General features: G+C 40.3%; 1 protein-coding gene and 2 pseudogenes across 3 annotated transcripts; 2 read left to right on the top strand and 1 right to left on the bottom strand.

The window, feature by feature from the left end:
- Positions 1-13,435: 13,435 nt before the first annotated feature.
- On the top strand, positions 13,436-15,117 carry LOC309973399 (zyxin-like; annotated as a pseudogene). Its single transcript has one exon. The product of its transcript is annotated as a zyxin-like (transcript).
- A 10,870-nt stretch (positions 15,118-25,987) lies between these two features.
- On the bottom strand, positions 25,988-43,578 carry LOC309973516 (small ribosomal subunit protein uS10-like; the record flags this gene model as incomplete). The annotated part of the gene is given in 4 exon segments (XM_082857804.1): positions 25,988-26,339; positions 26,343-26,366; positions 26,369-26,564; positions 43,553-43,578. Coding segments are annotated over 4 exon segments (342 nt in total). The 3' UTR covers positions 25,988-26,243.
- Positions 43,579-58,168: 14,590 nt separating this feature from the next.
- On the top strand, positions 58,169-58,672 carry LOC309973515 (large ribosomal subunit protein eL29-like; annotated as a pseudogene). Its single transcript has one exon. The product of its transcript is annotated as a large ribosomal subunit protein eL29-like (transcript).
- The last annotated feature ends 13,417 nt before the right edge of the window (positions 58,673-72,089 follow it).

Here is a 72,089-nt window from a genome sequence, read left to right as displayed (position 1 = left end):
AACCAATCACAAGCACTGAAATTGAAACTGTGATTAAAAATCTTCCAAGAAACAAAAGCCCAGTACCAGATGGTTTCACAGGCGAATTATATCAAACATTTAAAGAAGAGCTAACACCTATCATTCTCAAACTCTTCCAAAATATAGCAGAGGGAGGAACACTCCCAAACTCATTCTATGAGGCCACCAACAGCCTGATACCAAAAGCAGACAAAGTTGTCACAGAGAAAGAATACTACAGGCCAATATCACTGATGAACATAGATGCAAAAATCCTCAACAAAACACTAGCAAACAGAATCCAACAGCACAATAAAAGGATCATACACCATGATAAAGTGGGGTTTATCCCAGGAATGCAAGGAGTCTTCAATATAAGGAAATCAATCAGTGTGATATACCATATTAACAAATTGAAGGAGAAAAACCATATGATCATCTCAATAGATGCAGATAAGCTTTTTGACAAAAATCAACACTGATTTATGATTAAAACACTCCAGAAAGTAGGCATAGAGGCAAATTTCCTGAACATATTAAAGGCCATATATGACAAACCCACAGCCAACATCATCCTTAATGGTGAAAAACTGAAACCATTTTCACTAAGATCAGGAACAATACAAGGCTGTCCACTCTCAGCACTATTATTCAACATAATTATGGAAGTTTTAGCCACAGCAATCAGAGAAGAAAAAGAAATAAAGGGAATCCAAATCGGAAAAGAAGAAGTAAAGCTGTCACTCTTTGCAGATGACCTGACACTCTACATAGAGAATTCTAAATATGCTACCAGAAAACTACTAGAACTAATCAATGAAGTTGGTAAATTAGCAGGATAAAAAATTAGTGCACAGAAATCTCTAGCATTCTTATACACTAATGATGTGAAAGTGATCTGAAAGTGAAATTAGAAAAACACTCCCATTTACCATTGCAACAAAAAGAATAAAATATCTAGGAACAAACCTACCTAAGGAGACAAAAGGCCTGTATGCAGAAAATTATGACACTGATGAAAGAAATTAAAGATGATACAAATAGATGGAGAGATATACCATATTCTTGGATTGGAAGAATCAACATTGTGAAAATGACTCTACTACCCAAAGCAAACTACAGATTCAGTGCAATCCCTATCAAACTACCAATAGCATTTTTCACAGAACTAGAACAAAAAATGTCACAATTTCTATGGAAACAGAAAAGACCCCAAATAGTCAAATCAATCTTGAGAACGAAAAATGGAGCTGGAGGAATCAGGCTCCCTGATTTCAGACTATACTACAAAGCTACAGTAATCAAGAGAGTATGATACTGGCACAAAAATAGAAATGTAGATCAATGGAACAGGATAGAAAGCGCAGAGATAAACCCACACACATATGGTCACCTTATCTCTGATAAAAGAGGCAAGAATATACAGTAGAGAAAAGACAGCCTCTTCAATAAGTGGTATTGGAAAAACTGGACAGTTACATGTAAAAGTATGATATTAGAACACTCCTTAACACCATACACAAAACTAAACTCAAAATGGACTAAAGACCTAAATGTAAGGCCAGAAACTATCAAACTCTTAGGGGAAAACATAGGCAGAACACTCTATGAAATAAATCACAGCAAGATCCTTTTTGACCCACCTGCTAAAGGAAATAAAAACAAAAATAAGCAAATGGGACCTAATGAAACTTAAAAGCTTTTGCACAGCAAAGGAAACCATAAACAAGACCAAAAGACAACCCTCAGAATGGGAGAAAATATTTGCAAATGAAGCAACTGACAAAGGATTCATCTCCAAAATTTACAAGCAGCTCATGCAGCTCAATATCAAAAAACCAAAAACCCAATCCAAAAATGGGCAGAAGACCTAAATAGACATTTCTCCAAAGAAGATATACAGACTGCCAACAAACACATGAAAGAATGGTCAATATCACTAATCATTAGAGAATTGCAAATGAAAACTACAATGAGATATCATCTCACACCAGTCAGAATGACCATCATCAAAAACTCTAGAAATAATAAGTGCTGAAGAGGGTGTGGAGAAAAGGGAACCCTCTTGCACGTTTGGTGGGAATGTAAGTTCATACAACCACTATGGAGAACAGTAAGAAGGCTCCTTAAAAACTAAAAATAGAACTACCATATGACCCAGGAATCCTACTACTAGGCATATACCTTGAGAAAACCATAATTCAAAAAGAGTCATGTACCAAAATGTTCATTGCAGCTCTATTTACAATAGCCAGCACATGGAAGCAACCTAAGTGTCCATCATCAGATGAATGGATAAAGAAGATGTGGTACATATATACAATGGACTATTACTCAGCTATAAAAATAAAGGAAATTCAGTTATTTGTAGTGAGGTGGATGGACATAGAGCCTGTCATACAGAGCGAAGTAAGTCAGAAAGAGAAAAACCAATAACGTATGCTAACAGTTATATACGGAATCTAAAGAAAAGAAAAAAAAGAAATGTCATGAAGAACATACAGGCAAGTCGGGAATAAAGACACAGACCTACTAGAGAATGGACTTAAGGACACGGGGAGAGGGAAGGGTAAGCTGGGATGAAGTGAGAGAGTGGCATGGACTTATACATACTACCAAATGTGAAATAGCTAGTGGGAAGGAGCCACATAGCACAGGGCGATCAGCTCAGTACTTTTGACCATCTATAGAGGTGGGATAGGGAGGGTGGGGGGAGATGCAAGAGGGAGGAGATATGGGGATATATGTATATGTATAGCTGATTCACTTTGTTATAAAGCAGAAACTAACCATTGTAAAACAATTATACTCCAATAAAGATGTTAAAACAGAAAAAGCAATTTGATTTTAAAAATAAAGAATAAGTGGGAAAGATAGTTGGAAAGGTAGGTTAGGGTCTCCTATGAAGAGGGAATGGGAGAGAGTAGGCGAGTTAGAATGTTTGGCTGGAGAGTCTGGATTTTATATTTAGGCAATTGCACTACTTGGGAGGTATTTGAGCAAGAGAAATCCTGGTGCTTGTTTGGGATGATGTGTCTGGGTCGGGCAGAGAGAAGGGAGGGCTGAGGCATCAGTGACCAGAGTGCCATACCTACCCAAATCAATATTAGAATTTGATTGACAAGGGCCTAAAATTCCCATGTTGAGATTTAAACCACTCAATTGCTCCAGAGACTAATCCGTGTTGACTTATATTTCACCCCATCCCCAAAAAAGCAATAGGGAGAATAATATGCAAAGCCCCCAAATCTTATACTTGTACAAATTGGAAGCAGTGGGGGATAGAAAAAGGAGAGGGTTTGGGAGGGGAATATTGCAGGATATAGCCAGGCCCAAGAAAGTGGAAGTTGCAGCTATTGGGATTTTTTCAGATGAAAGTTCCCACAAACAATGCTAGAAGACTCTGAGTATCTGTAAATAGTAACTTTTATTTGAGAACCTCTCCTTCTGGAGGGTACTTGCTGACAGTTTAATCTCAGAAGATGACCTCATCTGAGCCAGTTGCCAGATCTTATCATGATCCTTCAAATAATCACACAATGGCAATGAGAGCCAACCAGGGATGACTCGTAACCAGCCCAGTTCATTGGAAATACCTGGGGCTTGTAGCTGGCCTCTGGGGTGATTAATATTGGGGGCTTCTAAGAAATTTTGTATTGCTGCTTATTCACAACTGAGGACCAAAAGCCATACTTCTGTTTGTGATTGGCAAAGTGGTCTCAACATATCTGTCAGACAACTTCAGAAGATGCTCCCTCCCCATACTTCTAACTTCTCTCCAACTCAGACAGTTATGAGGGGTGGTCAGACTAGATGGAGCTGGGGCTGGGGACGTTGTTCAAGATGCAGTTTATTAGATTAATTTTTGGCAGGAAGAACATAAGGTTGATCTTCACACCATGAAACTCTGTCTGGAGAACAAGGCTCTCAGGGGCCATTGCTGCTCTCCCTGATAGGAGGGCTTGAGAATCTATTACATGGGATGAACGATATGAACAGAGCCAGAATTTTATTCCTGCTTCAAGACCCCTAGAGTCACTGTATTTCCAAAGAAAGGGCTCGTTTCATAAGACTCAAAGGAAGTAAGCCCTGGATTTCTAATAAGGGGAGGAAATATCATGTTCTTTTAAAATTATATTTGGTATTGTGTTGTAAGAACTGTTTATATATTAACCTCTTATAGTATATATAATTTGCAAATATTTCCTCCCATTCAGTAGGTTTTTTTCCATTTTGTTGATGGTTTACTATACAAAACCTTTTAAGTTTAATTAGGTCCTACTTGTTTACTTTTGTTTTAGCTTCTTTGCCTGAGGATACTGATCCAAAACAATATTGCTATAGCTTATGTCAAAGAGTGTTCTACCTATGTTTTCTTCTAGGAGTTTTATGGTTTCTGGTCTTACATTTAGGTCTTTAATCCATATTGAGTTTATTTTGGCATACGGTGTGAGAAAATGTTCTAATTTCATTCTTTTACTGGTAGCTTCCCAGTTTTCCCAGCACCTCTTATTGAAGAGACTGTCTTTTCCCCATTGTATATTCTTGCCTCCTTTGCTGTAGGTTAACTGACCATAAGTGCATGAGTTTATTTCTGGGCTCTCTATTCTGTACCACTGATCTATGTGTCTATATTGTGACAGTACCATATTGTTTTGTTTCCTGTAGCTTTGTAATACAGTCTGAAGTCAGGGAGTTTGATAACTCCAATTTTGTTCTTTTTCTCAAGATTGCTTTAGCTATTGAGGGTCTTTTATGGTTCCATATAAATTTTAGAATTATTTGTTCTAACTCTATGAAAAATGTTATGGGTATTTTGATACGGATTGCATTAAATCTGTAGATTGCTTTGGGTAGTATGGGCATTTTTATTAATATTAATTTTTTCAACCCATGAACATGGGCTATCTTTCCATTTCTTTGTGTCATCTTCAATTTCCTTCATTAATATTTTGTAATTTTCCTATTTTGTAGATGGAGTATATCACCTTCTTAGTTAAATTTACTCCTAGGTATTTTATTCTTTTTGATGAAATTTTAAATGGGATTGTTTTCTTGCTTTCTCATTCTGATATATAAACAGCTCATACAACTCAATATGAAAAAAAACAACCCCATTAAAAATTGGCAAAAGACCTGAATAGACATTTTTCTACAGAAGACATACAGATGACAAATAGGCACATGAAAACATACTCAACATCACTAATCATCAAGGAAATGCAAATCAAAACCACAGAGATATCACCTTATAATTGTCAGAATGGCTGTCATCAAAAAGACCACAAATAACAAATGTTGATGAAGATGTAGAGAAAAGGTAACCCTAGTACACTTTTAGTGGGAATGTAAACTGGTACAACTATTATGGAAAATAGTATGGAGGTTCCTCATAAAACCAAAAATAGACCTACCATATGATCTAGCAATTCCACTCCTGTGTATATCTCCAAAGAAAATAAAAACACAAATTCAAAAAGATGCATGCACCCCAAAGTTCATAGCAGCAACAACATGATGGACCTGGAGGGTATTATGCTTAGTAAAATAAGTCAAACAGAGAAAGACAAATACTATGTGTTATCACTTATATGTGGAATCTAAAAAATAAAACAAATGAATAAATATGACAAAACAGAAACAGACTCATAGATATGGAGAAAAAACTAGTGGTTACTGTGGGAAGAGGGATGCAGAAGGGGCAAGATAGGGGTAGGTAATTAAAAGGTATTGATACAAACTACTATGAATGAAGTAAATAAGCTACAAGGATATATTGTACAATGCAGGGACTAGAACCAATATTTTATAATAATGTTAAATCGAGTATAATCTATAAAAATATTTAATCACTATGTTGCAACCTGAAGCTAATATAATATACTATACTGATCAATTACACTTTAATAGATACTTAATTCCCCCAAATAAATAAATAAAATTAATTGTGTTTGGATCTTTGTAGTCTACATAAGGGAAATGATTCCCTTTGCATCTTTCTGCCACAGGACTACATGGTAACAGATGTGTGTTCAGTGAAATGTATCCATCAGGGAGCCTGGAACACAGTTGGTGCTCATTAAATTCCTTCTTCCATCTGCCCCAGGTGGCCCTGAAAATTTCCATATCAGATCCAAGTTGTGTATACGTGTTTATAGTAGGGGCTGTGGTCTTAAATGTCTCCATCTAAATTGGAACCAAAAAAAAAAAAAAAAGTCCAGACTCTGTAGCATCTTTAAAGATATTTGTGACATATTCAACTGAATCTTTTAATTTGGAAAATAATACAATTGTGAGAGGTACCCACATGTCAGCAGAGAGTGGACATGTCCAAGCATATGGGTTTCTAAAGTGAAGATTCAAAGTGAAAGTACTTGCAGAAAAAGTATAAAGGATCATATAAAGATATATTCTCCTGTTTTTGATGATTGTTAAGAGATATCTTTCCTGATTTATTTCTTCATTTGAAGGGATTTTCCAAAACAGTGATGCCAAAAATTGGTTCATGTGAATTATCTTTAACTAATGAACAGTTGCCTTATGCCACCAATGCACAATAAGGTATTGGTAGTGTCACGTGGTAAGAAATTCCATACAACCATTTGATAAGGGGGAACCTCATGACTTTGTGAGTTGTACAAGAATCCAAGGCGATTACAATTGTCCAGAAGACAGAAGGTGGTGTCTGTTTCTAGTTCATCATAGTTAGGGGGAGATGCCTGGTGCTATGTGGTTCATTCAAAAGCAGACGGTGGAGACTGGGTATCCAGGTCCCTCCAGTGTAGCCTCCCTGGAGTGCCAGAAGCCAGCAATGACACCTCCCAGATCTTGCTTTCAATTCTCTGTCTCTTTGTAAGAACATGTACTTAAACAGTGGGTCCTGACTGTGATGCACAGTGTCCCCATATTTTTGTCTCTCTAAATCCCCAGTTTTTAAGCATACAAGGTCATTAATTCCCAACTGTATTAATTTCCTAAGGCTGCTGTAACAGAGTATCACAAACTAGGTGGCCTAAAACAACAGAAGTTTGTTTTCTCACAGTTCTAAAGGCCAGAAGTTCACAATCAAGGTGTCAGTACTGTTAGTCTTTCTGAGGACTCTATGAGAGGATCTGTTTTATGTTCTAGTCATAGCCAGCAATCTTGGTGCTCCCTGTCTTGTAGATGCATCATTCAAATCTCTGCCTCCATATTTCTACAAACAGTCTCTTCATATGGTTGTCTTCCTTCTGTGTCTATGTCTGAATTTCCCTCTTTTTATAAGGACACCAGTCATTTTAGATTAGAAGGCTACCCTACTCTAGTATGACCTCCTCATAAATTAATTACTTAACTACCTTCAATGACCCTTTTCCCAAATAAGATCACATTTTGAGGTACTGGGATTAGGACTTCATCATATCTTTTGGTGGGGGTGGGAGAAGGGACAGGGGAGAACACAATAATTCTACCCATAAAACCAACTTACTATTTCCCTCCATTGGGCTCTATGTTTTGAAATATTTTGTTGACCAAACAAAATGTACTTAATGGTTATTCATTTTCCTGGGTGTTTTTAAAACATCAAAGTCATCCAAATAGGTTTCTTATCCCAGAAGAAGATGGCATAAAATCAATTTTCCCTGGTTTACCTCTCTGAATACAACTAAATACCTTGGAAATTACTCAGTAGACAATGATAAAAGAATTCTGAAAGCTGGAAGGAAGAAGGCAGACTGGCTGGGAGCCCCCAAGACTTGAGGAACCACAATGCAGTGAGTCTGCTTGGTTTTCTTTTTATCTCCCATGTATGTCCAGATTGGGTGCCAGAGAGGTACGGGACTCAGAACCACCAATAGACATAGACAACAAAACCCAAGAAAAGCCTGCTCTCTCTGGACAAGGGGTGAGGTGGGAAGCCCACAGAGAACTAGTGGACAACTAGGTCCAACTAGAACAAGTCCACAGCTGCAGCCCCTGCAGGCAGTCTAATCCATCAGAGCTCTGGTTTTCCTTGCTCTCCACTAAGGTGGCACAACACCAGATGTTCCACAGAAGTACTTTCTATCCCCAAAGATGGCACCAGCTAAGATTAAGCAGGAGCCCCAGCAACACCAGAACAAAGCAGATAAAAATAGAATTCAAAGGGATCAGAAAACTAAACTGTCATTGATACAAATGCTCACAAAAGTAGACCAGAACTTATACACCAAACATAAACAGGGTGACTGCTCACTAAAAGAGAAGATTTAGGATCAAGAGTCTCCTAACTTAAGAATCAAAATGTCCAGGATAAAATCAAAAACGTTTACTCAGGAAAATCACAATTTGAATGAGAAAAGACAGCAAATGTTAATACTAAGATGAATCAGATACGTAATTATCTGACAAGGATTTTAAAGTAGTCACCATAAAAATGCTCTGACAATGAATTACAAATTTTCTAGAAGTAAATAAAAAAAGAAAATGTCAACAAAGAATAAAAGGTATAAAGAGAAACAAATAGGAATTATAGAACTCAGAAATACAATAACCAAAATTTTAAAACTCATGGATGGGTTCAGTAGTAGAGTGGAGATGACAAGGATAGAATCAGTGAATTAAGGACAAATCAATCTAAATAATGAAGAGAAAATAGACTGGAAAAAAAGTTAGCAGAACCTCAGGCTTTGTGGGAGGATAACAAGATCCATCATTCATATCATTGAAGTCCCAGGACAGAAGAAAGAACATGGGACTGAAAAAGTAGTTGAAGAAATAAAAATTTCCCAAATTTGGCAAAACACATAAAATTGTAGATCCGAGAAGCTGAACAGACTCCAAATAGGATAAACCAAATAAAATTCACACCAAGGCACATCATACTCAAATTTCTGAAAACTAAAGACAAAGAAAGAAAAATCTTAGAAAGCAGGAGAGAAACAATATATTGCCTATAAGGGAACACCAATTTGAACAAGAACAGGTTTCTCATCAGAACAATGGAATCCAGAAGAAAGTGGCACATTTTTCAAGAGCTGAAAGACCTGTCAACCAAAATTCTATATATGGTGAAACTATTTTTCAGAACTAAAGTGGAAAAGAAGACATCTCAGGCAAAGAAATGAGAATCTGTTTCTAGGAGATCTACTCTTAAAGAATGGCTGATGGAAGTTCTTAAAACAGAAAAAGAAAAAGATAATAGAGAGCTAAGACTTTCAGAAAGGAAAGAAGAACTGAGGAATGGGTAAAAGTAGAAGTAAACATAAGAGACTATCCTTCATCTAATGGATTTCTTTAGTCATATTTTATGCTTGAAGCAAAAGTTATAACACTGATTTTTACAAAGATGTTAGATTATACACATCAGTGTTATAAAAGTTATAATATCTGATGTGTATACAGAGGAAATGTTTAAGACAATTACATTTTTTCAGTGTGGAAGGTAAAAGGATTTAATGGAAGTAAGAGTTCTACACTCCACACATTGTGGTAAAATGTTGACACAAGTCAGCTGTGATGACTTCCATATGTATACAATAATAACTAGAACAATCACTGAGAAAACTATACAAAGTGATATACTAAAACTATACAAAATGATATATATATATATATATACTAAAGTGTATATATATATACAAAATGATATATATATATACTAAAACTATACAAAGTGATATATATATATATATATATATATATATATATATATATATATCACAAGTCAGCTGTGATCACAAGTCAGGTGTGATGACTTCCATATGTATACAATAATAACTAGAACAATCACTGAGAAAACTATACAAAGTGATATACTAAAACTATACAAAGTGATTATATATATACTAAAGTGTATATATATATACAAAGTGATATATATATATACTAAAACTATACAAAGTGATATATATATATCACAAGTCAGCTGTGATCACAAGTCAGCTGTGATGACTTCCATATGTATACAATAATAACTAGAAAAATCACTGAGAAAACTATACAAAGTGATATACTAAAACTATACAAAGTGATATATATATACTAAAGTGTATATATATATATACAAAGTGATATATATATACTAAAACTATACAAAGTGAGATATATATATATATATATATATATATATATCAAAGTGGAACTCTAAAAAGTGTTCAAATAACCCACAGGAAGGCAGGAGAAGGGTAACAAGAAACAGAAGACACAAGCAGTAAATAAATTAAACATTAATATATCAATAATTAGTTTAAATGTAAGAGGCCTAAATACATCAATTAAAAGACAGATTGGTAGACTGAATAAAAAGACATGGCCCAACTATATGCTATAAAAACTCACTTTAATCATAATGACGTAGGTAAGTTGAAAGTAAAAGGATAGAAAAACATACATCATGTAAGTGTTAATTTTTTAAAGGGAAGAGTGGCTATATTAATATCAAAGTAGACTTCAGAACAAAGAAAATTACCAGGGACAGAGAGGGACATTACATAATGATTTAAAAAAATCAATCTACCGACAAGAGACTGCAGTCCTATGTGTGTAAGCACACACACCCAGATGCACAAACAGATCTTCAAAATACCTGAAGCAAAAAATGATAGAGCTGAAAAGAAAAACTGACAAATCCACTATTATTGTTGGAGACTCTCTTCTCAGTAATTGATATAACTACTAGAGAGAAAATCCACAAAGCTACAGAAGAACTGAACAACACCCTCCACCAACAGAAACTAATTGACATTTATAGAACACTCTACCCAATAATACCAGAATACACATGCTTTACAAGGGACTATAGAACACTCACTAAAATAGACTACATCCTGGTTTTATAAACTAACCTTAAGTGTAAAAGAAATAAAATCAGACAGAGTACATTCTCTGATAATAAGAAAAAAGCTAGAAATCAATAGTAGAAAGTCAAAACGAAAATCTCCAAAAACCTGGATGTAAACAACATACTAAATAAGACATGGATCAAAAAGGAAATTTTAAAAAAATTTCTTTAAAAATTGAAATCTTCCTAAAGAACACTTCTTAAAGAAATATTCAAGAAAAAATGAAATTGTGTTTAATGAAATCATAATGTACCAAATTTGTGGGATGCAGGTAACAGTGCCCAGAGGGAAATTTATAGGTCTAAATACTTACATAAGAAAAGAGGAAAGATCTGAAATTAATAATCTAAGTACTTGAGAGAACTGGGCTCTCAGACAAGATGGTGAAGTAGAAGGACTTGATCTCACCTCCTCTCAAGTAAACACCAAAATCACAAATAACTGCTGAACAACCATGAAAAAAAGACTGGAACCTACCAAAAAAGATATTCTATATCCAAACACAAAGAAGAAGCCACAGCAAGACAATAGGAGGGGCGCTTTCATGATATAATCAAATCAAATCCCATACCTGCCAGTTGGGTGACCCACAAACTGGAAAATAATTATATTGCAGAGTTTCTCCCAGAGGAGTGAGAGTTCTGAACCCCACATCAGGCTTCCCAGCCTGGGAGTTTGGCATCAGGATGAGGAACCCCAGACTATTTGCCTTTGAAAACCAGCAGGGCTTGATAACAGGACTGGGGGAAACAGAAACACCACTCTTGGAGGGTGCACACAAGGTCTTGTATGCACCAGGAGCCAGGGGTCAAAGCAGTGACTTCACAGGAACCTGGGCCAGACCTACCTGCTGGTTCTGGAGTGTCTCCTGGGGAGGTAGGGGGCAGCTGTGGCCCACTGCAGGGACAAAGACACTAGTGGTGGAGGCACTGGGAAATACTCATTGGCATGAGCTGTCCTGCAGGCCACCATTTTGATGCCAAGACCTGGTCCCACCCAACAGCCTGTGGGTTCCAGTGCTGGGATACCACAGGCCTAATAACAGGGCAGGAACACAGTCCCACCCATCAGCAGATAGCTGCTTAAAGTCTTCCTGCACCCACAGCCACCTCTAAATAAACCACTTCACATGGCCTGCCCACCAGAAGGAAAAGACACAGCTCCACCTTACAAGTGGGCAGGCACTAGTCCCTCCCACCAGGAAACCTGCACAAGCCTTTTAGACCAGCATAACCCACCAGAGGGCAGACACCAGAAGCAATAGGAACTACAATCCTACAGCCTGTGGGACCACAAACACAGAAAGTTAGACAAAATGAGATGGCAGAGGAGTATATTCCAGGCAAAGGAACAAGATAGAACCCCATTTCCATGCAAATGGAAATCAAAGGAAAGCTGAAGTAGCAATACTCATATCAAACAAAATAGACTTTAAAATAAAGACTGTTACAAGAGACAAAGAAGGACAGTAAATAATGATCAAGGGATAAATCCAAGAAAATATAACAATTGTAAATATAAATGCACCCAACATAGGAACACCTCAATAGATAAGACAAATGCTAACAGCCATAAAAGGAGAAATCAATTGTAACACGATAATAGTGTGGGACTTTAACACGGCACTTACATCAATGGACAGATCATCCAGACAGAAAATCAATAAGGAAACACACGCCTTAAATGATACATTAGACTAGATGGACTTAATTTATAGAGGATTCCATCCAAAAGCAGCAGAATACACATTCTTTTCAAGAACATGGAACATTATCCAGGATAGATCACTTGCTGGGCCACAAAGCAAACCTCGTAAATTTAAGAAAATTGAAATCATATCAAGCATTTTTTCCAACAATGATGGTATGAAATCAGAAATCAACTACAAGAAGAACACTGTAAAAAATACAAAAACATGGAGGCTAAACAATATGTTACTAAACAACCAATGGATCATTGAGGAAATCAAAAAATACCTAGAGAAATATGAAAACAAAAACACAACGATCCTCAGGAAAGAAGAAAAATCTCAAATAAATAACCTAACATTACATGTAAGGCAACTAGAGAAAGAAGAACAAACACAACACAAGGTTAGCAGAAGGAAAGAAATCATAAAAATCAGAGCAGAAATAAATGAAATAGAGATGAAGAAAACAATAGAAAAGATCAATAAAGCTAAAAGCTAGTTGCTTGAAAGGTAAACAAAACTGATGAACCTTTAGCCAGACTCAAGAGAAAAAAAAAGGGAAAGGGCTCAAATCAATAAAATTAGAAGTGAAAAAGGAGAAGTTAAGTGACACCACAGAACTACAAATGATCATAAGAGAATACTAAAAGCAACTATATGCCAATAAAATGGACAACCTAGAAGAAATGGACAAATTTTGTAAGGTACAATTCTTCCAAGACTGAACCAGGAAGAAACAGAAAATATGAACAGACCAATCACAAGTACTGAAATTGAAAGTGTGATTTAAAAACTTCCAACACTTCAAGATGTCGGAGGAGTAAGACATGGAGATCACCTTCCTCCCCACAAATACATCAAAACTACATCTGCAGATGCAGAGTCTGTGGACCCGGCTGCGAGGTGGCCACCTGAGATGCTCCGGCCCGCACTGGGCCTGGCCATGGCAGCCCTCTACCCACCTCACATGATCTCCATCTCGGCTCCAGTTTTTTATACCGTGCAGAAGAAGTTTGGCCAGTGGTGGCCCCAAAGCCCAAAGTGAATCCTTTCCAGCCTGGTGACAGTGAGCCTTCCTCAGCTGCTGGGGCCCAATGTGCACAGATGGGCCGGGTGGACAAGATTCCCCCGCCACCCCCAGAAGACTTTTCTTTACCGCCTCCTCCCATGCTTGGGGAGGCCAATGATGCCGAGGGCGCTCTGGGAGGTGGCTTCCCACCTGCCCCTCCCCCAATCGAGAAACCATTTCCCACTGCGCCTTTAGAGAGATCTTCCCTTCCCCACTGCCTCTGCTAGTGGAGGAGGGAGGGCCTGAAGCCCCCATACAGCTCTCACCACAGCCCAGGGAGAACAGTACTAATCTGGAGATCGACTCTCTGTCTTCATTGCTGGATGACATGACCAACAATGACCCCATCAAAGCCTGGGTGTCATCTGGATATGTATCACCACCAGTCACCACTCCATTCATTTCCAAATCCAGTTCTAAGCCTGCAACTGGGGGCACAGCACCTCTGCCTCCCTGGAAGTCCCCTACTAGCTCCCAGGTTCAGCCTCAGAGCCAGACACATTTCCATGTGCAGCCCCAGTCCCAGGCCAGGCCTCAGGTCCAACTCCATGTTCAGCCCCAGCTCCAGGCCCAGCCCCAGCCTGTGCCTTTGGTTAACACCCAGCCTCAAGGTCCCCATGCCCCATCTCCAGCCACCAAGTTTTCTCCAGTGACTCCCAAGTTTACTTCTGTGGCTTCCAAGTTCAGACCTGGAGCTCCAGGTCACAGCCCAATCAGAAGTTGGGGCCCCCTGAAGCTCCCTCTTCCACTGGCACAGACTCCCCTCAGCCCCCCAGCTTCACCTATGCTCAGCAGAAGGAGAAGGCCCAAGTGCAGGAGGAGCAGCACCCAGTGCCCCCACCAGCTAAAAACCAAAACCAGGTGTGCCCCTCTGGGGCCCCAGGACTTTTGACTCTGAAAGAGGTGGATGAGCTTGAGCAGCTGACCCAGCAGCTGATGTAGGACATGGAACATTATCAGAGGCAGAACGTGGCCATCAAAGAGTTCTGTGGCCGGTGTCACCAGCCCCTGGCACATGCTCAACCTGCAGTGCACGCTCTGGGGCAGCTGTTCCACATTACCTGCTTTACCTGCCATCAGTGTGAACAGCAGCTGCAGGGACAGCAGTTCTACAGCCTGGAGGGTGCGCTGTATTGTGAGGGCTGCTATACTGGCACCCTGGAGAAGTGCAACACCTGTGGGCAGCCCATCACTGACCACATGCTAAGGGCCACAAGCAAGGCCTACCACCCACAGTGCTTCACCTGTGTGGTCTGTGCCTGCCCCCTTGAGGGCACCTCCTACATAGCGGACCAGGCCAACTGGTCCCACTGTGTCCCCAACTACCACAAGAAGTTTGCTCCCAGGTGCTCCATCTGCGCAGAGCCGATCATGCCCAAGCCTGGCTGAGAGGAGACCGTGTCTGTGGTTGCTCTGGACAAGAACTTCCATATGAAGTGCTACAACTGTGAGAATTGTGGGAAACCACTGTCCATTGAGGCAGATGACAACGGCTGCTCCCCTTGGCTGGCCACATGCTCTGCTGGAAATGCCACACTGCCAGAGCCCGGACCTGAGTGAGGACTGGCCCCCTTTTGACTGCAAATCCATTCCCCATTAGCAGACCATCCACAATGAGACCACCCCCTCTTCACCCTCCCCACAGTTATTTTTTGATGTCTAACCCCTCCCTCCATACCAACCCCCACCTCAGTATCCCTTGTGCCCTGATTCAGGGACCCAACATGGCCTAGGGCTGCAGAGTCCCTGGCCTGAGCTTCAGTCCTCCCCAACACTGCAGGGACCACCCAACATAGTCTAGGTACCCCACCTGAGCAGGCACCAGAGTGAGTGCTGCTACTTTCACTGATGCACTGATTCTCTCAACTGGCACTCGAGCAGCCTCTTACTCTGCTCGCTGAGGGCCAGGAAACATTCTGACCTGCTGGGAGGCTGGGCTGGGCTCACTAGCCTAGACGTTCCCAACCCCTGTGCTGTCAGGTTTTCGGTACAGCTACAAATAAAAGATGTTTTCCAGAAAAAAAAATACATCTACATGTGGAACAACTCCTACAGAACACTTACTGAATGCTGGAAGAAGAACTCAGACTTCCAAAAAGGCAAGAAACTCCCCACGTACCTGGGTAAGGCAAAAGGGAAAAGGAAGAACAGAGACAAAATAATAGGGACAGGACCTGCACCTCTGGGAGGGAGCTGTGAAGGAGGAAAAGTTTCCACACAATAGGAAGCCCCTTCACTGGTGGAGATGGGAGGTGGGCCGGGGGAAAGCTTCAGAGCCACGGAGGAGAGTGCAGCAACAGGGGTGCAGAGGGCAAAGCAAAGAGATTCCTGCACAGGAGATCAGTGCCAACCAGCACTCACCAGCCTGAGAGGCTTGTCTGCTCACCCGCCGGGGCGGGCGGGGCTGGGTGCTGAAGCTCCGGCATCAGAGGTCAGATACCAGGGAGAGGACTGGGGTTGGCTCTTGAAAACAGCCTGAAGGGGCTAGTGCACCACAGCTAGCTGGGAGGGAGTCCAGGAAAAAGTCTGGACCTGCCGAAGAGGCAAGAGACTTTTTCTTCCCTCTTTGTTTCCTGGTGCGGGAGGAGAGGGTATTAAGAGTGCTGCTTAAAGGAGCTCCAGAGACGGGCGCGAGCCGCGGCTAAAAGCGCACACCCCAGAGACGGGCATAAGACACTAAGGCTGCTGCTGCTGCCACCAAGAAGCCTAGGGGCGAGCACAGGTCACTATTCACACCTCCCTTCCTGGGAGCCTGTGCAGCCCGCCACTGCCAGGGTCCCGGGATCCAGGGACCTGGGACTTCCCCGGGAGAAGGCACGGCGCGCCTCAGGCTGGTGCAATGTCACGCCGGCCTCTGCCACTGCAGGCTCACCCCGCATCCGCACCCTTCCCTCTCCCCTGCCTGAGTGAGCCAGAGCCCCCAGATCAGCGGCTCCTTTAACCCCATCCTGTCTGAGCGAAGAACAGACGCCCTTCGGCGACCTACACGCAGAGGCGGGGCCAAATCCAAAGCTGAGCCCCTGGGAGCTGTGAGAACAAAGAAGAGAAAGGGAAATCTCTCTCAGCAGCCTCAGAAGCAGCGGATTAAAGCTCCACAATCAACTTGATGTACCCTGCATCTGTGGAATACATGAATAGACAACGAATCATCCCAAATTGAGGAGGTGGACTTTGTTTTTTTTTTTTTTTTTTTTTTGCGGTACGCGGGCCTCTCACTGCTGTGGCCTCTCCCGTTGCGGAGCACAGGCTCAGGACGCACAGGCTCAGTGGCCATGGCTCACGGGCCCAGCCGCTCCGCGGCATGTGGGATCTTCCCGGACCGGGGCACGAACCTGTGTCCCCTGCATCGGCAGGCAGATTCTCAACCACTGCGCCACCAGGGAAGTCCGAGGAGGTGGACTTTGAGAGCAAGATTTATTATTTTTTTCTCCTTTTCCTCTTTTTGTGACTGTGTATGTGTATGCTCCTGTGTGAGATTTTGTCTGTATAGCTTTGCTTCCACCATTTGTCCTAGGGTTCTATCCGTCCGTTTTTTTTTTTGTTGTTGTTGTTTTTCTTTTCTTAATAATTATTTTTTATTTTAATAACTTTATTTTATCTTACTTTGTTTTATTTTATCATCTTTTTTTCTTTCTTTACTTCCTTCCTTCATTCCTTCCTTCCTCCGTCCCTCCCACCTTTCTTTCTTCCTTCCTTCCTTTCTTTCTTTCTTTGTTTCTTTTTCTTCCTTTCTTTCTTTCTTCTTTCTTTCTTTCTTTCTTCTTTCTTCCTTTTTCTTTCTTTATTTCTTTCATCTTTCTTTCCTTCTTTCTTTCCTTCTTTCTTTCTTTCTTTCTTTCTTCTTTCTTTCTTTCTTTCTTTCTTTCTTTCTTTCTTTCTTTCTTTCTTTCTTTCTTTCTTTCTTTCTTTCTTTCTTTCTTTCTTTCTTTACTTTTTCTACCTTTTATTCTGAGCCGTGTGGATGAAAGGCTCTTGGTGCTGCAGCCAGGAGTCAGTGCTGTGCCTCTGACAGTGTGCCTCAGGACACTTGTCCACAAGAGACCTCCCAGCTCCATGTAAAATCAAATGGCAAAAATCTCCCAGAGATCTCCATCTCAACACCAAAACCCAGCTTCACTCAACGACCAGCAAGCTACAGAGCAGGACACCCTTTGCCAAACAACTAGCAAGACAGGAACACAACCCCAACCATTAGCAGAGAGGCTGCCTAAAATCATAATAAGTCCACAGACGCCCCAAAACACATGACCAGACATGGACCTGCCCACCAGAAAGACAGGATCCAGCCTCATCCACCAGAACACAGGCACTAGTTCCCTCCACCAGGAAGCCTACACAACCCATTGAACCAATTTTAGCCACTGGGGGCAGACACCAAAAACAACGGGAACTACAAACCTGCAGTCTGCAAAAAGGAGACTCCAAACACAGTAAGATAAGCAAATGAGAAGACAGAAAAACACACAGCTGATGAAGGAGCAAGATAAAAATCCAACAGACCTAACAAATGAAGAGGAAATAGGCAGTCTACCAGAAAAAGAATTCAGAATAATGATAGGAAAAATGATCCAAAATCTTGGAAATAGAATAGAGAAAATGCAAGAAACATTTAACAAGGACCTAGAAGAACTAAAGATGAAACAAGCAATGATGAACCACACAATGAATGAAATGAAAAATACTCTAGATGGGATCAATAGCAGAATAACTGAGGCAGAAGAACGGATAAGTGACCTGGAAGATAAAATAGTGGAAATAACTTCCGCAGAACAGAATAAAAAAAAAGAATGAAAAGAACTGAGGACAGTCTCAGAGACCTCTGGGACAACATTAAACACATTAACATTCGAATTATAAGGGTTCCAGAAGAAGAAGAGAAAAAGAAAGGGACTGAGAAAATACTTGAAGAGATTATAGTTGAAAACTTCCCTAATATGGGAAAGGAAATAGTTATCAAGTCCAGGAAGCACAGATAGTCCCATACAGAATAAATCCAAGGAGAAATATGCCAAGACACATATTAATCAAACTGTCAAAAATTAAATAAAAAGAAAACATATTAAAAGCAGCAAGAGAAAAACAACAAATAACACACAAGGGAATCCTCGTAAGGTTAACAGCTGATCTTTCAGCAGAAACTCTGTAAGCCAGAAGGGACTGGCAGGACATATTTAAAGTGAAGAAGGAGAAAAATCTGAAACCAAGATTACTGTATCCAGCAAGGATCTCATTCAGATTTGATGGAGAAATTAAAACCTTTATAGACAAGCAAAAGCTAAGAGACTTCAGCACCATAAAACCAGCTTTGCAACAAATGCTAAAGGAACTTCTCTAGGCAAGAAGCACAAGAGAAGGAAAAGACCTATAATAACAAACCCAAAACAATTAAGAAAATGGGAATAAGAACATACATGTTGATAATTACCTTAAATGTAAATGGATTAAATTTTCCGACCAAAAGACATAGACTGGCTGAATGGATACAAAAACAAGACCCATATATATGCTGTCTACAAGAGACCCACTTCAAACCTAGGGACACATACAGACTGAAAGTGAAGGGATGGAAAAAATATTCCATGTAAATGGAAACCAAAAGAAAACTGGAGTAGCAATTCTCATATCAGACAAAATAGACTTTAAAATAAAGGCTATTACAAGAGACAAAGAAGGACACTATGTAATGATTAAGGGATCGATCCAAGAAGAAAGCATAAAAATTGTAAATATTTATGCACCTAACATAGGAGCACCTCAATACATAAGGCAAATATTAACAGCCATAAAAGGGGAAATTGACAGTAACACAATCATAGTAAGGGACTTTAACACCCCACTTTCACCAATGGCCAGATCATTCAGAATGAAAATAAATAAGGAAACACAAGCTTTAAATGATACATTAAATAAAATGGACTTAATTAATATTTATAGGACATTCCATCCAAAAACAACAGAATACACATTCTTCTCAAGTGCCCATGGAACGTTTTCCAGGATAGATCATATCTCTGATCACAAACCAAGCCTTTGTAAATTTAAGAAAATTGAAATTGTATCAAGTATCTTTGCCAAACACAATGCTATGAGACAAGATATCAATTACAGGAAAAGATGTGTAAGAAATACAAACACATGGAGGTTAAACAATACACTACTTAATAACGAAGTGATCATTGAAGAAATCAAAGAGGAAATCAAAATATACCTAGATACAAATGACAATGGAGACATTATGACCCAAAACCTATGGGATGCAGCAAAAGCAGTTCTAAGAGGGAAGTTTATAGCAATACAATCCTACCTTAAGAAACAGGAAACATCTCAAATAAACAACTTAACCTTGCACCTAAAGCAATTAGAGAAAGAAGAACAAAAAAACACCAAAGTTAGGTCTTCTCTGGTGGCACAGTGGTTGAGAGTCAGCCTGCTGATGCAGGGACCACGGGTTTGTGCCCCAGCCCGGGAAGATCCCACAGGCTGTGGAGTGGCTGGGCCCACGAGCCATGGCCACTGAGCCTGCCCATCCAGAGCCTGTGCTCCACAATGGGAGAGGCCACAACAGTGAGAGGCCCGCGTACTGCAAAAAAGAAACAAACACAAAAACCCCCCAAAGTTAGCAGAAGGAAAGAAATCATAAAGATCAGATGAGAAATAAATGAAAAAGAAATGAAGGAAATGATAACAAAGCTCAATAAAACTAAAAGTTGGTTCTTTGAGAAGATAAACAAAATTGATAAACCATTAGCCAGATTCATCAAGAAAAAAAGGGAAAAGACTCAAATCAACAGAATTAGACATGAAAAAGGAGAAGTAACAGCTGACACTGCAGAAATACAAAAGATCATGAGAGATTACTACAAGCAACTCTATGCCAGTAAAATGGACAACCTGGAAGAAATGGACAAATTCTTAGAAATGCACAATCTGCCAAGACTGAATCAGGAAGAAATAGAAAATATGAACAGACCAATCACAAGCACTGAAATTGAAACTGTGATTAAAAATCTTCCAACGAACCAAAGCCCAGGACCAGATGGCTTCACAGGCAAATTCTATCAAACATTTAGAGAAGAGCTAACACCTATCCTTCTCAAACTCTTCCAAAATATAGCAGAGGGAGGAACACTCCCAAACTCATTCTACGAGGCCACCATCACCTTGATATCAAAAACAGACAAGGTTGTCACAAAGAATGAAAAGTACAGGTCAATATCACTGATGAACATTGATGCAAAAATCCTCAACAAAATACTAGCAAACAGAATCCAACAGCACATTAAAAGGATCATGCCACATGATCAAGTGGGGTTTATTCCAGGAATGCAAGGATTCTTCAATATATGCAAATCAATCAACGTGATACACCATATTAACAAATTGAAGGAGAAAAACTGTATGATAATCTCAATAGATGCCAAGAAAGCTTTCAACAATATTCAACACCCATTTATGATAAAAACCCTGCAGAAAGTAGGCATAGAGGGAACTTTCCTCTACTTAATAAAGGTCATATATGACAAACCCACAGCCAACATCGTCTTCAATGGTGAAAAACTGAAAGCATTTCCTCTAAGATCAGGAGCAAGACATGGTTGCCCACTCCCACCACTCTTATTCAACATAGTTTTCTTAGTTTTAGCCACAGCAATCACAGAAGAAAAGGAAATAAAAGGAATCCAAATCGGAAAAGAAGAAGTAAAGCTGTCACTCTTTGCAGATGACATGATACTATACATAGAGAATCCTAAAGATGCCACCAGAAAACTACTAGAGCTAATCAGTGAATTTGGTAAAGTAGCAGGATACAAAAATAATGCACAGAAATCTCTGGCATTCTTATACACTAATGATGAAAAGTCTGAAAGTGAAATCAAGAAAACACTGCCATTTACCATTGCAACAAAAAGAATAAAATATCTAGGAATAAACCTACCTAAGGAGACAAAAGCCCTGTATGCAGAAAATTATAAGACACTGATGAAAGAAATTAAAGTTGATACAAATAGATGGAGAGATATACCATATTCTTGGATTGGAAGAATCAACATTGTGAAAATGACTCTACTACCCAAAGCAATCTACAGATTCAGTGCAATCCCTATCAAACTACCACTGGCATTTTTCACAAAACTAGAGCAAAACATTTCACAATTTGTATGGAAACACAAAAGATCCCGAATAGCCAAAGCAATCTTGAGAACGAAAAACGGATCTGGAGGAATCAGGCTCCCTGACTTCAGACTATACTACAAAGCTACAGTAATCAAGACAGTATGGTACTGGCACAAAAACAGAAATATAAGTCAATGGAACAGTATAGAAATCCCAGAAATAAACCCACACACCTATGGTCACCTTATCTTTGATAAAGATACTTTGATACTTTGATAAAGATGCCCAGATAATGTAAAACTCTTAAGAGGACAACATAGGCAGAACACTTATTCATATAAATCTCAGCAACGTCTTTTTGATCCACCTCCTTGAGAAATGAAAATAAAAACAAAAATAATCAACTGGGACCTAATTAAACTTAAATGCTTTTATATAGCTTAGGAAACAATAAAGAAAATGAGAAGACAACCCACAGAATGGGAGAAAATATTTGCAAATGAAGCAACCAACAAGGGGTTAATCTCCAAACTATACAAACAGCTCATGCAGGTCAATATCAAAACAAAAAAACAAAAACAAACAGACAAAAAATACCCAATCAAAAAATGGGCAGAAGGGCTTCCCTTGTGGCACAATGGTTGAGAGTCCACCTGCCAATGCAGGGGACACGAGTTCGTGCCCCGGTCCAGGAAGATCCCACATGCCATGGAGTGGCTAGGCCCGTGAGCCATGGCCACTGACCCTGCACGTCCGGAGTCTGTGCTCCACAACAGTAGAGGCCACAACAGTGAGAGGCCCGCGTACTGCAAAAAAAAAAAAAAAAAAGGACAGAAGATCTAAATAGACATTTCTTCAAAGAAGACATACAGATGGCCAAAAATTATATGAAAAGATGCTCAGCATCTCTAATTATTGGAGAAATGCAAATCAAAAGTACAATGAGGCGTCACCTCACATTGATCAGAATTGCCATCATTAAAAAGTCTACAAACAATAAATGCTGGAGAAGGTGTGGAGAAAAGGAACTCTCTTAGACTATTGGTGGGAATGTAAATTGGTACAACCATTATGGAGAACAGTATGGAGGTTCTTAGAAACTAAAAATAGAGCTACCATATGATCCAGCAATTTCAGTCCTAGGCACATATCCAGAGAAAACCATACTTCAAAAAGATTCATGCACCCCACTGTTTATTGTAGCACTATTTACAACAGCCAAGACATGGAAGAAACCTAAATATCCATCAAGAGAAATGGATAAAGAAGATGTGGTACATGTATACAATGGAATATTACTCATCCATTAAAAACAAAACGCATGAAATAAGGACTTCCCTGGTGGTCCAGTGGTTAAGACTTCACCTTCCAATGCAGGGGGTTAGGGTTCAATCCTTCATCAGGGAGCTAAGATCCCGCATGACTCGTGGCCAAAAAACCCCACAAAACAACAAAAATACAAAACCATAAAACAGAAACAATATTGTAACAAGTTCCCTAAAGACTTTTAAAATGGTACACATCAAAATATCTTTTACAAAAATGAGATAATGCCATTTGTAGCAACATGGATGGACATAGAGATTATCATACTAAGCGAAATAAGTCAGAAAAAGAAAGACAAATATCATATGATATCACATATATGTTGAATCTGAAAAAGGTGATTTAAATGAACTTATTTACAAAATGGAAACCAACTCACAGACGTGGAAAACAAACTTATGGTTACCAAAGGAGAAGGGTGGGGGAATGGATAAATTAGGAGTTTGGGAGTAACATATACACACTACTACATATAAAATAGATAATCAACAAGGGCCTATTGTATAACACAGGGAACTCTACTAAATATTCTGTAATAACCCATATGGGAAAAAAATCTGAAAAACATGGATATATGTATAACTAAACCACTTTTCTGTACACCTGAAAATAACACAACTTTGTAAACCAGCTATACCCCAATATAAAATAAAAATTAGGGCTTCCCTGGTGGCGCAGTGGTTGAGAGTCTGCCTGCCGATGCAGGGGACACAGGTTCGTGCCCCATTCTGGGAGAATCCCACATGCCGTGGAGCGGCTAGGCCCGTAAGCCATGGCCGCTGAGGCTGTGCATCCAGAGCCTATGCTCCTCATCAGGAGAAGCCACAGCAGGGAGAGGCCCGCATACCACAAAAAATAAATAAATAAATAAATAAAATAAAAATTAAATTATAAAATAAAATCTAAAAAAATAAGAGAAATGGGGACTTCTCTGGTGGCCCAGTGGTTAAGACTCCATGTTTTCAATGCAAGGAGTATGGGTTTGATCCCTGGGCAGGGAAGTTCTGCATCTGCATGGTGCAGCCAATAAATAAATAAAATAGAAATAGAAACTTATGCCCACACACCCAAAAAAATCTAAGTACTTACTTCAAGAAATTTTTTTTTCTTTTTTTTTTGCGGTACGCGGGCCTCTCACTGTTGTGGCCTCTCCCATTGCGGAGCACAGGCTCCGGACGCGCAGGCTCAGTGGCCATGGCTCACAGGCCCAGCCGCTCCGCGGCATGTGGGATCTTCCCAGTCCGGGGCATGAACCTGTGTCCCCTGCATCGGCAGGCGGACTCTCAACCACTGCGCCACCAGGGAAGCCCACTTCAAGAAAATTTTAATATGAAGTCTGAGAAAAATTTTTTTACCATGAAAGAGTGTTAAATTTTGTTCAATTCCTTTTCTTCATCAATTGATATTATCATATGAATTTTCTTCTTTAGTTTGTGATATAATGGATTTCATGGATTGATTTCAAATATTAAACTAGCCTTGTACACCTGAAATTTATTCCACTTTGTCAGGGAATATTGTCCTTTTTATAGTCTGTTGGACTCAACTTGCTAAAATTTTGTTGAGGATTTTGTGTTTGACTGTATGAGAGATTCTGGTCTTCTAATTTTCTATATTTTTTTTATTGTGCTCTCTTAGTTGAGTTTTGGTAGTAAGGTAACAGCGACCTCATAAAACAAATTGGAAAGTGCCCTCCTCTTCTATATTCTGGAAGATATTATGTAAAATTAATGTTAATTCTTCTCTGAATGTTTGTTAAAACTCCAGTGAAGCCATCTTAATGTGGGATTTCTTTTTGGGGGGAGATTTTAAATGATAGATTCAACTTCTGTAATAGTTATAGGCTATTTAGGCTATCTATTTCATCTTGGCTGAGTTATGATAGTCTGTGGTTTCTTAGGAATTTTAATCCCTTTCTTCTAAATTGTCAAATTATGATTGTGAAGTTGTTTACACTATTCCCTAATTACCCTTTAACAGCTGCAGAATCTGTTGTGATATTCCTTATTTCAATCCTGATATTGGTGATTTGTGATTTATTTTTTCAAAGAACCAGTTCTTTACATTCTTCTTTTGAAATATTCTTTTCCATTATGGTTTATCACAGAATATTGAATATAGTTTCCTGTCCTATACAGTAGGACCTTGTTGGTTTATCCATTTTATATATAATAGTTTGCATCTGCTAACCCCAAATTCCCACTCCATCCCTTTGCCATCACCCCCTTCCTCTTTACATCCACAACTCTGTTCTCTATGTCTGTGAGTACGTTTCTGTTTCATAAAAGCTCATTTAGGGCTTCGCTGGTGGCGCAGTGGTTGAGAGTCCACCTGCCGATGCAGGGGACATGGGTTCGTGCCCTGGTCCAGGAAGATCCCACATGCTGTGGAGTGGCTAGGCCCGTGAGCCATGGCCACTGAGCCTGTGCGTCTGGAGCCTGTGCTCCGCAATGGGAGAGGCCACAACAGTGAGAGGCCCGTGTACCACACACACACAAAAAAGTTCATTTATGTCACATTTTAGATTCCACATATAAGTGATATCATATGGTATTTGTTTTTCTCTTTTTGGCTTACTTCACTTAGTACGATAATCACTACTTCCATCCATCCTGTTGCAAATGGTATTATTTCACTCTTTTTTATGGCTGAGTAGTAATCCATTGTACACAGGTACCACATCTTCTTTATCCATTCATCTGTCAATGGACATTTAGGTTGTTTCCCTGTGAATACTACTGTGAATAGTGCTGCTATGAACATAGGGGTGCATGTAACTTTTTGAATTATAGTTTTGTCTGGATATATGTCCAGGAGTGGGATTGCTGGATCATATGGCAACTCTATTTTTAGTTATTTGAGGAACCTCCATACTGTTTTCCATAGTAGCTGTACAAACTTAACAGTCCCACCAACAGTGTAGGATAGTTCCCTTTTGTCCACACCCTTTCCAACATTTATAGTTTGTAGTCTTTTTGTGATGGCCATTCTGACCAGTGTAAGGTGATACCTCATTGCAGTTTTGAATGCATGTCTCTAATAATTACACTGTTGGGCAAATTTTCATGTGCCTGTGGCCATTTGTATGCAAAGAACCAGCTTTTTATTTCACTTATTTTCTCTATTGTTTTCTTTTTTCCAATCTATTTCTGCTTTTTATTTTTTCTTCTTATTGTTTGTTTTGGGCTTATTTTGCTCTCTTTTTTTAACAACTGATTATCAATTTATTAAAAATGTTGATTTAAGCATCAGCAATTGTGACTTCAACCTTGACTCCTGGCTCAATACTGATGGAAATGATCTGCTTAATCTCAGAAGGACTGTGCAGGTCAATGAGTCACTTGTGGATCCTCATTTGGAACCTTCATGACAAGGAGTTTTCCTAGTAGTTATTTTCAGAGTCTTGGTAGGCGTATGAAACAGTCCTTTCACTCTGAGATTCTTTTCCTTCTCGCCTCTGATTAGGTCATCACATACCTTCTCCAAAGACTTCGTGTTGCAGCTGGTGAGGGTGATTCTAATCCAGTGAATCGCTACCTCTGGCTCCAGGGAAGTCTTTCCGCTAGGCTATGACTGTGGTCCAGCTTCCTGACTGACTGGTTCCTGGGTGAGAGCAAACAGTGGTGAGTCAGGTGCAGAAGCAGGAGTCCCCGGGCTCCACTGCAGTGGTGACCGCATCTTCCTCAAAGCGCTGCTTTTTTTTTTTAATACACAAAATAATTTTGAGAAAGAAGCTATAGTAATTAAGACTGTGGGATTGGTGGAGTGGTAGATACATAGATCAATGGAAAATAGTGGACAACACAGAAATAAATCTACATAAATATGCCTAATTTTTAACAAAGTAGCAAAAGGAATCCAATGTATTCATTTTCAATAAATGGTGCTGAAGGAATTGAAAATCTGTTGGCAAAAAAATAAACCTCCATTTATATATTTTTCCTAGAAAAGAGCAGGAGAAAATCTTTGGGACTTGGGACTAGGCCAAAAGTCAAGTCCTTGGGCTTGACACCAAAAGCACAAACCATAAAAGGAAATCCATAAAGCAAAAATTGATACATTAGATCTTATAAAAAATTTAAAATTTTGTTCTGTAAAACTCCCTGTGCAGCAGATGAAAAGAGAGAAAAATATTTACAAACTACATATCTGACAAAGAGCTAGTATCTAGAATATATAAAGACTTCTCAAAAATCAACAATAAAAAAGCAAACAATCAAATTAGAAAATGGGCAAAAAACATTAACACTTTACTGAAGGAGATTCTGTTGCAAGTAAGTATATGAAACAATATTCAGCATCATATGGCATTAGAGAAATGCAAATTAAAACCACAGTGAGGTATCACTATATACCTATCAGAATGACTAAAATAAAAAACAGTGATACTAAATATTAGTGAGGATGCAGAGAAACTGAATCACTCATACATTGTTGGTGAGGCTGTTAAATGGTGCAGTCAATCTAGAAAATAATTTGGAATTTCCTCTTAAAACTGAAAAACAGGGGAGTTCCCTGGTCACCTAGTGGTTAGAACCCCAGGCTTTCACTGCTGTGGCCTGGGTTCAATCACTGGTCAGGGAACTGAGATTCCTGCAAGCCATGTGGTGCAGCCAAAAAAATAAATAAATAAATAAATACTGAAAAATGGGATTACCTTATGATTAGCAATTGTGTCTTAGGCATATATCATCCCAAAGAAGCAAAAATGTATTTTCAAACAGAAACTTGCACACAAATATTTGTAGCAGTTTTATTTGTATTTATTGTCCAAACCAGAAACTACTCAGATGTCCTTCAAAGGGTGAATGGTTAAAAAACTTTGACACATTCATACCATGGAATACGACTCAGCAATAAAAAGGAATTAATTACTGATATACACAAAAACTTGGATGAATACTAAGGAAAATTATGCTGAATGAAGAAAGCCAATATCATATATATATGGCATAAATATAGAAATGGAGAAGAGAGTAGTGGTAGCCAAGGGTTAGAGATGGGAATTAGGGTATGTGTGGGTGGGGCTATAAAGAATTATGAGGGAGTGTTGAAGTGATGGTGTAAGTTGAGTATCTTGAGGTTACACATGTGATCAAATTACTTAAGAGCTATACACAAACACGTTCTAAGGAGTGCATATATAACTGGTGAAATCTGAATACATTCTGTGGTTTGTGCCACTGTCAATTTTCTGGTTTTGATATTGTACTATAACTCTGTTATTTTTGGAGGAAGCTGGGTAAAGCCCACATGGAATCTCTGTGTAAATTTCTTTGAAACTTCTAGTGAATTTATAGGTATTTCAAAAAAAAAAGTGTTTTGTTTCTTTTCTTATTTAAAAAAAAGGCATCAAGTCTTCCCTGGTGGCGCAGTGGTTGAGTGTCCGCCTGCCAATGCAGGGGACACGGGTTCGAGCACTGGTCCGGGAAGATCCCACAGGCCACGGAGCAACTAAGCCCGTGCACCACAACTACTAAGCCTGAGCTCTAGAGCCCACGTGCCACAACTACTGAAGCCCGCGTGCCTAGAGCCCGTGCTCCACAGCAAGAGAAGCCACTGCAATGAGAAGCCCGTGCACTGCAACGAAGACCCAAAGCAGCCAAAAATAAATAAATAAACTTATTAAAAAAAAATAATGATGATATATTTTATATTTGAATCACCTTTTTTTCTAGTGGAGACCCTCTGTCAAAACCATAATCCAGGCCACCACTTTTCCAAGCTGCCTGTGACTCACTCCAATACATTCTCCATATATGTTTTCAACAGGGAAATCTTTCAAAAACCACCATCCTAGGTCACTAAAGCACACAAGTTTCTACTAAAGATGTAATTTCCCATAAAAGCCAAACTGTAAAGGGAACATTTGTTCCCATTAGACTTGGCTTAATGAGCACTCTTGGAACTACCTAAAGCCTTTATCCTCCACCCAGAAGTGATGCTACGAGAAGTGAAATTACATATAAATCAGTAGTGCCTTAAGCAATTTACAAAAGAGTCCCCAAATGTAAGTTACATAAGTATAAATAATAATATTAATATCTCCCTCATCTTGTCTTTATCTCTAGGACTGGGAGGATCAAAGCCACCTGATGAGTGCAGCTTCAAAGATCTCTCCCATTCCAGGTCTGGGAATGGGCACACTGCAACAGGCCTCTCCATCCTCAGTTTCCACACTTCATAACAAGTAAAGGCTCCAAATCACCTAAAGTGGTTGTTAGAGCCTTTCTGCATATGATACCTTTTTTTATAAAATTAATGGCACTCATTCCAATAATGGCTTCAGCAGAGAAAACCCCCTTTTCAGTGCAATGTATCCCATTGTTGTTTGATTTTCCTCCATCACTAGAAGTGCCCTAATTGTACACCTTAATGAATAAAATTGATTTCCAACAAATTTTGCTTTGAGTAGCTTTTATGTATTAAGACAGTCCTAGAAATAATTGGAGACTCTGGGAGAGGTGACAAGGATTGGGAAGCAGGGAGCTAGTGGTAAAGCAGAGTTGGTAATCCTATCTCAAAATTTGGTTGGATTCCTTATGCAGTGAGAGGGATAGGGGAGAATCTGAGGCCTGAGGGTAGGGTTACCCATCTGATAGGCTATATTGGCTCTGGAATTGTTGACCAGGTCAGAGGCTAAATGACTACAAAAGTGTGATTCAAGGTTAGAACAGCAGGGAGGTGGACCCCACCACCCCAGGGAGTATCCAGCTGAGCAGCATGTGGCACTGGGCCAGTGCCAGTCAGCATCACTGAAGTGGGTCCAGATGCCATGGATAGGACTCCTGGACCAAGAGGAGGTCAGGTAGAGCTATACAGGCCCCTGCTCTGAGTTGGGCGGAGGGGAGAAAGTGAGAAGCAAGCCCCCAAATGTGCTGCAGCCCACAGTGGAGATGGTAGGATGAAAGAGGACTTTGACTCTGCACCTATCCACCACTCAAACCTCTATCAGGATGGCATATCATTCTCAAAAACTTTATCTCAGGGAGTGCTTTAATACCTTGTCCCTGTCCAGACTAATGAGGAGGACTCACTGATGAACACTTCTGGGAAGAAGGAGGAATAAGGGATGCACAAAGGTGGTTTAGGGACTTCTGGCTTCCATAGATTATCCTGGAACCTCGAATGGGGCATTTAGAAGGCTCAGTTTGGAGCAAAAAGACAGCAGCAAGGGAGGTAAGGCATGGAATGATATCAACGCTATTAAAAGCACTGCATCCCATCATTTTAAATCAGCAGTTCTCAACCCTGGCTGCACATTGGAATCACCTAAAGGAGCATTTAAAATTCCTAGTGCCTGAGCCTCGCTCCACACACTTACTTCAGAATGAGGGATGGGGCCTAGCCATTGGTAACTTTTAAAGCTCCCCTGGGATTCTGCTGTGGAGCCATTGTTCTGTCTAGACTTCACTACTTTTAAGTGTGATCCCCAAAACCACAGCACTGGTACCCTCTGGGAACCTGATAGAAATGCCAGGCCCCACCCCAGGCCTGCTGATGAGAATCTGCATTTGGACGAGATCCTCTAGGCACACTGCAGCTTGAGAAGCACTGTTCTCAGTGAACATTGAGAGCATTGGGTCTCACCCCTGGGTGCCCATTAGAATTACCTGGGAGGTACATTTATCCTGTCAGGGAAGAAAAAATTTTCCTCTACCCTTCTAGGTTCTTCTGGCTGGTCTAAGAATTAAGCTGACATGGGACAGATTAACATGAGAAAATCAAACAAAAGTTTAACAACATTTTACATGGGAGAGACCCAGGAGAACTGAGTAACTCACCAAAATGGCCAAAACCCTCACCTTAAACACCAACCCAGCCCTACTAAACACTGACTTAGCAACTAAGTACAGTTAAGTAGGAGGATGGAAAGGGGAAGATGGTCAAGCACCTGCAGCCATGCTGGGGTGAATTGATCACCTGAGGGCCAAGTTACCTGGGCAACCAACTCCTCACCCTCAGAGGCACAGAGCTGAGGGCAGCAGAAGCCTGCAGAAGTGAAGCTGCTGAGGTTGAAGGCCTACGCTTCCATCCCCACTAGTGGCTCACAGTTGAGCCTGGAAGCTGGACCTTTCAAACAAACCCCCAGGAGATGTCAATTCTCCTCACATAATGTAGAAAGGTCTAAGCAGCCTCACACCCCTGAGAGGCTATTAATGAAGGGACAGATTTCTTAACATCCAGCACAAATCTGCTGCTCTAAGCAATGGGAACTGTGAATGGGGCGGGCAGGGATAAGGAAGAACAATGTTGAACTTTACCTGAGCTCCTAGAAAACTACAATGGTTAAGAAATCCCCTCACACTTTTGTTTTCCTGGAAACCATGCAAGATGGCAGTTCTCTTGCTCTCTCTACACCCCTCCTTGACCAGCCCCTGCTTGACCTACACCTTACTCACCTGACTGACCTTCCCTCTTAGCCATAGAGCCTAATCAGTAACTGTATATATGCTTGTTCCCCACAACCCAGCCCCCCACCCCCTAACCCCCATACTCTCTCATCCCACCCTACGTAGTGATTGTTCTAATCTTTAGATCAGAATGGCTCTACCCTGCAAGTTTATCAAAGAGGCTCTGAGGAACGTGCCCTTCTGCTGTTTTTCCTGGTAACCAAAGAGCCAACCTGAAATCAATTCCCCCTATAACTGGTAATACACCCACTCCCATAGCAAGGGCTGTGGCCATGTCCTGCCTGCCATCTGCCATATACAGTAGGCTGTTGCTCGGGATCTTGCTTTGGACATGTAAGATCCCCTATCTAATAAACCATTGATGTCTCTGTTGCTGACTGTGGGCTCTTTCTTAGGTCTTGAGGCTGGGCAACTATAGAGCTTGCTGGCCTGTGGGGTGCAGCAGTAGATGAAAAATGTTACCTGCCATATCCGCAAACAAAGGATACTGTGTTCATCAAGACATCAGCCACTACAGCCACTACTGACAGTGAGCTCTAAGGAAATTCAGGATGGAGACAAAGAGGTTGCCTGCTGCCAATCCCTCAGCCACTGCAGCCACCTTCAACTGTGCACCCTGAGGGTATTCAGGATGGAGAGAACAGGATATTGGCCCTAGATAGCTAAGGTGCATATTAAAGGAATGATTTCAATGAGCCCAGACTCGTATCTTCCCAGCATAGAAAAACACTAAATTCATTAACTTGAGATGTCTGGTTTTCTTTACTTAACAGTAATCTTTTGATATCCTGACTACCTGGTTTTTGTTGCAAAACTCCTATATATCCTGGCTCTTCCCTTACGTCTTCAGCCCAGTCCCTCAGAGTGATCTGAGAGACTGTTTTCCAAGCTTTAGTTCTCAGAAAATCCTCCTTATACAACATAATTCTCAACTTTTAGGTTGTGTATTTTTTTTCAGTCAACAATTTTGGCAACCACAAAGGGACCCAGAGCAGATCTCCCTCCTTTGCCTGAACTCTACGAGGATCTGGAGCCTGGTACAAGCAGAAGTCTCTTGGTCCTGTCTACCTCCTCGGAGAGTCCAGGCATATTTGGGTGAGTCTATCCTGGTTCATGGATCTCCCATTATTGGTTGATAATCCTAAATTTTATTCAGTCGTGTTAAACTCCTCTCTGGAGGAGTAGGTTGTCCTTGAAATTTAGTTTCAAGAAGAAGTACCTGGGCTATCCTCTGTGAAAGACACTGAGAAAGATTTTGCTCAGTTTAAACATGGTGGTTTTATCCTCAGGTGAAAGACTGGGAAGACTTTGGTCATTTAAAAGAACACTGAATAGGTTGGACTGGGTAATTAGGGGGAAGACTGACCCGTCATTTTTCCTTGAATTGGCTACCTTAATAGAGTTTGCTGAAATAAAACTGAAATCGTATGAGAGCTTTCAGCTCTGAAGAAGGGGACATCTCCTCTCAGCCAGCAATTGCTTCCTCAGGTAATTGAGAAACTCGCAAAAGTGGTGGAAGCAAGTCCTCATACCATGCTGCAGTCCCTATAGGGAAACCCATTCATTTTAATTAAAGCTTGCTCTGCCAGGGACATGAATAAGAACTGGCCATTCCATGATCTGGGCACCCATAGTGGTCTTATAATAACAGAGGAAGAACCCAAGACACATAGAGGAGCTGAAATGACTCTGGGGTAAAATGTAGAGCAGTTAAGCTCACAAGCAGCACATTGGCGCATCACATTATTCTCACAAGTGATTTTGATTTTATTTCAACAAACCAACCTCAGAATGGGGAGCAAGGCTTTCAAAACAAAAGTAAAAGGGACAACATATTGCCAGCCTCCAATACCCTGGAAAGGTTTATGTACATACAAAACTTACACTTCCAAGTACTTGCTTAATTGGGAACTAAAGAAAATTTTGCCCTGAAAATGACTAAAATGGGGCTATTTTATAGTGTACACAGCTAAGTTAGAAAAAACTGTCTTGATAAAACATCTTTTCAGAATTCTGACCTTAGAGAAACAAAGCCCTTCTAGGGGGAACTTGCATTTCTCTTCCTGTGTCTTTGACATGTAAATGTTCTACCTGATCTTCGGAGTTGTGTGTGTGTGTGCATGAGCCTGTGTGTATTTTGAGAATTTGGTCTCTGCCATGAAAATGGTACACATATGGTATACATTTGGCAGCCAACTGAATAGACTGGGATTCTGAGTAGTCTTTTGTGTGACTGTACCAACTCTCAGGGGCTTTTTGCCATCTTAACCTTCATTGTGTCAGCCTGTACAATAAAGACCTTTACTTTCTTAAAGTATTTTTTGGAGTAAACTTTCCAGATCTTGTTTAGGCAGCATCCTTAACACTCTCTTGTGGGGAACCCTCTTGTGTCTCATTGGTTTGAATCACTATTAAGATATATCTCATTAATAGCCAAATGATGGATCCTTCAAACTGAAAAAACTTTAAATTGGTAAATTTCTATAGACCTCTCATTATAAACAGCTATTTTATTGGTACCTGTGGGAAAATTAATCAAATTATATTAAATTTATATATATATATAAAATGGTTAACTTAAGAACTCCCTTAGTTTAAAACAAGCAAGAAAAACCAGTTTGGGAAGACTTATTTGTGTTCTCCTCTTCTCCTCAGCAGATCTTACAGATGTTAATAAAAACATTAGAATAATTAATGTTAATTAGGTTGATTAAATGGAAAATAAGGAAAAATAACTGAAGGGAAAGTATAGACACTTTTTCCCAACAAGGTAGAAATTTTAAAGGGACTTATTTCAAATGGATAAAGAAATCTTTAGATGGTTATTTTAAAATGGGATAAATAAAACAGATGTTAATGGGATTAAATCAAAGGTTTGATACAATATTACCTAAGGTTGGATGGGCCAGAGGGACCCCCCTATTGACCCCCAACAATAAAGGGCTCCAAACAAGTCTTCTTTATTTACCCCAGTTATATATATATTTAAAAGGCTGGGAAAAAATTACAGAGATACCTGATCAACAATTACTTGGGGCGATATTTAGGCCAATTAATCAAGTTAAAGGATTGACAAAAGGGCCAGAGTACCTTGGCTCAACCCCTCCAGAAACTTTTATACAAAAATAGATGAAAAGGTCAGGATAAAAAGAAAGGCTTCTAGGACTCCTTGTAAGACCAACACTTGTTGATTGGATCTGAATGGAAACTAACGTTAAAAGTATAAAAGTTGATAAAATTGAGATGAAAATTTATAAAAATTTGTATATTTAAATGGGCTTTATATAAGATAGGTGATGCTCCAAGGACAATGGTGCATCAAGGACAAAGGACGTCCCTGCCTGAAAAAGTTTCAGCGTTACACCCCCTACTGGACCCTTAATCACCCTCCCCACCATGTTGTCAAGGTTAGGAAATTCCTGAGCCCACCTGGGCAACGCCTACAAAAACTGATCAATAGCACATGTTCAGGCTCAACTCTTCCAGACTACAAGGAAGTTGGCCTGCTGTTCTGGCAGTGACCCTTCCCTCTAATAAGTTCTATCTCCTTTACATTCTGCCTTATGTCTGGAAATTATTTTCCAACCTGCGTTCAGACCACGACAAAATTGTTACATCACTTTTGCTTAATTATATTGTGGGATAGACATGTTTCACTGCAGAATGCTTCCCCTGCTTGGTATTATAAAAGAGGGCATATGAATCTTCCCCTAGGGAAATATTAATTAAACATACTAAAGAAAACCAATAGGGTTACCTGAGCCCATATAAGATAAAGTAAAGCCGAGAGCTAATATTCGGGGGCTAATAATAATAGAGATTTTGGGCTTCCCTGGTGGCGCAGTGGTTGAGAGTCCACCTGACGATGCAGGGGACACGGGTTCGTGCCCCAGTCCGGGAAGATCCCACATGGCGTGGAGCACCTGGGCCCGTGAGCCATGGCTGCTGAGCCTGCGCATCTGGAGCCTGTGCTCTGCAATGGGAGGGGCCACAACAGTGAGAGGCCCGCGTACAGCAAAAAAAAAAAAAATAGAGATTTTGCTCTGGGTCTAACTTGTATACTCAGAAAGAGAGCCTTTGTTGAATGCCTTATACAAGTTTTTGAAGGCATGATAAATTAAACCCACCCTAAAGTGCTAAAACACAGAGCTCTGAAATTTCAGTTTAGTTGGAAATCTTCTCACTGATATAGAAAAACAAATTAAAGAAAATACATTTGGGGCTTCCCTGGTGTGCAGGGGTTGAGAATCTGCCTGCTAATGCAGGGGACACGGGTTCGAGCCCTGGTCCGGGAAGATCCCACATGCCATGGAGCAACTAGGCCCGTGAGCCACAACTACTGAGCCTGCGCGTCTGGAGCCTGTGCTCCGCAACAAGAGAGGCCGCGATAGTGAGAGGCCAGAGCAACGCGATGAAGAGTGGCCCCCACTTGCCACAACTAGAGAAAGCCCTCGCACAGAAACGAAGACCCAACACAGTCAAAAATAAATAAATAAACAAATGTGGGGTTTAAAGAAAATACATTTGGGCAAATCAATCTTTTAATATCATTTATGTGACAGACCAGCTCTCTGGGGAATTAAAAGCAACTGTCTTTGTCTTGCAAATCTCTACAAATCAGAAATGTAAATACAGCCCACAGTGACCTGAGACTGAACCGAATTAGCTCAATCAGGTAGAACCTGAAACCAATGGGAAAAAAGGGAGAAGGTGGCATTTTAAACTGAAACCAGTAGAAAGGCTCCCTCAACCAAAATCTAATTCATATTCTCCTTAAGGGTTTATCAAGGACAAATACAAATCATAAAAGTCTTTTCCACAAACAGTAAAGTCTTAGTCATCTGAGCAAGCAAATTTAATTTATTCCAACTGTTATTTATAAAATAGTAAGTTTAAATTGTAATACCTGATTCATAACTAAGTTTTTATTTTTAAAATTTATTTATTTATTTTTTAGCCATGTCACATAGCTTGCGGGATCTTAGTTCCCCAACCAGGGACTGAACCCCGGCCCCAGGCAGTGAAAGAGCAGAGTCCTAAACATTGGACCACCTGGGAATTCCCCATAAAAAAGTTTTTAAAGTGAAGCTATGAGATCTCTAGTTTTGTCTGTTTATATGGCTGTGTGTACATTATATGTGATGTCTGTACCTCTGGAAAATATTATCAAAATTAAATGTATAAAAGAGCTCTATTTAATTGACTTAAAAGTAAGCACTTACAAACTAAACATTTCTAAATATGAAAGAACCCGGCCAGAATAAATTTCAGGTTCACCTGATCTAGGAAATACAATATTAAATCAACATCTGGTATGCTAGCTTAAGCTAGTTTAAGCTTACTGGTTTAATCAATATAGACGTGTTTTACTTTTATTGTACCTAGGTATCCTGAATGTCAATACGTTCATGATATTTCTGTTACAGAGTTTGTCAATAACAACAACAAAATTAGCTTGGTTTGGTAATATTTTCATAGGTTATAAAATAAATGTAAATGAGATAAGAATTTTCAGGTGAGCTCTTTAGGAATACTTACGCTTTGGGTACGTCTGTCTAATCTAGTTTCTCCAGATTTTGGTAAAGAGTTTTGTTAATTGATGGGAATTCACTGAATATCTAGGTCACTTCAAATAAGATAAGATACTGGAAACTTAATTGCTAAACAGGTCTAAATTTACCTACTTTTGTCTCCTTACAAGAGGGAAACTAAAGGTATTTGGGTTTATTAGACACGTATATTGTACCTCATTGAGGAAAGAAATTATATGTTTCAGAGGTTATGGGATACTCCAATCAGAAAATGCTAGTATGACAAACAGTTTACAATTACTTGCTGCTTGTTGGTTTTTGCTAGAGATTAAGATTTTTAAGGGTTAATATTTGTAGTATGTAATTAAATCTACTAAAGATAATAAGGGGAACATTTCCATATACAAAGAAGTAGGATGTGTGTTTTCAGCAAAAGAAGGTATGGAAATATATTTTGTTAAGGGGAAAGAATAATTCTGTCCTAAAGCTGGTTATTTCTGGATAAAAAAAATAAGGGACAAACTAATATGGACACAAAAAGTTGTGGAAGGTTTGCAGAAAGGGAGCCCTGTAAAAGAAGTTTTGTACATAGTCAGGCTGGAATTAGACTAAATGTAATTAGGTAAATGGGCTTTGTTATTAAAAGTAGGCTGGTACGAGACTGGACTTGGTTCCTATCTCTCTATTAAGAGAACAAAGTTTTCTTGGAATACTGTTTTTGATAACAGATTGTGTGAGTTCTTTTGCCTTTCAGTGATCTGTACTTGGTTTTCTGTTTCTTAAATCTTTTGTCACTTTGGTTAAGTGAATAAGTATTGTTCTACAGTGATCTATGATCCTATCTGATCAAGTGTTTTGAGGCCTTTTTGATATTTTTGACAAACTTCTCAAATATCAAATTCTAACAAGTTATTTTGACCTCTAGCTAACTCTGAGATGCTTCAAAGGAACCCTGAGACATCTCAGAGAGGAATATTAAATTAATATTATTTGGTTTATTTTGTATGTTAAATTACCTAAGAAGCATTGTCAAATGATTGGAGATGAACTTTTGGTTATATTGTATGGATAAATGTCATTAATACAGATATTCTAAAATTTACATGGAATTCTTAAAAATCTGATATGCTCTGGGATAATGTTATCAGTCACAATTCTAGTTATTATCTTAAAATGTATGTCCAAGAAATATCCAAGTTTCTTGTCAATTTCACTGTGACCAGATCTTTCACCATGTAGTCTTTTGCTGTTTATACACAGTCACTGTTTTACTCTGATACTCATAAAATGAAGATATCAAAGAAAATTCATAAAAAGAACTTTTTTTTACAAATATAAGTTCTGATAACTTTTAGATCATACCACTAAACTGGGTAAAAAATTTACAAAACTCTAATGGAAAACCCGATTTCATCCAGATCATCAGGAATTAATTACATGGTACTGAATGAACTGATAAATATGATTTATAATTTTATGACTTTTTCTGAAATATACTGACTTTTTAAAATAAGATTATTTATTTGTTTATTTATTCATTTTTGGCCACGTTGGGTCTTCATTGCTGCAGTTGGGCTTTCTTTAGTTGCAACGAGTGGGGGCTGCTCTTCGTTGTGGTGCACTGGCTTCTCATTGTGGTGGCTTCTCTTGTTGCGAATCATGGGCTCTAGGTATGCAGGCTTCAGTAGTTGTGGCACTCGGGCTCAGTAGTTGTGCGCATGGGCTTAGTTGCTCCACAGCATGTGGGATCTTCCCGGGCCAGGGCTCAAACCCGTGCCTCCTGCAAAGGCAGGCAGATTCTTTTTTTTTTTTTTTTTTTTGCCGTACGCGGGCCTCTCACTGTCATGGTCTCTCCCGCTGTGGTGCACAGGCTCCGGATGCGCAGGCTCAGTGGCCATGGCTCACAGGCCCAGTCGCTCCGTGGCATGTGGGATCCTCCCGGACCGGGGCACGAACCCGTGTCCCCTGCATTAGCAGGCGGACTTTCAACCACTGCGCCACCAAGGAAGCCCGCAGGCAGATTCTTAACCACTGCACCACCAGGGAAGTCCTGAAATATACTGACTTTTAATCTTTGTTTTCCAGAAAAACCTTTCCTCTTATGCTGTGACTCACACAAGTTGATAAGTATACCTTTGTAAACAAAGATAAAACATGTATCTTTTTCTCTCTACCTGATCATTCCAGAATTTGTCTTCTCCAGCTGACTCCTTGCAGACTTGATGGTTTACTGCAACCAGATTACAACTAGTTATACTAATTATTGTCTTAATTTGTTCTCTTTGTTTCCAAATTGTTTATTCATTGTGTCTCTCTCTGCTGCACTATGACTTTATTACTTATCCTGTCTAGTTTATAAGATTGTCTTTTGCATTACCCAATGTGTAACCAGGACTCCAGCAAAATTAATGACGGCTAAAAGTCTTGAGACTGTTGATTATATATAAAAAACTCCACATAAAGTAATTGTAATAGTGCAAATCTAGATATGGGAAGAAGCAACAAGGTAAAACATTTCCTGGATCATAATAGACTAGTAAGATAGAAGAGCCAAAGAATTTTAGATTATCAACAGGGCCTGATCCAAAAAAGATCAGCACATTGAGTGGCATATCAGCAGAATCCTTGCCTGATCTAGGAATGAGCCGTCTTGGCGCTGTGGGACAAAATTTGTCATAAAAAGCCTCCCAAACATTTGTTGAACTTATTACCAAGGGGAGGCACTGTGGATGAAAAATGTTACCTGCCATGTCAGCGAAGAATGGTCATCAAGCCATCAGCCACTATAGCCACTATTGACAGTGAGCTCTAAGGGAACTCAGGATGGAGACAAGGAGGTTGCCTGCTGCCAGTCCCTCAGCCACTGCAGCTACTCCTGCACCTTGAGGGGATTCAGAATGGAGAGAAGCAGGATATTAGCCCTAGATAGCGAAGATGCGTATCAAAGGAATGATTTCAATGAACCCAGACTCTTGCATCTTTCCATACATAGAAAAGCACTAAATTCATTAACTTGAGATGTCTGGTTTTCTTTAATTAACAGTAATCTTTTGATGTTCTACCTGGTGTTTGTTGCAAAACTTCTATATATCCTGGCTCTTCCTTTACCTCTTTGGTGTAGTCCTTTAGAGTGATCTGAGAAGCTGTTTTCTGGGTTTAGTCCTCAGAAAATCTGCCAAATAAAATATAATTCTCAACTTTTAGGTTATGCATTTTTTTCAGACACAGCCCAACCATCCCTTTCCCATAAGACTTAGATAAGACTCACAGATGCTACCCCCACCTTGGCCAGACACAGGCCCTCCAGATTCCCATTCTTTGCCTCATAAGTGATTGGCTGAACTTCTTGCCCCCAATCATCAGTAGGAACAAAGTGCTTGTTAATCAAACTTTGCTTAAGATCATCTCCTTCCCTCAGGTCCCTGAAATTTTGCCTACCCTCAACTTGAAGCAGCATACAGCCCCTCTTGAGAATATCCTGGCCTCAGCGTAAACTATCCTCTGATACACCGTCTGATGTTGTCACTCCCCTTTATCCCATGTCCCTACCCCTGTTCTTTCTATCCTTCTCCCTATAAAAGACAAAACCCTCTTTGCCTAACCATTGAAACCCACGGATTTTATGGTCAGAGTGTTTTCCCTCTGCCCCACTCCCTTTCCCTTTCAATAGTACCTTTTCTTCCCTTCAATAATCCTTTCAAATAAAGTCTCTTTATAGAGAGCTGACGTGAGAAATCATTTGACAGGGGAAATGGAGAAGTTAGGGGGTAGCTATTTGGACAAGTCACCCTGAGAACAGCATGAGGAAGCTGTGTCTGGGGAGGGTGAGAGGGTGAAGGATGGGAAGCAGGGTCCTAAGGACTAGCTGGGGATGATAACCTTTTGCCCAGGGTCAGCAGCAAAGAACAGGACTGAGGATCCAGAGGGTTGGGAGAGTGAGGGGGTCTGCTACCCCAGACTCAGGCCTGAATGCCATTTAAAATGCTCCCACCCCTTCTTCCCTGCTCTTCACTCCCCTAGCATGGGACACTGTTGTGCATGGGCCCAACATTGGCCAAATAATGGAGACTGTAGACTGCCTCCTACCTGCTCCCACCACTGCAAACTTTCCTCTAGTAATTAACGCCTCACTCTCCTATACCGTAGATTTCTCTCCCATAGACCAGCTCCTTCCTAGCACTCAAACATCTCCCTCATCTTAAACAGTTTCCTCTTTGACTCCCAGTCCAGAGGCTGCCCTATTTCTCCACAAATAACCAAATTTATTTAAATGAGTTGTCTTCATCACTTCATTCCCTCACCTCCGAGCCAAGCCTCCCACAGAGAAAGCTGCCAGCAGACCTCACGGTTCCACAGCATCTCCCTGTAGCCACATTTGCAGGCTTGTCTGACTTGACACAACAAAGTTCCCCAGACTTGACCCTCCTCCCTGAAGCTTCTCCAGTGAGTTCATTGGTGCCACAATTTTGTTACTCCTATCTCTCTGGTTTCTCCTGAAACTTTGCTGTTTTCCTTCCTTTGCCTGGGCCTTGCTTGTGGTCTCTCTTTTCTTTTCTCCCCTAGCTATACTCTCTCCCAGGGTTCCAAGTATCACTTACATGCTGATGACCACTGGACTTAAATTTCCAGCTCGGCACAATCCCCTGAGTTCTAAACACATCCTCCCAGCTGCCTACCCAGCATCTCACCCTCAGAAAATGGCACCTCAATTCACATGGGAGTTGGTTGTCAGGCTTGCCTTTCCCTCACTCCCCACTCCCAAATCATCAGCAAGACTCATGGCTACTTCTTCTGAAATCTGCTGCTTCTCCTCATGCCCACTGCCACCACTCTAGTCTAGTCCAGGCTGTGGGGATCTCTCCCTGGACTTCTATGAGCCTCTCAGCTCCCATTCACCTTCTCCAAACTGGTCACCCTACCCCGCTTAACCGCCATAGTGATCAGGTCCCTTTCCTGCTGAAAACTTTGATGGATTTTCACTGAGTTTCAGTGATAACCTTAAGTCCTAAACATGACCTACAAGGCCCAGCATCCTATGCTGTGTGTCCCCTTCTCCCCCTTCCCTTGCTCACTGTGCCCCAGCCATTTCCTGAACTCACAGAATTCTTTTCTACCTTAGGACTTTCCTCATGCTCTTCTTACTGTTTCTGGAGCACCTGCCTTCCCATTTTCTGCTTGGTTAATGCCAACTTATGTCTAAGTCACGTCCATATATATTCAAGAAGGCCGTCTGTTCTCCCCAGAGTACACCTGTCCTTATGATCTCTTGTCACACCTGAGCTTCTCCTTCCCAGTACTTACTATGTGTGGATTCTGGCTATTTATTTCTGTAAATAGTTGTTTAATATCTATTTCCTCCATTTAACTCTAACTTAGGGGAGTGATACTGTCTGTTTTCATCACAACTATAACTCCTAGTTCTTAGTATAGCACTAGACACAGAATAGGGGTTCAATAAATGGTTCTTGAATGTACACTAAGTATTTTACCATAATAAATAGACACACACCACAAGGACATGGAGTGCCCATCCCCCCAGCTGCTGTGAGTGTTGACTGCCAATGTCACACAGTTGCCCCATTCCTTTGGAGAACTGCCCTCAGCTGAGAAGGGCTGCCTCATGGCAACCCTCAACCCCACAGATTACAGACTTGCTCCCTTGCCTCAAGGTAAGGTGAGCAGAATAAGGAAGGGAAAACCAACACTTTGTGATGCCATTCATGCTCTATAGCTCCCCATGGGATCAGGTTGAAGCTAGACATCACTTGATGTAGGTCTTTCCTTAGCAGCTTCTCTATCCTGCTCACCTAACCAGTATTTCTTGAGAGCTCCTTCTTAATAAACCACTGAACAAGAATCTCGGTCTCAAGCTCTGCTTCTAGAAAACCCAATCTAAAACACCTATAATGTGGAGGAAAATATGTGGAGTCAGGGAAGAGAAGGAAAAATGAAATGAAGAGAAGTGAAATGAAAGGAAAGAGAGACCTTGTATGAACTAATGCATGCCCCAAGAATTGAGGTGGATAAATCAACTCTCTGTATCTTTTGTTCCTCCCCCAAATTATTGAATGAATGGAGAGAGGAGAGAAGGGGAGAAGAGGAGAGCCCTGCTTCTTCCCCCAATTCTCCCTTATATTCTCCATTCATCCCCTGTCCTTTCACCCCACGCTAACATGACACACACCCCTCCCCTACTGCTCTGCAGGAGATGCAAATGCACACTCTCCAATCCCTTTGGGTTTCTCTTTTAGTGCCCTTGGGAGGTAATAATGTGTTCAGTGAGGCAAGAAGGGATATGGTAGGCCCCAATTCTTTAATGGAATCTCAGCCCCTCCTAAAGGAAGAGAAATGGACATTAGGTTCATATGAGGCAGGAGACAGATGGGTCCCCAGGGCAAACAGTTGAGTTCGTTTCTTGTGGACGACACTCTGAGACGAGATGGGAATAACAGGACAATTGAGAGAGGAGGCAGGGCCCTGCCCAGATAGAAGATAAGAGACCACATATTCCTCATTCTTGAAGTCAGGAGACCTCTCCGACTACACATGCGCAGAAAAGCTCTTGGAGGTCAAAAGGGGAGTGATGCCAACTAATGCTCACTTACCCATAGGCCTCTTCGGTAGAATCCATCTTGGCTAAGAGATGCATGCTCACACATGGGAAAATCCTGAGATATGCCAAATATGAACTCTGAACCAGGCAAATCAAAATGATTGGTCAAAGAAAACATGGAAGAAATGCCCCATAAAAGTGATTCAAACTGCTATGAAGGAGCGACTCTCTCTCTGAGTCCACCTGTGTGTCTATCCATATGTACTCTTTTTTTCTCTTAATAAATACTTGTTTCACTACTTTCTCTCTTTGGGGGAAATTCTTTTCTGCAAAGCCATAGGGCTAGGGCCTTGTCACTGACCACTGGTCCAGTGGCTAGGATTCGTTGCTCTCACAACCCCAAACTGACCTCAATCACTGGCTGGGAACTGAAACCCTGCTTCAAGTCACTGCAGGCTGAGGCCACCCGAGATCACATAAGCCTTCTTTGCCCTGGAACCACCCAGTATGCCCTGTGTGTCCTATAACACAATCTTTTGTTAATCACTAGCTAGGACACTGGGTAAAGCAGTTTCAAATCCTGGCCCCCTGGGCTAATGGCATTTAAGAGACAGAAATATGTTGCCATGGTGACACTGTAACAGATTAAATTACAAATCCTCCTGGAGCAAATCTGCTTTCATAAGGTTAGACTCTGCATGAGGAGAGCAGAGGAAGTTCCATGCCCTCTCAGGACAAATTTGGGGCCAGTGGATCTGAGAGGTGGTAGGGAAGTGGAAGAGCCACTACTCCTATCTCAGGCCAACATTTCTTGGTGCTCTGGGCTTCCTGAGTCAATCTTGCTTCTAGAAATGGAGTGTCTAATCCAAAGCTTGTCAATGAAAGATATCTTATGTCATGCTTTTTTTTTTAAACATCTTTATTGTAGTATAATTGCTTTACGATGGTGTGCTAGTTTCTGCTTTATAACAAAGTGAATCAGTTATACATATACATATGTTCCCATATCTATTCCCTCTTGTGTCTCCCTCCCTCCCACCCTCCCTATCCCACCCCTCTAGCTGGTCACAAAGCACCCAGCTGATCTTCCTGTGCCATGCGGCTGCTTCCCACTAGCTATCTATTTTAAGTTTGGTAGTGTATATATGTCCATGCCACTCTCTCACTTTGTCACAGCCTACCCTTCCCCCTCCCCATATCCTCAAGTCCATTCTCTAGTAGGTCTGTGTCTTTACTCCCATATTACCCCTAGGTTCTTCACGACCTTTTTTTTCCCCCCTTAGATTACATATATATGTGTTACCATACGGTACTTGTTTTTCTCTTTCTGACTTACTTCACTCTGTATGACAGACTCTAGGTCCATCCACCTCACTACAAATATCTCAATTTTGTTTCTTTTTATGGTAGAGTAATATTCCATTGTATATATGTGCCACATCTTCTTTATCCATTCATCTGATGATGGACACTTAGGTTGCTTCCATCTCCTATTGTAAATAGAGCTGCCATGAACATTTTGGTACATGACTCTTTTTGAATTATGGTTTTCTCAGGGTATATGCCCAGTAGTGGGATTGCTGGGTCGTATGGTAGTTCTATTTGTAGTTTTTTAAGGAAACTCCATACTGTTCTCCATAGTGGCTGTATCAATTTACATTCCCACCAGCAGTGCATGAGTGTTCCCTTTTCTCCACGCGGTCTCCAGCATTTATTGTTTCTAGATTTTTTGATGATGGCAATTCTGACTGGTGTGAGATGATATCTCATTGTAGTTTTGATTTGCATTTCTCTAATGATTAATGATGTTGAGCATTCTTTCATGCGTTTGTTGGCAGTCTGTATATCTTCTTTGGAGAAATGTCTATTTCGGTCTTCTGCCCATTTTTGGATTGGGTTGTTTGTTTTTTTGTTATTGAGCTGCACAATCTGCTTGTAAATTTTGGAGATTAATCCTTTGTCAGTTGCTTCATTTGCAAATATTTTCTCCCATTCTGAGTGTTGTGTTTTGGTCTCATTTATGGTTTCCTTTGCTGTGCAAAAGCTTTGAAGTTTCATTAGGTTCCATTTGTTTATTTTGTTTTTATTTCCATTCCTCTAGGAGGTGGGTCAAAAATGATCTTGCTGTGATTTATGTCATAGAGTGTTCTACTTATGTTTTCCTTTAAGAGTTTGATAGTTTCTGACCTTACATTTAGATCTTTAATCCATCCTGAGCTTACTTTTTTATATGGTATTAAGGAGTGTTCTAATCTCATACTTTTAAATATACCTGTCCAGTTTTCCCAGCACCACTTATTGAAGAGGCTGTCTTTTCTCCACTGTACATTCTTGCCTCCTTTATCAAAGATAAGGTGACCATATGTGTGTGGGTTTATCTCTGGGCTTTCTATACTGTTCCATTGATTTATATTTCTGTTTTTGTGCCAGTACCATATTTTCTTGATTACTGTACCTTTGTAGTATAGTCTGAAGTCAGGGAGCCTGATTCCTCCAGCTCCATTTTTCGTTCTCAAGACTGATTTGACTATACGGGGTCTTTTTTGTTTCCACACAAATTGTGAAATTTTTTGTTCTACTATTGTGAAAAATGCCAGTGGTAGTTTGATAGGGATTGCATTGAATCTGTAGATTGCTTTGGGTAGTATAGTCATTTTCACAATGTTAATTCTTCCAATCCAAGAACATGGTATATCTCTCCAACTGTTTGTATCATTTTTAATTTCTTTCATCAGTGTCTTATAGTTTTCTGCATACAGGACTTTTGTCTCCTTAGGTAGATTTATTCCTAGATATTTTATTCTTTTTGTTGCAAGGGTAAATGGGAGTGTTTTCTTAATTTCATTTTCAGATATTTCATCATTAGTGTATAGGAACGCCAGAGATTTCTGTGCATTAATTTTGTATCCTGCTACTTCACCAAATTCATTGATTAGCTCTGGTAGTTTTCTGGTAGCGTCTTTGGGATTCTCTATATATAGTATCATGTCATCTGCAAACAGTGACAGCTTTACTTCTCCTTTTCTGATTTGAATTCCTTTTATTTCTTTTTCTTCTCTGACTGCTGTGGCTAAAACTTCCAAAACTATGTTGAATAAGAGTGGTGAGAGTGGGCAACCTTTGTCTTGTTCCTGATCTTAGTGGAAATGGTTGCAGTTTTTCACCGTTGAGAATGATGTTGACCATGGGTTTGTCATATATGGCCTTTATTAAGTAGAGGAAAGTTCCCTCTATGCCTACTTTCTGCAGGGTTTTTATCATAAATGGGTGTTGAATTTTGTCAAAAGCTTTCTCTGCATCTATTGAGATGATCATATGGTTTTTCTCTTTCAATTTGTTAATATGGTGTATCACATTGATTGATTTCCATATAATGAAGAATCCTTGCATTCCTGGAATAAACTCCACTTGATCATGGTGTATGATCCTTTTAATGTGCTGTTGGATTCTGTTTGCTAGTATTTTGTCGAGGATTTTTGCATCTATGTTCATCAGTAATATTGGCCTGTAGTTTTCTTCTTTGTGACATCTTTGTCTGGTTTGGTATCAGGGTAATGATGGCCTCATAGAATGAGTTTGGGAGTGTTCCTCCCTCTACTATATTTTGGAAGAGTTTGAGAAGGATAGGTGTTAGCTCTTCTCTAAATGTTTGATAGAATTCGCCTGTGAAGCCATCTGGTCCTAGGCTTTTGTTTGTTGGAAGATTTTTAATCACAGTTTCAATTTCAGTGCTTGTGATTGGTCTGTTCATATTTTCTATTTCTTCCTGGTTCTGTCTTGGCAGGTTGTGCATTTCTAAGAATTTATCCATTTCTTCCAGGTTGTCCATTTTATTGGCATAGAATTACTTGTAGTAATCTCTCATGATATTTTGTATTTCTTCAGTGTCAGTTGTTACTTCTCCTTTTTCATTTCTAATTCTATTGATTTGAGTCTTCTCCCTTTTTTTCTTGATGAGTGTGGCTAATGATTTATCAATTTTGTTTATCTTCTCAAAGAACCAGCTTTTAGTTTTATTGATTTTTGCTATAATTTCCTTCATTTCTTTTTCATTTATTTCTGATCTGATCTTTATGATTTCCTCCCTTCTGCTAACTTTGGGTTTTTTGTTCTTCTTTCTCTAATTGCTTTAGGTGCAAGGTTAGGTTGTTTATTTGAGATGTTTCCTGTTTCTTAAGGTAGGATTGTATTGCTATAAACTTCCCTCTTAGAACTGCTTTTGCTGCATTCCATAGGTTTTGGGTCATTGTGTCTCCATTGTCATTTGTTTCTAGGTATTTTTGGATGTCCTCTTTGATTTCTTCAGATACAATTTCAATTTTCTTAAGTTTACCAATGGTTGATTTGTGACCCAAGGTATGATCGATCCTGGAGAATGTTCCATGAGCACTTGAGAAAAATGTGTGTTCTGTTGTTTTTGGATGGAATGTCCTATAAACATCAATTAAGTCCATCTTCTTTAATGTTTCATTTAATGCTTGTGTGTTTTTATTTATTTTAATTTTGGATGATCTGTCCGTTGGTAAAAGTGGGGTGTTTAAGTCCCCTACTATGAATGTGTTAGTATCAATTTCCCCTTTTACGGCCGTTAGTATTTGCCTTATGTATTGAGGTGCTTCTATGTTAGGTGCATAAATATTTACATTTGTTATATCTTCTCCTAGGATCAATCCTTTGATCATTATGCAGTGTACTTCTTTGTCTCTTGTAATAGCCTTTATTTTAAAGTCTACTTTTTCTGATATGAGAATTGCTACTCCAGTTTTCTTTTGATTTCCATTTGCCTGGAATATCTTTTTCCATGCCCTCACTTTCAGTCTGTATGTGTCCCTAGGTCTGAAGTGGGTCTCTTATAGACAGCATATATATAGGTCTTGTTTTTGTGTCCATTCAGCCAGTTTGTGTCTTTTGGTGGGAGCATTTAATACATTTACATTTAAGGTAACTATCGATATGTGCGTTCCTATTCCCATTTTCTTAATTGTTTTGGGTTTGTTATTGTAGGTCCTTTCCTTCTCTTGTGTTTTTTGCCTAGAGAAGGTCCTTTAGCATTTGTTGTAAAGCTGGTTTGGTGGTGCTGAACTCTCTCAGTTTTTGCTTGTCTGTAAAGGTTTTAATTTCTCCATCAAATCTGAATGAGATCCTTGCTGGGTGATCTTGGTTGTAGCTTTTTCTCCTTCATCACTTTAAATATGTCCTGTCAGTTCCTTCTGCCTTGCACAGTTTCTGCTGAAAGTTCAGCTCTTAACCTTATGGGGATTCCTTGTGTGTTATTTGTTGTTTTTACCTTGCTGCTTTTAATATGTTTCCTTTGTATTTAATTTTTGACAGTTCGATTAATATGTGTCTTGGCCTGTATCTCCTTGGATTTATCCTGTATGGGACTCTCTGTGCTCCCTGGACTTGATTAACTATTTCCTTTCCCATATTAGGGAAGTTTTCAACTATAATCTCTTCAAATATTTTCTCAGTTCCTTTCTTTTTCTCTTCGTCTTCTGGAACCCCTATAATTCAAATGTTGGTGTGTTTAATGTTGTCCCTGTGGTCTCTGAGACAGTCCTCAGTTCTTTTCATTCTTTTTTCTTTATTCTGCCCTGCAGTAGTTATTTCCACTATTTTATCTTCCAGGTCACTTATCCGTTCTTCTGCCTCAGTTATTCTACTATTGGTCTGTTCAAGAGTATTTTTAATTTCACCTATTGTGTTGTTCATCTTTGCTTGTTTCCTCTTTAGTTTTTCTAGGTCCTTGTTAAATACTTCTTGCATTTTCTCTATTCTATTTCCAAGATTTTGGATCATCTTTACTATCATTATTCTGAATTCTTTTTCAGGTAGACTATTTCATCTTCATTTGTTAGGTCTGGTGCATATTTATCTTGCTCCTTCATCTTCTGTGTGTTTTTCTATCTTCTCATTTTGCTTATCTTACTGTTTTTGGGGTCTCCTTTTGGCAGGCTGCAGGTTCATAGTTCCTGTTGTTTTTGGTGTCTGTCCCCAGTGGCTAAATTTGGTTCAGTGGGTTGTGCAGGCTTCCTGGTTGACAGGACTAGTGCCTGTGTTCTGGTGGATGAGGCTGGATCTTGTATTTGTGGTGGAGGGGACTACTGACTGTGTTCTGGTGGATGAAGCTGGATCTTGTCTTTCTGGTGGGCAGGTCCACATCTGGTGGTGTGTTTTGGGGTGTCTGTGGCCTTATTATGATTTTAGGCAGCCTCTCTGCTAATGGGTGAGGTTATGTTCCTGTCTTGCTAGTTGTTTGGCATAGGGTGTCCAGCACTGTAGCCTGCTGGTCGTTGAGTGAAGCTGGGTGCTGGTGTTGAGATGGAGATCTCTGGGAGATTTTTGCCATTTGATATTACGTGGAGCTGGGGGGGGGTGTCTCTTTTCAACCAGTGTCCTGAAGTTGGCTCTCCCACCTCAGAGGCACAGCACTGACTGTTGGCTGTAGCACCAAGAGCCTTTCATCCACCCGGCTGCCCCACGGGGTACGTCCAGCTGCCCCACAGCCATAGGCCACCACCACCACTGTGCCAATGCTTTTCAGGCTCTTGTGTCATTCTTTTATCCAATGCCTTGCCAGTCATTATGCAGCCTGAATTGCTCTCCATAATTACTGAGTTAATCCTCACAGTCATCCCCACCCCATCACCACTTCCAAGCTGTTCTTAGCTGGAAGATCCTCCAAAGCAAGTGGTTAACAGTGCTCTGCCCCAAAAGATTAAAATTGTCAAGCATGGGCTTCCTTGGTGGCGCAGTAGTTGAGTGTCCACCTGCCAATGCAGGGGACACAGGTTCGTGCCCCAGTCTGGGAAGATCCCACATGCCGTGAAGCAGCTGGGCCAGTGAGCTATGGCCACTGAGCCTGAGCGTCTGGAGCCTGTGCTCCACAACGGGAGAGGCCACAACAGTGAGAGGCCCGCATACCGCCAAAAAAAAAAAAAGTGTCAAGCATTTGCTTCTCCTAAGGAAGAGAGGAGGCAAATACTCAGGAGAATTACTACTGATGAAAATCTAATCAGGGAACCCAAGATGAAATCTGACCCTCAGTTTTAAGTAGACAAGATTGGAAAGTTATGTAATTCTCACAAATAAGCCTGTCCCTTCTAATACAAAGTGGACTTTTACAAATCCAGGTGGACTCTCAAATTAAGTCTTGATGGCTGTCACTTCTCACAGATGATTATAGTCAATCAGTTAAGGTTAAGGTACATTGAAGAAATCCAGAAGGGCTGGTGTGTTGTCCTGCAGACAGCCCCTGGTGGCCTATATCCTTACTGTTCAAATTATGGTCCATGGACCAGACACTTCAGCATCACCTGAAAACTTTTTAGAAATGGATGCTCAGGGAGATTGGTTCAAGATGGCAGAGTAGAAGGATGTGCTCTCACTACCTCTTGCAAGAACAACAGAATCACAACCAACTGCTGAACAATCATCAACAGGAGGATACTGGAACTCACCATAAAACATACCCCACATCCAAAGACAAAGGAGAAGACACAATGAGATGGTAGAAGGGGTGCAATCACAATAAAATCAAATCCCATAACTGCTGGTTGGGTGACTCAGAAACTGGAGAACACATACCACAGAAGTCCACCCACTGGAGTGAAGGTTCTAAGCCCCACTTCAGGCTTCCAATCTGGGCGTCCGGCAATGGGAAGAGGAATTCCTAGAGAATCACACTTTGAAGGTTACCGGGATTAGATTGCAGGACTTCGACAGGACGGGGGGAAACAGAGACTCCACTCTTGGAGGGGACACACAAAGTAGTGTGTGCATCAGGACCAAGGGAAAGGAGCAGTGACCCCATAGGACACTGAACCAGACCTACCTGCTAGTGTTAGAGGGTCTTCTGCAGAGGTGGGACGTGGCTGTGTCTCACCGTGAGGACAAGGACAATGGCAGCAGAAGTTCTGGGAACTATTCCTTGGTGTGAGCCCTCCCAGAGTCCACCATTACCCCACCAAAGAGCCCAGGTAGGCTCCAGAGTTGGGTTGCCTCAGGCCAAACAACCAACAAGGAGGGAACCCAGCCCCACTCATCAGCAGACAAGTGGATTAAAGTTTTACTGAGCTCTGCCCACCAAAGCAACAGCCAGCTCTACCCACCACCAGTCCCTCCCATCAGGAAACTTGCAAAAGCCTCTTAGATAGCCTCATCCACCGGAGAGCAGACAACAGAAGCAAGAAGAACTACAATTCTGCAGGCTGTGGAAGGAAAACCATATTCACAGAAAGATAGACAAGATGAAAAGGCAGAGGGCTATGCACCAGATGAAGGAACAAGATAAAACCCCAGGAAAACAACTAAATGAAGTAGAGATAGGAAACCTTCCAGAAAAAAGAATACAGAATAATGATAGTGAAGATGATCCAAGACCTCAGAAAAAGAATGGAGGCAAAGATCGAGAAGATGCAAGAAATGTTTAACAAAGATCTAAAAGAATTAAAGAACAAACAAACAGAGATGAACAGCTCAATAACTGAAATGAAAACTACACTAGAAGGAATCAATAGCAGAATAACTGAGGCAGAAGAAAGGATAAGTGACCTGGAAGACAGAATGGTGGAATTCACTTCCATGGAACAGAATAAAGAAAAATGAAAAGAAATGAAGAGAGCCTAAGAGACCTCTGGGACAACATTAAATGCAACAACATTTGCATTATAGGGATCCCAGAAGGTGAAGAGGGAGAGAAATGACCGGAGAAAATATTTGAAGAGATTATAGTCGAAAACTTCCCTAACATGGGAAAAGAAATAGCCACCCAAATCCAGGAAGTGCAGAGAGTCCCATACAGGATAAACCCAAGGAGGAACATGCCGAGACACATAGTAATCAAACTGGCAAAAATTAAAGACAAAGAAAAATTATTGAAAGCAGCAAGGGAAAAATGACAAATAACATACAAGGGAACTCCATTAAGGTTAACAGCTGATTTCTCAGCAGAAACTCTACAAGCCAGAAGTGAGTGGCATGATATACTTCAAGTGATGAAAGGGAAGAACCTACAACCAAGATTACTCTACCCAGCAAGGATCTCATTCAGATTCAATGGAGAAATCAAAAGCTTTACAGACAAGCAAAAGCTAAGAGAATTCAGCACCATAAAATCAGCTCTACAACAAATGCTAAAGGAATTTCTCTAAGTGGGAAACACAGGAGAAGAAAAGGACCTAAAAAAAACAAATCCCAAAATAATTACGTTAAATGTGAATGGATTAAATGCTCCAACCAAAAGACATAGGTTTGCTGAATGGATACAAAAACAAGACCCATATATATGCTGTCTACAAGAGACCCACTTCAGACCTAGGGACACATTCAGACTAAAACTGAGGGGATGGAAAAAAGATATTCCATGCAAATGGAAATCAAAAGACAGCTGGAGTAACAATACTCATTGCTTTGAGTAGCAATACTCAAAGTCTACTCAGAGAAAATATTATTTAAAATAAAGAATGTTACAAGAGACAAAGAAGGACACTACATAATGATCAAGGGATCAATCCAAGAAGAATATATAACAATTTTAAATATATATACACCCAAGATAGGAGCACCTCAATACATAAGGCAACTGCTAACAGCTATAAAAGAGGAAATCGACAGTAACACACTAATAGTGGGGGACTTTAACACCTCACTTCCACAATGGACAGATCATCCAAACAGGAAATTAATAAGGAAACACAAGCTTTAAATGACACATTAGACCAGATAGATTTAATTGATATTAATAGGACATCCTATCCAAAAACAGCAGATTACAATTTCTTCTCAAGTGCACACAGAACATTCTCCAGGATAGATCACATCTTGGGTCACAAATCAAGCCTCAGCAAATTTCAGAAAATTGAAATCATATCAAGCTTCTATTCTGACCACAACATTATGAGATTAGAAATGAATTACAGGGGAAAAAACGTAAAAAACACAAACACATGGAGGCTAAACAATACGTTACTAAATAACCAAGAGATCACTGAAGAAATCAAAGAGGAAAGCAAATAATACCTAGGGACAAATGATAATGAAAACATGATGATCCAAAACCTATGGAAGGCAGCAAAAGCAGTTCTAAGAGGGAAGTTTATAGCTATACAAGCCTACCTCAAGAAACAAGAAAAATCTCAAATAAACAATCCAACCTTACACCTAAAGGAACTAGAGAAAGGCAAACAAACAAAACCCAAAGTTAGTAGAAGGAAGGAAATCATAAAGATCAGAGCAGAAATAAACGAAATAGAAACAAAGAAAACAATAGCAAGGAACAATAAAACTAAAAGCTGGTTCTTGAGAAAATAAAATTGATAAACCATTAGCCAGACTCATCAAGAATGAGGGAGAGGACTCAAATCAATAAAATTAGAAATGAAAAAGGAGTAGTTCCAACAGACACCGCAGAAATACAAAGCATCCTAAGAGACTACTACAAGCAACTTTATGCCAATAAAATGGACAACCTGGAAGAAATGGACAAATTCTTAGAAAGGTATAACCTTCCAAGACTGAAACAGGAAGAAATAGAAAATATGAACAGACCAATCACAAGTAATGAAACTGTGATTAAAAACCTTCCAACAAACAAAAGTCCAGGACCAGATGGCTTCACAGGTCAATTCTATCAAACATTTAGAGAAGAGCTAATACCCATCCTTCTCAAACTCTTCCAAAAAAATTGCAGAGGAAGGAACACTCCCAAACTCATTCTATGAGGCCACCATCACCCTGATACCAAAAGCAGACAGACTACAAAAAAGGAAAATTACAAACCAACATCACTGATGAATATAGGTGCAAAAATCCTCAACAAAATAGTAGCAAACAGAATCCAACAACACATTAAAAAGATCATACACCACCATGGTCAAGTGGGATTTACCCCAGGGATGCAAGGATTCTTCAATATATGCAAATCAATCAATGTGATACACCATATTAACAAATTGAAGAAGAAAAACGTTATGATCATCTCAATAGATGCAGAAAAACCTTTTGACAAAATTCAACACCTATTTATGATAAAAACTCTCCAGAAAGTGGACATAGAGGGAACCTACCTCAACATAATAAAGGTCATAGATGACAAACCCACAGCAAACATCATTCTCAATGGAGAAAAACTGAAAGCATTTCCTCTAAGATCAGGAACAAGATAAGGATATCCACTGTCACCACTATTATTCAACATAGTATTGGAAGTCCTAGCCATGGCAATCAGAGAAGGAAAAGAAATAAAAGGAATACAAATTGGAAAAGAAGAAGTAAAACTGTCACTGTTTGCAGATGACATGATACGATACATAGAGAATCCTAAGGATGCCACCAGAAAACTACTAGAGCTAATCAATGAATTTGGTAAAGTTGCAGGATACAAAATTAATGCACAGAAATCCCTTGGATTCCTATACACTAATAATGAAAAATCTGAAAGAGAAATTAAGGAAACACTCCCATTTACCGTTGCAACAAAAAGAATAAAATACCTAGGAATAAACCTAGGAGACAAAAGAGCTGTATGCAGAAAACTATAAGACACTGTATGAAGCTGTATGCAGAAAACTATAAGACACTGATGAAAAAATTAAAGATGATACAAACTGATGAAGAGATATACAACGTTCTTGGATTGGAAGAATCAAAATTGTGAAAATGACTATACTACCCAAAGCAATCTACAGACTTAATGCAATCCCTATCAAATAACCAATGGCACTTTTTACAGAAGTAGAACAAAAAATCTTAAAATGTGTATGGAGACACAAAATACCCTGAATAGCAAAAGCGGTCTTGAGGGGAAAAAATGGAGCTGGAAGAATCAGACTCCCTGACTTCAGACTATACTACAAAGCTACAGTAAGTAAGACAATATTGTACTGGCACAAAAACAGAAATATAGATCAATGGAACAGGATATAAAGCCCAGAGATAAACCCACGCACCTATGGTCAACTAATCTATGACAAAGGAGGCAAGGATATACAATGAAGAAAAGACAGTCTCTTCAATAAGTGGTGCTGGGAAAACTGGACAGCTACAGGTAAAAGAATGAAATTAGAACACTCTCTAACACCATACACAAAAATAAACTCAAAATGGATTAGAGACCTAAATGTAAGACTGGACACTATAAAACTCCTTGAGGAAAACATAGGAAGAACACTCTTTGACATAAATCACAGCAAGGTGTTTTCTGATCCTCCTCCTAGAGTAACCAAAATAAAAACAAAAATAAACCAGTGGGACCTAATGAAACTTAAAAGCTTTTACACAGCAAAGGAAACTATAAGCAAGACGAAAAGACAACCCTCAGAATGGGAGAAAATATTTGCAAACCAATCAACAGACCAAGGATTAATCTCCAAAATATATAAACAGCTCATGCAGCTCAATATTAAAAAAAAAACAACCCAATGCAAAACCGGGCAGAAGACGTAAAAAGACATTTCTCCACAGAAGACATACAGATGGCCAAGAAGCACATGAAAAGCTGCTCAACATCACTAATTATTAGAGAAATGCACATCAAAACTACAGTGATCACCTCACACCAGTTAGAATGGGCATCATCAGAAAATCTACAAACAACAAATCCTGGAGAGGGTGTGGAGAAAAGGGAACCCTCTTGCACTGTTGGTGGGAATGTAAATTGATACAGCCACTATGGAGAACAGTATGGAGGTTCCTTAAAACACTAAAAATAGAAGTACCATATGACCCAGCAATCCCACTACTGGGCATATACCCAGAGAAAACCATAATTCAAAAAGACACATGCACCCCAATGTTCATTGCAGCACTTTTTACGATAGCCACGTCATGGAAGTAACCTAAATGCCCATTGCCAGATGAATGGATAAAGTAGTTGTGGTACATATATGCAATGGAATATTACTCAGCCATGAAAAGGAACGAAATTGGGTCATTTGTACAGACATGGATGAATCTAGAGACTGTCATACACAGTGAAGGCAGAAAGAGAAAAACAGATATCGCATCTTATCGTATATATGTGGAACCTAGAAGAATGGTACAGATGAACTGGTTTGCAGGGTTGAAATTGAGACACAGATGTAGAGAACCAAACGTATGGACATCAATGGGGGAAAGTGGTGGGGATGGTGATGGGATGAATTGGGAGACTGGGATTGACATGTATACACTGATGTGTATGAAATAGATGACTAATAAGAACCTGGTGTATAAAAAAATAAATAAAAGAAAATTCGAAAAAGAAAAAGAAAAAAATGTATTCTCAGGCTCCACCTTAAATCTACTGAATCGGAATTTGTATTGTAGGGGAGGAAAACAAATTATTGCCCACCCTCTTACATTCTATGACTGAAGCCCTGGAAATTAAACTGACAAAAGACAAATTAAGACAGAAAAACAGAGTTTATTAACATATGCATTGTGCATGTAGGCGAAACTCAGTGATGAATGACTCAAGAAGATGAATAGAACTTGAGGCTTATATTAGCATCTTAATAAGGAACAATAAATTTGTACAGAAGTGAAAAGACAAAGGAGAAAGGATTTGAGGTTTTAAGGGTGGCAAGCTGTGGAAAGATATATAGATATAAATATATATAGGAGGAAACTAATGGAAGATAAGGGTTGTTTTAGTAAAGTTTGTTATGTAGATTCCTCTTGGTATTGTTCCTGGGCTGCTAAGAGTCTAGAGCTGTCTTCCTCTTCCTCCTGAGAGAGGGAGACACCCTAACACATGGAAATATAAATCCTGCTCTTAAGCAAATAGAGGAGGACAAAGAGTTTGTTTGGCAGGTGCTGCTTCTCAACTGTCTTCAGCTCAGAATAATCCTTATGCCAAAGTGGCATATTTTGGGGTGGCATCTGATCCCCTATACATTTTTACCCTATTCCCAGGCAATTCAGATGCATAATAAAGCTTGAGAGGTGCTAGCTTTCAGCCCTTAGAGTTTCTAGAGTGGATGTGTTCACGTGTGCAGATGCTGCTGCATGTCAAATGGCACAATGGGCCCAGTCTCTAGCTTACATCTCACTACCAACTTCACTCAACACCATAGCAGGAACAAGCTTCAGTTTCTGATGACAATGTAGATACTAATGCCCTGATACGACATAAAGTGGAATTAGGGCCAAGAATTGGATTAGTTACTATCTATCAAAATAAAAAAAATTACACTAGGGCTTCCCTGGTGGCGCAGTGGTTGAGAATCTTCCTGCTAATGCAGGGGATACGGGTTCGAGCCCTGGTCTGGGAAGATCCCACATGCTGCGGAGCAACTGGGCCCGTGAGCCACAACTACTGAGCCAGCGCGTCTGGAGCCTGTGCTCTGCAACAAGAGAGGCCGCGATAGTGAGAGGCCCGTGCATCGCGATGAAGAGTGGCCCCCACTTGCCACAACTAGAGAAAGCCCTCCCACAGAAACGAAGACCCAACACAGCAAAAATAAATTAATTAATTAAAAAAGAATAGTCTCCATTCTTTATATAAAAAAAAGTACACTGAACTTAGTGAGGCTGCTACTTGACACAGACAGCGCCTTAGAGCCTATTAATTCATTTACGTGCTCATATTTCTCTGGGAAATATTTAAGGCATAGTACATAAATCAACAAGATGGCTCTTTCTTTTTCAATCCCAGGCACTGTGAGATCCACGGGCTTTCAGTGCAGACATGACCAAGTCCAAAAACCACACCATGAACAAGCATTCCCGAAACTGGCACAGGAATGGCATCAAGAAGCCCCAGTCACAAAGATATGAAACTCTTAAGGGAGTAGACCCCAAGTTCCTGAGGAACGTGGACTTTGCCAAGAAGTACAAAGAAGGGCCTTAAGAAGATGCAAGCCAACAATGCCAGGGCCATGAGTGAACGTGCCAAGGCTATCAAGGCACTCGTAAAACCCAAGGAGGTCAAGCCCAAAATCCCAAAGGGCGGCAGCCCCAAGCTTGGTCAACCTGCCTACATCACTCACCCCAATCTCAGGAAACATTATTGTGCCTGCTTTACCAAGGGTCTCAGGTTCTGCTGGCCAAAGTCCAAGGCTCAAACCAGGCCCAGGATGCTGCTGTGGCTCTTGCCCTGGCTTCAGCTCAGGCTCAGGCTCCCAAAGGTGGCCAGGCCTCCAAGAAGGTTCCAGTCAGCTCTGCTGACTCAAGGACAGAAGGACTGGTATGACCTCTGGGCTGCTACCTGCATGGGGCTGGTGTCCTCCTGTGCTATTTGTACAAAGAAACCTGAGGCAGGATCTGTCACAATCAATCAATCAAGAAGAGGGACTTAGTTAAAAGTCAGAATCAAGACAGAATAAAAACAAGAGTAGGGACATAAAATTGAATCAGGGTTGAAAATGTACACCATGAAGTCTAAACTCTTTTTCATGAGTGGGCCACAAATTTATGCTGCATTCTAGTAACCAAACACGAGAATAAACCCAGTCAACACCATTCTCATATGATAAAAAGAAGCCAATTGCTAAGAAGGAAGACAGTATTCTCTGTTCCTCTTCACAGTGAAACTTCTCAGAGGTGTTGTTTACACACACTATCCCTACCTCCTTGCCTCTGGTTCTCTCTTTGACCTACTCTCCATCTGGCTTCTGCTTCCCTAGTCCACAGAAGTTGCTCTTGACAAGTTTACTGTAGTCTTCATGTTGCCAAATGCAATGACCAGTGGTCCTTTCTCTGTCCCCGCCTCATTTGACTTCTTAGTACCTCTCCTCCTGGTTGACCACTCATTATTAGAACATCATCCTCTTTGGCATCTGCAATACCACATTCTCCTGGTTTTCCTCCTGGTTTGCTGGCTGCTCCTTCCTTTCACATGCTATGGTTTCTTCAGGATACTATATCCTGGGACCACTTCCCTTCTACATCACCACTTTCCTTATGTGATCTCATACCCCTAAGGCTTTAAATGTGATATGTACTGAAGTCTCCCAAATGTTCATCTTGTGGATCTCCTCTCTCCTCTGGGCTCTAGATACAGATACAACTGCCTCCTCAACACTTCCACTGAGATATACCAAATGGCATTCAAAATGGTGTTCAAACAGAAGATTCTTCATTTTATACTCAAACCAAGTCCTTCCACAGTTGTCTCAAGAAATAGCATCACAATCCAGCCAGTAGCTATGCCCAGAAGCTAGACCATCCTCCCTGGCTCCTTCTTTTCTCTAATCCCCCCACATCCAATACCTAAATCCTATCAATTCTGCCTCCAGAAAGCCTCAAATACATCCCATCTCTACCACCACTACCTTCACCAGACGACTGCCAGAGCCTCCTCAGCTTCTACTCTCACCCTATCCAAGCCTCTCTCCACAGAGCAGTCAAAAGCTTTTAAATTCATACATCAATCTAGGCAATGGTCACCAAAAAAAGGACAACCAGAATTGTGGACCTCCTAATGAAAGTACACAACACCTCCCATGAGATTGTGTTTTCAAAAATATGAAACCTATATTTAATCATGTCTCTATCCCTAGATAGTAAATGATAGGAAAAACAGAAGCATTTTTTGGATTGTTTAACACATCACTGGGGGAAGCGTCAGAGTTGTGTGGAAGGGAAGTATAGTAATAGCCCTCTCGGGGGCCTGCAGCAGCGGGTCAGCCCAGGTGCACAGCTCTTGGACCTGATAAGAGAGGAATTGGATGAAGGAGCAGCCCAAACATTCTCTGGCTAGTTCTTCCTCAGCAAGTTTTTTCAGCCAGGCTCTTGATAAATGCTGGGAAACAATGTGTTGCTGAGATGTTTCTCACCAACCTGCACCTGGAGGCAGCTAGGTTGAGTGATCAGGGGCCGCAAATCAGGGGCAAAAGAAACAACATATGATGAGAACATGCTAGGCAAGGAAGGGCTTCTAAAGGCCACAGGAACCCATGGCACTGTGGCCTACATGTGACCATGAAGGCTTCTAAACATTCTTACTGAATTCACTTAAAACAGATCTGCCTTTGAGATAACACTTCTCTGCCCAGTGCTCTCAGAAGCCATCTATCTACTCAACTTGTTGGAAAAATAAACAGTGGTGCAATGTGATATTTGTCACATTTGAGGGTGACACCTCTTCTACAAAACCCAACAAAATGTGGGTTTTCCTTCAGCTCACAGCAGTGGGGTAAACAGCATGGAATTTCTGATTAGGCTATAAACCCAGACTTAAATGGATAAGGCAGTTGCTAAGCCCACATCTCACTTTTCTTTCCAGAAACACAGTACAGGTGTTCCCTGGGGGAAGATGGCATATCTTACAGAATCACTAATGCCAACATATGTCTAAGTGGATGGAAAGAAAACACCATCAGCATGCAGCTTTCATCAAGAAGGTCTCCAGAAACTGTTCACAAATAATATGGAATTGATACAGTAAAAGGTAGCAGGATCTACTTTCCCTGACTTGGTGTGAATGACTTTAGGGAAGTAGCTAAAATATTTTGATATTTGATTTAGCTTTCTTTCACATAAGGGTATGGTTACAGGCCTCAATGGATTTGATATGAATTTAAATTTAAGAGAGTATATGAAATGACTAGCAAAATGTCTGACGTAGTAGACATTCAACAAATACTGACTCTAATGAATTAACCTTACTTGCAATTCATGCTATTAGCAGTTCAAATCCCCACTGTGAACAGATAGCTTTTCTGACCCTTGGTGCTAGCACTGAGTTACTAAAAACAACAGGAATTTCTCCAAGGTGACCGTCTACCCCCAATCCTTTTTTTTCTTTCTCTAAACCTCAAATCCCCCTCAACCACTTATCCACTTTTCTCCTCCAGGAAGAATGGTGTAGCTAAGCAATTAAAATCAGAAACAGGAATTAGATCCCTGAGTTCATCTATCTAATGACCACCCTCCCCAAGAGCTCCCACAAAAAGAGGGATAATTATGATGTGAAGTGGCAGAGAAAACTAATGCAAAATAAGAATGGAAAGTAAGTGGATGGAAAATTTAAAACCAGGACAGAGGGGGGAAGAAAGAAAACATTGAGTTATAGGTATCTTAGGGCTCCATTCTACTGGGGAAATGAAAAATTAACATAAGAACAAATGAATAAGCAAGAAATTTAAAGACAATATTAGCTGAGACCCTATTATATTAAAATGCCTTGGGCTTCCTTGGTGGTGCAGTGGTTGAGAGTCCGCCTGGCGATGCAGGGGACACGGGTTCGTGCCCCGGTCCGGGAGGATGCCACATGCCACGGATCGGCTGGGCCCGTGAGCCATGGCCACTAAGATTGCACGTCCGGAGCCTGTGCTCTGCAACGGGAAAGGCCACAACAGTGAGAGGCCCACGTACTGAAAAAAATAAAATAAAAAATAAAATGCCTCACCTGCCCCCCAACATCCTCTCCCCCCACCATACCCACCACACACACACACACACACACCCTCTAAACACAGACTTCACTTGGAATTGAAGCAAAAATCTCAGGGGCATGGACATGCAAGTAGTTATAAACACCCAGATTAGTAACTAGCTCCATCACTTATTAGCTGTGTGTCTTGGCAAGGCATGTAACCTCCTCAAGGCTCAGATTTTTATCTGTAAAGCAGGCATGCTAATAGATAATTCATGGCTATAGGAATTAAATTGATCATCCATGCAAAGTGCTAAGTACAGTACCCCACTCACAGAAAGTGCTTAATAAATGTTAATTGTCATCTTTGTCATTGTGATTGTCAGTTAAGTGACACAAGTCTGCCTTTTTATACTAAGGATCTTTGGTAACATAATTCATGAGTGGCTAATTTTAGTGATTGACACTACAATGCATAAAACTTAACCCTCATCCTTTGATTCCTTTTGATTGGAAAAAATCAGATAAATATATGCTCATGCTCTGTAATTAACTTCAACTGAACATTAAAGATAAATACCTGTAATCCTTCCTACCTGTTTCCATAGTGAGGCATTTAGATGTATCAGGTGTCTCTCCCTGATAGATGGGGCCCTTGATACTGAGCAGAGCCCAGTGGAGCTCCTGGGCACAAAAGCCTTTCTGTGTTCTGCATTTCTTTGATTACAAGAAATAGGCTTCATTCAGCCTCCATGACCTTCTCTGAGTTCCAATGGGCAGATTTAAGCAGTTGTTAATTAGGGGAGGGAGGGGATGTGAGACAAGGGAGAAACAATCAAGAGAAACAATAGTGCAGCCTTGGGGCAAGGTCCTGGTTCCCCACCAAGGGATATACACAACAATATCTTCCAGCTGTTTTGCAGTTACTGAAACCCCCACCAGGTGGGAGAAGTTAATGGTTAATGACGGTGTGCTGCCCACAAGCAAGTAGACCCCAGACCAGTTGGAACTAGGTAATGATGCTGACTCCCACTATCTCACCACCAACCAATCAGAAGAATGTCCACAAGCTGATCACGCCCTCTTTGAATTATTACTATAAAACTTCTCACTAACCTCTCCAAGTTGGGACACAGTTTTGAAGGCATTAGCCCGCTACGGCTCCCTTTGCCTAGCAAAGCAATAAAGCTATTTTCTACTTCACCCAAAACTTTGTCTCTGAGATTTAGTTTGGTGTCAGGGTACAGAGGCCGGTTTCGGCTTCACCCTCAGGTATCAACTTTCAGGAAGAGACACACTTTGAAACAGGGCAATGATGAGATACCTCTGCCTTGCCCCTAAGCCCATGAGTAACAAGAAAGACTAGTCCCTGTGCCTCCAGACTCCCCCAGCATACCAGGAAAGCGTAGTAGGGTGTGCATTCTCTAGCTCCTCTACCTGGAAATTCAGAGGTGGGAATTCAGGCCATGTATAGGGCCTGCCACATATTCTAACCCAGCCTTACAAGCAATGCAGCTGATCCCATGTGGTATTGAACTCACAGCAGTGGTGGGCGGGGGGGGGGGGGGGGGGTGGGGGGCAAATAATTCATTCTACCTAACTGCCCCCAGTAGTTAAGGTAGAACATTATACTCCATGCAGGTAGTGATGTGCTCATAAATAGTTAAAAATCTACTCTTCAGGAAGGAAAGCCCTGATTTGTAGCAGTTGCAAATCCCCATAGTATAAATATTCCCACCATGGCTTAATTCAGGACATCAACTGGCTTGCAAATTTCTGCAAATTTAATAATCAACTTCCACAAGCCGGAACATCTGCTTCCAGCACATCATCCCATGCATCCCCTCTTCCTTTCTTCTCACCTCTCTCTCTTTTTCTGTCTCTCTCTCCCTCTCCCCTCCACCCCTCCCTCCTCCCCACCTTTCCTCTCTCTCTCCAAAGAATTGTGGTTCTTTCAAGATGTTTGAGTTGGTTTAGAAGTGGTACAGGCATCTGCTTCTCCCTCCAACCTTGAGACAAAAAGCATCTTTCTGTAATAAGAACTGAAGCCCCAAGCCCCTTTATCTACCCAAGTTCCTGAGGAATCCTCCCCAGGTACTTTTAAAGGAGGAGGAGGAGAATAGCTTGTTTTCAATGCTCTCTATGGGAGAGGCATCTTCCTGGGAGCCCTGAAGACCCCATCCACCCTTCATCTCTGGGCAGATTGGCTATGTCAGTCTCTATCTGAAAAGAGGCCTAACCCTTCATCTTTGGGCAAGGAGCTATCAATTTCAGATGCAAAAATTCCCTCCTCCCCATCCTTCAGAGTTCAGGTTTGAACAGAACTAGCAAACAAAAAAGCTTTAAAATGGCATTTTCCTGATTATAGATGCCCACACTGACTTCTCCGTTACACATATTGTATCACTGACTGACAATTGCTCCACTGAGTCCTTTAGAATTAAACTGGTGATGTTCCTCCATGTTACAGATGGAAAGTAATAGTTATGGAGGGAATGCCAGCAACTTTTGGTGGTCGTGAGAGCTTGCATGATTGTTTAGCAAATAGTCCTCCTACTCCTTCCCACCATAGGAGGCACATACTTTGTCACCCCATTGATCTTGGACTTGGCCATCTGACATGGCTTCTCCATGAAGTGCAGACAGATATGACAGAGTGCCAGCTCCAAGCCTGGGCCTTGAAGGCCTTGTGTATTTCTGCTTGGCCACCTGGGACCTTTGACCTTCACCTTGAGAAGAACACACACTAGGTAACAATTCCAAAGAGTACAGGAAACATGGAGCAGATCTGGACCCGATCTTCGCCCAGAACCTGGATTCCAGCTTCACCAGCCAAACTTCAATTGACCCTCAGACCCAGGGGTGAGAAGTAAATGACTGTTGTGTCAAGCCACTGAGTTGTGGGGAGGGTTGCTACACAGTATCGCGGTGGCAAAAATGAACTAAGACAGTAGGCAACCTAGCATGTCACTGCAGAGATTAGAGTTCAGCTTGCTTCTTGGGCTCAGAGAAAAACTGGGTACACTGTACTCCAAACTGCAATGTGTTGACACATGAACTCCAGTCCTGGAATACAAGTCCCTGCCTACTCACCTCTTTACTTTTACTTTACTCTCCTATAATGATCACTTCACAGGATGAGACCTGGGGAGGGAGGGAAGCGGGCACAAGGAAAAGTGGTCAAAAAGGGAAATCCAAAAAGAAGAAAAAGCCCCAATTCTGATGGCAGTTCAACCCAAGATTGATCTCTCTCTCTCTTTCTCTCCCTGCCAGCACCCACCAGAGTGTTTGTCCCTTGAGTTGATTTCAGTTATACTCTGATAAGAGTACTTCTCTCTGGAGAGCTCAGAGAATTAAGTGGCATCATCTCCCTATTGCTCTGGGTATAAGAGTGTGGGGGTGGAGGGTAGGAATAGTGAGTTCAATTTATGGATGAGACTCCAAAGGCACAGGGCTCTTCTGTGGGTGATGGCAAGTCCCTGGCTCTGGCTGAGGCAGGCAAAGCTGGGCAGAAGCCAGATTCCTGCTCTGCGTGCTGAGTATGAAAACAGGATGCTTCTTTAAGCATTCCCATCCCCTGAGTCCTGTCCCAAAAATCAGATTAGAACCAGGAAACTTGGCCGTTCTCAGATCTACCCAACACATAATGATGATGTCTAAATTCCCTAAAACAATATGCATAACCATGAAATAGGAGTTCAAGTTGGAATACAAAAATAAATGTATGTAACATGTTCAGTCTTATAAATGATTCATAACAAATTGTGTTTCGGATATATCATACACATTTGTCTGCAGCCATACCACCCTGAACACGACTGATCTTGTCATATATATTATACACATTCTATAGCAAAACAAATACAGGCCAAGGAGCACACCTAACATACAGATCTTGGTTTCTAAATGCCATTCTCCACTAAAAGGAACCATGGGTGCATGGAGAAAAGGCCCAATTGCAGGACTGGGGGAGGCCAAGATCAAGGTGACCTTGGAGCATCTTGCTCCAGAAAGCCAGGACTTGATATAAATAGTGTCCTATCAAAAGAACATGGGATCTGGTTTGAAGAGGCTCCTACCAGGCAAATTTGGGACAATTTGTGCATCAACAATAAATGAATGAGGGCAGTAATATGTTTTTATTGAATTAAAAAAGAAACCATAGCAACCATCAAAAGAAGATTAAAAAGATGACAGAGGAGGAGGTGAATGCAGAAGGTGCTAAGAAAAGCAATTCTTACCAGCTAAATAATATAGAAGGAATGGCAGAATTGGGAAAATTGCTGTTTTTCAACTTCCAACATAATAATCAATACAGGCTTGGACATTTCATGAAACGGACAGCCTAGACCCTCCAAAAATGTTCAAGTCTTTAACAAAGACCAAACCAACAAGGGAGGACCTGTTCTAGATTGAGGGAGAATGAGTAAACATGACAACTGAATACAATGCATCATCCTTTATTAGGTTTTGGACTTGAAAAAAAAAAAGACATTGTTGGGACAACTGGAGAAATTTAAATATTCATGTATGTTAGACTTTTGTATCAATATTAAATGTCTTAGCTGTGACAGTATTATAGTTACGTAGGAGAATGTTTTTTGTTCTCAGAAGATACATGTTAAGTATTTAGGGATAAAATATCCTGATGTTTATAACTTATTTTCAATTGGTTCAGCAAAAGAAACATACATATATAAAAAGAATATAAACAAATCAGCAAAATTTTTATAATTAGTGAATCTAGCTGAAGGTATTCTTAGCACTATTCCTTCAACTTTTCTGCAGATTTGAAGTTTTTAATAATAATAAGTTGAGGAGAGAAAAGAAAATAGCATCTGAATTCCTGGAAATACTGGTGAATGTTTGTTTGTTCTCAGAGTTGGAGATGTTCTAAAGCTTATAGATTCTGGGTTAAGATCATGTGACCTCACCAGAGTTATCCCGATGTCAGTGAGCAGACAAATGGGTTGATGGCCTTGAAGGGTGAGGGATGAGGAGTGTAGGACAGGGCTGAAGAAAAGACCTTCTTACTATACACATTGAGTGGGAATAACCAAAAAACCTAGTGACAGGTTATCCAGCCTAGTTGCTCCTGTGTTTGTACCAAGAGGGACCTCCTTTAACAATTTCACCCTAGGGATCCATTGTCTTCTCATTCACTCAGCATTTAACAAATATTTATTGAGAACCTACTATAGGTCAAGTATTGTGCTAGTAAGAGGGTAGGTAAGGGAAACAAAAAACAGCAATATCCTTACTTTTGTGGGGCTCAAAGCCTAGTGGAGAATCCAGATATTAATGAAATAAACCTATGACTGTATGAAAAATTGCAAACCTGAGAAAATGACACAAGCCAAGATCAGAAATATGGGTAGATATTAACTAAACTAAAACCAGAAGGAAAGAGGTGGATCATGGCTGAGTCTAATTTCCATTAGTATGTGTTGACTATGGCTCAAGTTTCCCCATTGCTACTTAGAGATTCTCTCTCAAAAAAAATATCTAATGCAAATTCCTGTGTTACGTATGAGAAAAATGAGGCCCAGCTGCTGTAATGTCTTATAGCTTGTTTCTCGAAGAAAATATTAGGACTACTCAGATGAGTACCATGTCCTTTATTTGATCAATTTTTCAGAAACACTGAGCTCTATAACCCAAACAGAAACAAGGAATTAACTTTCAGTCACTCAATTCCTCCCCACTTTGCTAATTCATAGGAAGACCCACTAAATCTGAGTGGCTATGGAGTTCAGATATTCAGTGGATGACAATAAACTGAAGTGATTATAATTGCACTTGAGTGAGAACAGTCCCTAATTTTCCCAAAAGCCACAATCTACAGATGAAACTGACTCAAAGTAGGGAGAGAAATAAGAAATAAAAGGAAATAGTTACAAGACTTGGAAAGGTGTTCAAAAAGTTTTTGAGCTCATCCCACAACCATCTTTGCATGCTTTGTCTCCTTTCTGTACTATTTAAACATAATTTTGATGTCTGCCAGATTAAATTACCCACTTGACCAATTCATGCCCTCAAGGTTAAATGCTATAATTATCCTTAATAAGCATAACTATCAGCCTGTTTTTGCTTAATGTATATAAAGTTTTATGCCTTTTAATAATCCTCCTACGGGTGGAACATCATTTTTTTCAGAGAGCTGACATTCTGCTCTGCATGAAGTGTCAAACCAAATCAGAGTCTTGTTTTTGTTCACCAGAACAACATGAGCTTGAAAATGTGGCGTTGGAAAAAAAACCACATGCAAAAAATATTCTCTCAGGAAAACTGGCAAACCAAGAAAATCCTACACAGATTTTGCAACAACAAAGCTTGTCTCCTAGAACACTTTTTCTCTAGATTTAAGCTTATATAGAATGGATCATCTTTTTATTCTGCATGCTTTATAATATTTCCCAGCAATACTTACAGTCAGGTTTTGGAGCTGACACCCTTTTCTCTTTGGCTTGCAATGTGGCACTTTTCATACCACATTCCTACATCTCTCCGCCCTGGGTTGTTGCTGTTATTGGTTCCATCCATGTAGGTGCCTTATTTTCAACTAAAGTTTGGGTTCTGGAACTTCTTCCTGTGAGTGGATGTTCATATTGACTCCCATCCTTACACCTAAGTGGAATTTGGTGTTTCACTTTTGTATTATTTTCTTTCGTATTTATATGGAGTTAAGTAAAAAAGGAATCTGTACTTAGTAAGGAGAGATCTTATGCAACATGTTTATTGTAAAGGAAGGGAAGGGACTATTGCAGTAGGGATTAACTTTGACCATAAAGTCTGCAAGTGTCCCAGGGTTTAGGCAAAAAGAAGTTTTCTTTTACAGGGAGGAGTAAACAAGCGAGAAAGAACCATGAGGGGACAAGGGGTGAAGGGAAGTGGCTAGATTGTAGATTAGAGAATATTTTACCCTCATGCCAGCCTATACACAGGAGGGGCTGTTGAGGATGGGCTGTGTCTTAGCTCAGGCTGAGGGTGGACCAAAGATCAAGCACCTGGGGAAAGGAGAGAATCTTAACTAGAGTTTGGTAAACAAGCATTTTGTTCCAATTAGTGGGAGCAAGCAGTTTAGCCAATTGTTTGTGAGGCAAAGAATGGAAAATTAGAGGGGCCTTTAGGTAAACAGGGTGGAAGGGAGGCATCTGTGAGTCCTGTCTAAATTTTATGGGGAAGGGTGGTTCTTTGCAGTAAGCACCTTTTGTTTCCCAAACACAAAGGGGTGGGAGAATTTCTTAATCATCACAGTTTTCCAGGAACATAGGACTTGGGTAAAATTCAACATTGTCAATGGCCACACTTAAGGCCAGGATCTAAGAGGCCTGAACATGCCATGTGATGCTTTTGCTGGCCCAGAAGCAGAAAGGAGCATCTGTGTTGTCAGAACAAGTGGGAAGAGTTGTCGCGTCTTGGACATCAGCTTTACTTGTGCCCTCATCTGCCACTTCCCCTGTTCCATCCCATTTGGGAGCAGGCATGAGCTCCCTGTGAGCTGGAAAACACTGAAAATCTGGAGGATTCTTTCAGTTCTGCAGCCTATTTTCTATACCCTTATGATTTCCAAACACAGTGATCTCATTTTAGAATTTCAACTATCTCCTGTTAGTCACTCCTTTCAGAAAATAACAACCTGGCTATTAAAATGCTGTATGTTCATCATTGAAAGGATGGAGAATAGGTCAATTAAAGAAAGAAAATCACTCCACGTTCTACAAACTAGGAGGTAACCATAGTTAATATTTAGTTGTATTTCCCTTCAGGACTTTAAAAAATGCATAAACTTCTGTGTGTGTGCTTTTTCCATTGTGTTTTCTTTATTGGTTATTGGAGGATATAGGAAGGTTTATGGTTGTTGATGCTGTTAACTGTTGTTATTGTTGTACATTTTTTTTATTATTCTTTTAGATAATTGTAAATTCACATGCAGTTGTAGGAAATAATACAGAGATATCCCAATGATAACATCTTGTGTAACTATATGTACCTGTGTTTTTAATAGTCACTTGCCAATGTCCATCAGCTGAAGACCTCCAGGAACATACCTGTAGTTAAACAAATTGGGTTTGTTGTTCATTAAAACAAGGGAAAACGCACAGCAAAGGGAACCATGGGTATCTCAGTAGGAGGATGTTATAAAGGACTGACAGGATTGGGACTTATGTGAGGTGATTTGGGGGAGGGCTCAGGAAGCAGGGCTTTGCTCTGGATTGGATACTGTCATGAAACAGAGACAATTCTGTGATTAGGTATCTGAATCATTCTTGTCTGGAAGGCAGGAGGAATGAACTGAGGTAAAGAAGCAGAGTCATGTCTCTTAGCCTGGATGGAGGCTGTTGGTTATTTTCATGTTTTAGACAATGTTCATGTTTTTGTCTGGGTTCATACATGATTATGGAGAGATTTAGGTTTTGTCTTGATCCATCAGGGTCACAGAGTGGCCTTGTCTGAATGAAATAATAATCTCTGTTCAATGGGAAAACACCACGGTCTGGCTGTGAGGTCAGTACTTGGCTGTCAGGGGCCAGCTTACCTTTCTCATGCCTTACTGAATGTATAAATCAGGGGTTCCCAGAGAAACAGAATCAATAGGATTTATAGAGAGATATATAAGAGGAAATTTAATTATAGGAATTGGCTAACACAGTTAGGGAGGCCAAAGCAGTCCCACAGTCTGCCATGTGTAAGCTGGAGAACAAAGAAAGCCAACAGTGCAATCAGCCCTAGTTGGGAGTCTGGAGATCCAGCCTGAGGTTAAGTCCCAGGGTCCAAAGACCCAAGAACCAGAAGCTCTGATAGCAAGAGAGGTTGAAATTCCCAACTCCAGAGCAGAGAAAGAATTCACTCTTCCTTTGCCTTTTTGTCTGGCTGGGGCCCCCAACAGATTAGATAATGCCCCCACATTGATGAGGGCAAATCTCTTTACTCAGTCTACTGAATCAAATGCTAATCTCTTCCAGAAACACCCTCACAGACACACCCAGAATGAATGTTTGATCAGTTCCCTGGGCATCCCTGAGTTGAGTCAAGTTGACACATAAAATTAACTATCACACTGAACTTTCATATTATTTTGTAATTGATTCTCTTGGACTTTCCTAGGTAAATATCTACATTGTCTTAAAAATTTATGATAAAAGTTCTCTCTTCCTTTCCTTTATTTATACCTCTTACTCTTTTATTATTATATACTGAAACTTCTAGAGCAATATTAAATTATAGAAATGAGAGCAGACTTGGTTTTGTCTTATTCTTTATTGTAATTGGAATGCCTGTGGTATTTTATCATTTAAATATAGGTTGGGCTATTTGGGATGAGGTTTGGGAAGATGTTGATGTCTGAGAAGGTTATGCATTAGCATACTGAACAAAGTTCTTTCTTGTCTCAGTTTATTTAGGAATGACTATTTAATTTTTATCAAATACTTGTTTTGTATTTGTAAAGACAAATATGTTTTTCTCCTTTTCTCTACTGATGTGTTAAATTATATTAATGAATTTCCTATTATTATAAAATCCTTGTACTATACTTCCAGAATGTCAGTGTTGGATTATTCCTGAATGAGTACCTAGATTTGAAGTACCAGAGGTTTATTCAGAATGTCTGCATCTATTCATATACAAGATGGATTTCTAACTTTTGTGATGTCATCTTGGCAGTGTTTGGCATCAAAGTTATTATAGTTTCACAAAATAAATTGGAAGACTCATGGCCTCTTTATGTGCCTGGAAACAAAAATTATCAGACAAAAATTATCTATTCCTTTAGAGCAACACTGGCCCATAAAACTTTTTGCGATGATGGAAATGTTCTCTATCAGTGCTGTCCAATATGGCAGTCACTAGCCACATTTGGCTATTTAGCACTTGAAAAGAGACTAGTGCAACTGAGAAACTGAATTTTAAATTGTATTTAATTTTAAATGGTTAATTTAAATTTAAATAGTTACATGGGACTTGTCGCTTATTGTACTGGACAACACAACTTTAGAGTTTAAATGAAATAATCTGTGAAATCATACATGTCCAACACCTTTCTTGATGTGATTCTCTGGCAGCTGTTCCCATTTCTCTCATGTTTATTATTCTGACTTTTCTATTCTATGAAACAATTCTGGCAATTAATAATTAATAACTGTCTTAGGAGAAAACCTCACCTGAATTCAGTTTAGAATGGTATATCATTTTGCTTACAACGGTTTTAAGCTCGTTCATATTTCCCATAATATTCCCTTTTTTGTTATTAACGTTATATGTTTGTATTTTCTCAATTAAGCTTGTTAGA

The sequence above is a fragment of the Leucopleurus acutus genome, assembly GCF_964270905.1.
Source record: "Leucopleurus acutus genome assembly, chromosome: 16".
Lineage (NCBI taxonomy): Eukaryota > Metazoa > Chordata > Mammalia > Artiodactyla > Delphinidae > Leucopleurus > Leucopleurus acutus.
The sequence above is the reverse complement of the archived record's forward strand: the minus strand, read 5'-3'. Positions and strand labels throughout refer to the sequence as shown.